Source organism: Dasypus novemcinctus, chromosome X (genome assembly GCF_030445035.2).
Source record: "Dasypus novemcinctus isolate mDasNov1 chromosome X, mDasNov1.1.hap2, whole genome shotgun sequence".
In the NCBI taxonomy this organism is placed as follows: Eukaryota; Metazoa; Chordata; class Mammalia; order Cingulata; family Dasypodidae; genus Dasypus; species Dasypus novemcinctus.
The window spans coordinates 100,737,274-100,809,362 of record NC_080704.1 but is presented as its reverse complement, the minus strand read 5'-3'; the positions used below and the strand labels follow the sequence as shown (position 1 = coordinate 100,809,362).

General features: G+C 37.8%; 2 pseudogenes; one reads left to right on the top strand and one right to left on the bottom strand.

Annotated features, from left to right (window-relative positions):
* Window positions 1-7,460: 7,460 nt before the first annotated feature.
* On the bottom strand, window positions 7,461-15,349 carry LOC101426888 (mitochondrial intermediate peptidase pseudogene; annotated as a pseudogene).
* Window positions 15,350-26,437: 11,088 nt separating this feature from the next.
* On the top strand, window positions 26,438-50,555 carry LOC131277130 (large ribosomal subunit protein eL24-like; annotated as a pseudogene).
* The last annotated feature ends 21,534 nt before the right edge of the window (window positions 50,556-72,089 follow it).

The window sequence follows — 72,089 nt, the reverse complement described above, 5'->3', positions numbered from 1 at the left end:
CTTATTGCTTTTCAAAATGTATGTAATTGTTGCAGAACAATTTTTTGCAAAGATTTTCTTTCCTCATTGAAATTTCTTGACAAAAATCTCAAAACTCAATTGAACATACTCATGTAAGTATATTCCTGTTCTTATCTCCAGATACCTTAATCTCTCCATCTATCTTTATGCAAAAACTATATTGTATCGATTATTGTAACTTTATAGTGAGTCTTGTAATCAAAAAGAATTTGTGCACCAACTTTGTGTTTTTTTTTAATTGATTTGGCTCTAATAGCGCCTTTGCATTCCCATAAAAAATTTAGAATCCACATGTTAATTTCTATTAAAAATGGAATTTTTTCTGGGATTGCATTGAGTCTGTAGATCAGCTTGGGGACAACTGACATCTAAACAATACTGAGTGTTTGAATCTGTGATTATGGTATATCTATCCACTTATCTAGAAAAGTTTAAATTTCTCTTCCAGTTTTTAAATTTTTTTCAATGTAGATATTCTTAACATATTTTGTTCATTTTTTCCAAGGTATTTATATGTTTATATTATTGTAAATGGTATTTTAAAAATTTCATTTCAAATTGTGTGCTACTAGTACATAAAAATTCAATTCTTTTAAAAAACTTTTGTATCTGAACCTTGTATTGAGACCTTGATAAATTCACTTTTTAGTTCTAGTTTGTACATTCTTTAGGATTTTCCACATATATAATCATGTCTTCCTTAAATATAGTTTTAATTTTTATTTTCTAATTTGTATCCTTTTGTTGTTTTTTTCCCTTTACTTACTGAACCGACTTAAGACATACAGTACAATCTTGAAGAGAAATGGTGATAACAGAAGACAACTTTCTTAGTTCCTAATCTTAGGGGAAAAGCATCCAATAATTCATCATTGAGAATGATGTTAGTTGAAGTTTTTTTTCTTAGATGGTCTTTATTGTATTGATGAAGTTCCTTTCTACTTTGAGTTTGTTGAGTTTTATAATCACTAATAGGTATTGAATTTTGTCAAGTGTTTCTTATGCATATATTGGAACAGATTGAAATGATCTTATGATTTTCCTTGTTTTTCTATTAAAATTGAAAATTACATTGATTTTTTAAGGAGGTACTAGGGATTGAACCCAGGACATTGTATATGGGAAGCAGGCACTCAAGCACTGAGGTGCATTCAATCCCCTAATTTTGAATGTTAAACCAATCTTTAATTCACAGGCTAATCCCCACTTGCTCATGCTGTTGTGTGTGTGTGTGTGTGTGTGTATACACAGCATGAGCAAATAATATATATATATGTTTGTGTGTGTATATATATATATATATATGTATTCAATTTACTAATATTAAGGATTTTTTCTGTTTCCTGTTCTTATAATACCTTTTTCAGATTTTGGTAGCTGCTTTACCCTGACCTCATAAAATGAATTAGGAAATGTCCTCTCCTCCTATAGTTTCTCAAAGTTTGCATGTGACTGACACTATTTCTTTTATAAATGTTTGACAAAATTCACCATTAAAAACTTCTGGCCCTGGAATTTTCTTTGTGGGAAGGACTTTTATTACAAATTCAATGGCTTTGGTAAATGTAGAGATATTCAGATTTTCTATGTTTTTCCAAATCATTTTTAGCAGTTAGTGTCTTCAAATTTTTTGACATAAAGTTATTCATATTTCCTAGTTATCCTCTTAATGTGTATGGAATCTGTAATAATATCCCTAATTTCTTTCCTGATACTTGTAATTTGAGTTTGCTTTTTTATACATTAATCATTATAACTAGCAAATGATAAATTTATCAATCTTTTCAAAGAACTGGAATTTCATTTGTTTTTCTATTGTTTTCTATGTCATTGGCATTTGCTCTTATCTTTATTATTTCCTTTATACTACTTTCTTCTACTTTGTGTTTAATTTGCTCTCCTGTTTTTAGCTTTGGAAGGTAAAAAATAAGATCATTGCACTTTAAAAATTGCTTCTCTTCCAACGTAAGAATTCAAACATAAATTTCCCTTTAAGCACTACTTTAGTTACTGCTCACACATTTTCTCATGCTGTGTTTTCATTATCATTTGTGTGTATTTTTGTCTAATTTCTCTTGTGAATTAATTATTTGACTCAGGTGATTTTAAATTTTGTACCATTTGCAGGTCTTTGCTATAGATGTATAATTTAACTCTAGTTGTTAGAGGATATTTTCTGTAAGATTTCAATCTTTTGAAATTATAGAATTATTTTACATCCTATCATATGGCCTATCTTACTGAACTTTCCATAGCATATTCCATGTTCACATATGTTGGGCATGTGAAAAGAATTTTTGGCACTTCTTGGATGATGTGTGATAAAAATGTTAATTGGGTCAAGTTTGTTGTTAGTACCTTTCAGATCTATGTACTCATTTTTTTTAATTAGTTTATTGAAGTATATAACTCATACATAAAAATATATAAACTATAAGTGTATAGTAATAGTTGTGAACTTACAAAACAAACATATATAACATCTTAAAGAACTCTCATAACTCTCCCTACCACCAATAACTTGCATTGCTGTTTAACCTTTCTAAGTAATGAACAAAGAGTATTGTCAAAATACTATTAACCAAAGTATTTTCTCCCAAACAACTTCATTATTATTATCTTTATATCATTTATATATAAATATACATAAACAATAAGTGTATATTAAAAGTTGTGAACTTACAAAGCAAACATGCATAACATCATACAGGGGTCCCATACATCAACCCTCCACCAACACCTTGCATTGTCATGAGATGTTTGTTACAAATTATGAACGAATATGGCCAAAATCTTGCTACTAATCATAGACCTTATCTTACATTTGGTGTGTTTTTCCCCCAACCCACCCTATTATTATTTATTATTTAATTTTTATTGTTTTTAGATAAATAGATCACAAAAAATGTAACATTAAATAATATAAGAGGTTCCCATATACCCCCCACACCACCCCACCCCCAACTCCTCCCACATCAACAACTTCTTTCATCATTATGACACATTCATTGCATTAAGTGAATACATTTTTGGAGCACTACTGCACCACATGGATTATAGTTTACACTGTAGTTTACACTCTCCCCCAGGCCATTCAGTGGGTTATGGTAGGATATATAATGTCCAGCATCAGTCCCTGCAATATCTTTTAGGACAACTCCAAGTCCCGAAGATGCCCCCACATCACATCTCTTCTTCCCTCTCCCTGCCCTCGCAACTACCATGGCCACATTCTCCACATCAATGCTACAGTTTCTTCCATTGCTAGTCACAATCCCTCTATAGTAGAATACCAGTAAGTCCATTCTAATCCGTATTTTTTTTTTAAAGATTTATTTATTATTTATTTAATTTCCCCCCCTCCCCTGGTTGTCTGTTCTTGGTGTCTATTTGCTGCGTCTTGTTTCTTTGTCCGCTTCTGTTGTCGTCAGCGGCACGGGAAGTGTGGGCGGCGCCATTCCTGGGCAGGCTGCTCTTTCTTTTCACGCTGGGCGGCTTTCCTCACGGGCGCACTCCTTGCGCGTGGGGCTCCCTCACGCGGGGGACACCCTTGCGTGGCACGGCACTCCTTGCGCGCATCAGCACTGCGCATGGGCCAGCTCCACACGGGTCAAGGAGACCCGGGGTTTGAACCGCGGACCTCCCATATGGTAGACGGACGCCCTAACCACTGGGCCAAATTTTATTCCGTATTTTATTCCTCCATCATCTTTAAACCTATCATTACTATTTCATTTCTCTATTATTATTTTTAAATATATTTTTATGACAGAGGTTGTAAACTTGTACTCATTCATTTTTTGCCTTAGTTTTTCTCTTACTGAGAGAAGGGTGCTACTATATCCAGCTATGATAGTGGATACATATATTTTTCACTTTATTTCTGTTAGTTCTGCCTTATGTATTTTGAAGTTCTTTTATTAGTTGCATACACAGTTATGACCTCATGTCTTCCACATGAATTGACACTTTTATAAAGATAAATGTCCCCATTTTGTCCAGCAATCCCCCCTTTCTTGAATTCTATTTTGTCTGGGTTATTTTAGTCACTTCAGCCTTCTTGCTCTTATAATTTGTAGGGTATATATTTTTCATTCTTTTACTTTCAATATGTAAGCATCTTTATTTTAAAGTGTAACTCTTGAATGGAGCATATAGTTGACTCTTGATTTCTCATATAAAAATGAGTGGATTAGTACAAGGAGAAAATGAAGGAGCAACAGAGAAACAAAAATATATATGGAACAACTAACAGATGGTAGACTTAAACTTAATCATAGCTACAATCACATGACATGCAAATAGACTAAACAATACCCTCCAATTAACAGCTTTCCTTTTGTTTAATCCAAAAAGAATATTATTCTATTTTTTACAAATTTTTTTGTCTTTATTTATTTTTTTAATATTACATTAAAAAAATATGAGGTCCCCATATACACCTCACCCCCCTCACCCCACTCCTCCCCCCATAACAACAATCTCCTTCATCATCATGAATACATCTCTGAGCACCACTGTACCTCATGGTCAATGGTCCACATCATAGCCCACACTCTCCCACATTCCACCCAGTGGGCCATGGGAGGATATACAATGTCCGGTAACTCTCCCTGTAGCACCACCCAGGACAACTCTAAGTCAATTTTCAGTTATACCACTTTGTATCATTTTTAGTAGTTGTTCTAAGGATTAAACTATTTATCTTTACCTTATCATAGTATAGTTAAAGTAAATGTTGTACCAATTCATATAAAAATTAAGGCAGTTGTCATGGCTGTCGCACTGCAACAGCAGCCACTGTGGGTGATCTCCGGCTTAGTTAGCTGGGAAGCCACCCTGGCCCTATGAGCCAAGCTATTGCTGGATATGGAGGGGGTGCCCAAGTGCTTTCTGGGGAACAAGCAATGGAAATTCTAAGCCATGACCTCATCCTTAATCTGACTCAGGACATAATCAAAATATTGTTTGATTCTTACAATCAGAGATAAGTTGATTGTAGAATATGACTTAACTAAAGCAAAATTAAAATATTGTGGAGTGCATTTTAACTCTAAGGACACATCTCTCACTACTGAGTTGAATGATCAGTCTTTAAGCTCATACCATCATCAAAGAGTTTCCATCTCAGCTTCAGAGAACAGTCTTTCTCTTTTCAGTTAAGACTCATGGGCCAGACCTAAGAACCAACTCCATTTTGCCCATGGCCTAGTGTGGCAGTTTGAGATTATTTATGAATTCCAAAAAGAGAGATTATTTTTATAAACCAGTCTGTTCCTCTGGGCATGATACCCTTTGATTGTATTTGATTCAGCCAAGATGACTTTGATTTAATTATGTTAAGATTAGGGCTTTGATTCAACCACATTATTAGAGCAACTCAGTTTGAGTTCCCGCCCCCTTTGTTGACTATATAACTGGACTCTCAATCAAGGATACACACAAAAGTACATATACAGGGGGAATACACAGAAGAAGTACACTCCATAGAGACAGAAGAAGAGCCTGCAGGCCCAGGGAGAGAGATGAGCCATTTGCCTGACAGACTGCAGCTAAAGAGACTAAGCCCTGAGCAGCTTTGAAAGCCCAGAAAGAAATGAGCCCATCGGCCTACAGCAGCCTACAGATGAGATTGGAAGAAGCTGGGCTCCAGAGCCTTAAGAGGAAGAGGAAAGCTGAACCCTCACAGACATCTTCCACCATCTTGCCTCAACTTGTGGCAACAGATTTCGATGAGGAAGTACCTCTTATGGTACCTTAAGTTGGAAACTTTAGGGCCTTGTAGCTGTAAGCTTTTACCTTGAATAAATACACTTTATAAAAGCCAACAGAGGTCTAGTACTTTGTATCAGTATCCCTTTGGGTGACTAACACACAGATGGAAAAAACTTAAGTATCTTCAATGATAAAATTTCACATACACATCACATTTGCTACTATTGTTATTTTATATCTACATAACTTATAAATTCAACAATGCAAAATACTTTGGCTTTAAGCAGTTAGGTGGCTTTTAAAAATATTACAAGAGCGTGGGACATGACACCCGGGGATGAGCCTCCCTGGCAACGAGGGACCACTATCAACTACCAACTGATGATGCAACTGGAAAATGACCTTATACGGAAGGTTCAATGCAGATCAGCAGAATATCCATGTCTACATAAAATACCATGACTTTAAAATGCTGTTTGACCTAAAGTAAGGGGGAAATGGAAAGGAGAAATGAGTTTATATGGCTACGAGTTTCTAAAAAAGAGTCTGGAGGCTGGCAGAAGGATTGCCCTCATGCACAACTGAGCAGAGTCAGAGAGACAGATAAAGCAGATACAACCCCCAGATATTGGTTCCTTTGAGGGCTAAAGAGACCCATGGGAGTTATGGTCATGGCCGATGGGGTTAACTACCAGGGCAGATGGCCCCTCTTTGGAACTGGTGTTTATGTGTGATGAATCTGGACTCAGATGGGATCTCCCTCCATAAGACTTTCATGCTAATGTGCTGGAGGTGCAGTTAATGTTGGGGTTTAAGATATATTTAGGGGATTTGAATCTCTGGACTGACAATGTGATAGCCAGGTCCTGAGCCTCAACAGACTCCAGCACCTACAATCTGATCTATTGGACTTACCACACTCAGCTAACATGGAGTTGAAGAAGGACAACCACCACACCATGGAGCCTAGAGTGATTACAACTGAAAATGGGAGGATTGCATCCAGCATCCATGTGGAATCTGAGCCTCCTCTTGACATAGAGGTGCAATGGACACAACCAATCCAATGTCCACATAGAAGAGGTGGCATTGGATTGGGAAAAGTGGACATGGTGGCTGATGGGTATGGGGAAAGGCAGGAAGAGATGAGAGGTGGAGGCGTCTTTGGGACATGGAGCTGCCCTGGATGGTGCTTCAGAGGCAATCACCGGACATTGTAAATCCTCACAGGGCCCACTGGATGGAATGGAGGAGAGTATGGGCCATGATGTGGACCACTGACCATGAGGTGCAGAGGTGCCCAAAGATGTACTTACCAAATCCAATGGATGTGTCATGATGATGGGAACGAGTGTTGTTGGGGGGGAGAGGGGGGGCGGGGGGGTGGGGTTGAATGGGACCTCACATATATATTTTTAATGTAATATTATTACAAAGTCAATAAAAATAAAAAATAAAAAATAATAAAAAATTAAAAAAAATATTACAAGAGGAGGAAAAAATAGTAAAATTTATTTATCTACATATTTACCATTCCTAATGCTTTTTTATTTTTATTTTTTAATTAAAACAAATTATTTATTTCAAGTTCTATCATTTTAAGGTTTTTCAGAAGTTATTACAGAAGTGAATCCTGAAATCAGAAACAAGTTTTCACATCTGTAGCATTTATGACAAAGTTAAGATCTACATGACCTTGATTTACAATATTCAGGGTGTTTCTATTATTCAGAATTCATGAAGAAAATTTCAAAGTCCAGATCCAAATCATAAAGAAGGGCATTTACAAAGTCATCAATAGAAAGACACTTCTGAAGCATACCTTGAAACATAAGCATGGGCTCTCTGCCACCGCCGTGTGCCAGCATCTCCCTGGGATAGCGCTCTCCCACAGCCCTGTTCAAAGGGTCCTGTAAACAACAAGTTTTTCCAAACCATGGACACCACTGCCCTCAGGTACCACTGACATCAGGTAAGAGTAATATTTGGCACCATAGCCCACAAGGTGGCTAAATTGCAGCTGCCAGGCAGTGTTTGGAACGTATGGTACATAAGAATGTCTGTGGTTAACCTCCTTAGGGGATGCTTCCCATGGTAGATTTGATCAAGAGTGGCATAAAAGACCTGACGTTGCATATCAGTTGCAGCACAAACCTTTTTAGATTCACAAAGACAAGACACCATATGCTTTGGTAGTGGCAGCCCAGTTTAATAGTGTCTGGCAAATAGGTTAACCACTCGATAATCATTTGCAATGTACTCCATCAGAATAGAAGGGACCTCAGCAAAATCAGTGTGGCACTTGGTCCCAGTGACGTGTTGGTAACAAGTAAGTGCCAGCATCCAATGCTTGGCATGTCCCATTTCATGGAAAAGGTTTTCCATCATTCTAGGAGTTAATAAAGTGGGTGAATTCCTTAATGGATGGGGAAGATTCAGCATAAGTACTACAACGGGGAATTAATAGTCTCCATTTTCCCTTTACTCTGCCTCTGCGGATTGTAAAATGGCAATCCTGATGTGGTTTGTTTGCTCGCTGAAAAAAATCACATTAGATATATCCCAACAATCCTTCAGTTTCATGAACCACAGCCAGTTTTCGAACATCTTCACACCACACCTCTCCTTTTTCAGGCTGCTCTGCATACAATGAAATCCTAAATAGCTAGTTAAACAAAATATTCAGACCTTCCATGCATGCTCCAAGGGAGAAAAATGGGCATTATAAACTGGGTTCAATATTATATCTCTCTGCATAAATCATGCCACTGTGGTAAGGGAGATCCCAAGGGGAGTCCTCAAAATTTGAGGATTTAGTTTCATTTTCTTCCTTCGTATCATCTCAAAATCTTTTATTGTGCTTTCAGAAAGTTTGTCAGACAGTTTCTCAAGGAATTGTGTGGACAGTCTCTGGATTTCGAGCTACTGTTCCTTGGAGAGCCTGTGGGAAAATTGTCGAATACCCCACTAACTTTGCCAGAAGATCTCTGTTACAGAGCAGTTCCTCTAAAGAGTTCAACTGACCAACATTGGGATAAAGAAAAATTTTATAAGCAGCCTCTCCTACCATGTCATCTGGTGCTTCTGCATGTAGACCATTGATGACGATGTGATTTCCACTGAGGAAAATGTTATGATGAATGTGCTCCGGGAAGAGATGCTTATCGATCTTGTTGGGAAGGTTTGTGCCTATAAGAAATTTAGTACTCAAATCCAAGATCTTAACATTAAGGTCCACTACTCTTTTACGCTTTTCTTTATCTAGATGAATTCCACTGATTTCAATATCAAACAAACAATTCAGCCACTGGTTTCTGGGTCAAGGGAATCCACAAGTTTTTATCAGCTAGTAGTTTTTGCAAACTTTCATATAATTCCACATTTGTGTTCAACTTTTCCACCATGGTGCCAATACTTCTACACGATTCTTCTGCAGCCTCTCTGAACGCTGGGTCAGGGTGAGCGATTTTCACAAAATCAGCCAAGTACGCCACGCAGCACAGGGATTTCGAGAGCTGTCGAAGATGAGCACTGTTTGCGGGCCCAGCGGGGCTGCGTGTGTGCGCTTCACCAGAGCAGCCGCCAGACTCAAGGCCTTCTCTTGGACGATGTGAAATCCTTCTGGGGCCCCAGGCTCGGAAACTCTAAAGAGACCCCGGTGCTCTCCAAACAGGTCCAGGAGGCGGCCCTGGGGTTTGACATTGAAGGCGGCGCCCACCGGGGACCAAGAGGTCCTAATTCCCCGGACCCGGATCCTAGCAAGAAGGCTGCCCCGGCCTGCACGCACCAGCCCCATGGCCACCGCCCGGGCCGCAAGGTTGCAGAACCTTCGGGCGCTCAGCTTGGTGGCTCCCAGCAGCCCCTTGGCCACCACCCAGGCTCCAGCCCCGCGGCACTCCGCGTTTCCAAGGCAGCAGCTCTCGCCGTTCCATGTCCTAATGCTTTTTTAATCTCTCTGTAGATGAATCTGAGTTTCCATCTGATATAATTTCTGTCAGGTTAAAGAATTTTCCTTAGCATTTCTTATAGCTCATATATTTAGGCAACAAAAATCTCAGCTTTGCTTATCTTAAAATGTTGTATTTCACCCTTATTTTTGAAGAATAATTTCAGTAGATACTGAATTCTGAGTCACAGCTTATTTTTTCCCTGCTCTTTAACGATGTGATTCCTTTTTCTTTTTGGTTTCCATTGTTTATGGTGAGAAGTCAGGCACAAATTATATCACTCTTCCCCACACATGTGATCTGTTTCTATGCTGCTGTCAAAAATATCTCTTTGTTTTTGGTTGTCCATAGTTTGACTATGATGTGCTTACGTGTGCTTTTCTTTGAATTTATCCACTTTGGGTTTACTAAGCTTAATTTCTTTTCACTAAATTTGAAAATTATAAAACTATTATTTCAACAATATTTTAATGACCCCTTCTCTCTTTTCTGTCCTGGGACTCCAATTTCATGTATTTCACATGCTTAGAAACGTCTTAGAGGTCACTGATACTCTGCTCATTTTTTTTTCCAAGCTTTCTCCTTGTTCTTCATTTTGGATAATTTTGATTGACATATTTTCAAATTCACTCGCCCTTTCTTCTGTTATTTCCATTTTACTCTCAACCTCATCCAGTGAATTTTTCACTTCTGATACTGCACTTATAAATTCTAGAATGTTCATTTATTTTTATAAAATCTATTTCCTTGCTGAGATTCCCCAGCTGTTCACTGTTATCCCCTAAAACTGTCTAATCTTAACCCCTAAGCCCTTAAGCATATTTATAATAGCTATTATAAAGTCATTTTCTGCTAAATCAATCCTATAGATAATCTAGAAGTCAGTTTCCACTGACTGTTTTTTCTCTTAATTATAGATAAAATTTTCCTATTTCTCTGTAGGTCTTGTAGGTTTTTTTTTAAATTCTTATACAAAACATTGTAGATAATTCATTGTACAGACTGTGAGCTCTGTTGTGTTCCTCTGAAGAGTATTTGTTATAAATTATTGGCTGATCAAATTGAAATTGTGGAGGTTTGGCTTTATTCTCCATTACTGTAACTCTCATTCAGTTTTGCACTTTGTCTTAAGGTGAATCACTTAATATTGAAACATAACTTTTACTTCTAAAACATGACCTTCCAGGGTTTTCAGTGATAAACTCCTCTAACTTGGCAGGAATAAAATTTCAAACTCTGTCTTTTCTGCAATGGACACATGCTGAAATAACTATGCAGTAATTTCAGTCTCCTACCTCTTCTTTTCTGCTGAATTCTTTGGAGTCTACCCCATAAATGCATAGTTCATGTGACTTAGAAGTATCTGAGAGGAGTTTATATGAAGATTTGGGGGTTCTCCTTCTGTGGCTTCATCTTTGTCAGACAATTTCCCCTTAAGTTCCAGCTGAATTTACCTCTCTAGCCAAGCTTTCAGCTTGAGTTCTAGCGACCCCACAGTTCATGGCCTTGGGAGACCTCTCAGGGTAAAAGCTATATAAATATGGATATCATAATTTTTGTCTTAGGGCTGATTAGTCCAATAGTTACTCCACCATTACAAGAACTGGAACTCCACACGCTAATATTTAAAGGGCCAACAGTAAGGACTTTGTCATCCTTTCCTTATCCAATCATAGTTGGGTTAAAAATGGAGTGTAGGGTCATCTGCTCCTCCATAAATCAAGTTCTTATTATAACTTTAAATTGAAGTTAATATACCAAACCCTATAACGCAAGACTTATCTTCTTAATTGTTTTGGATTCATCTTTTCTGAACTCTTTTTTTCTGAGTCTGTTGGGGAGACTAGTATCATACCTACTCATGTAATCTTACGTAGTCTTCTTGGATCTGACTGATAAGATATCTGTTAAGAAAGCCAAAACTACTAATAAAGTGTAACCTCCTTGAACAATTTGAGCTCAACTTAGAGTGCGGCAGAATATTCTGCAAATTGGTCAGGGGAACAGAGAGGCAGTGTGGGTGGGTTATGCTTATGAAATTTTATTGTTTAGCCAAGGAAGAGAAAATATTGTCTAGATTTATTAGGGGAGGTAGGGCTTTTTACTTCTCTGACCATATTTATTTTAATACTTCTCTCTTGGCCTTCCAATCTGGAATAATTGCCTCTAACTTTAATTGACTGTTTCCATAGAATTTACCCCCACGTTATACCTGCCACTTGTTATATCTATCACTGCTCCAACATTTTCAAATGAAAAGAAATTTGAAGGGCCTCTATACTCTGATAAAATAATAGAAACTTTCTCCCAAAATATAGCATATATTAGTAGTGATAATGCCTCACATCATGACTTCCTCCAAAACTTATTGATAAACTTAAAGTGGAACTGACTCTCACAGGGTCAAAGAGAATTAGGTGCCTGGGAAGAGTCAAATAGGAATTTTGAGACAGTATACCAAGAGGCAAACCCTAAAAAATTAAAGTCATATGAAAATTACTCTTCCAGTAATACCTTCAGACTAGGAGTATTTAATGTTTCTCTTGAAATGGCATTTTTGAAGTAAGTAATAGCTCAGAACACTTTGTGACTTTGATTCTATCTCATTCTCATTTACTTGAAAATTTCTTCCCCATTAGATTGCAACTCATTGACAAGAATTTAGCTCTTTCATTTTTGTATTAACTTTCTCCCATATTCCCTTAGCACAGAGCCTTGTATGTAATCAGATCTTAATGATTATATGTTGCAATTAAAATTTAGACCATTTTATTTCAGTGTATTTTGGACTAGGACCAAACTCCATACTATATTTTATTTGTAAAGAATATGATCCCTTCCATAGAATAAAAGGAAATTCCTACTCTAGCACCACAGTTTGTCAATATTAATTGTTGAGATGGCTCTCACACTATCTGATTTGAAGTAACTAGAATCATTCATTAAGATATATTAGTTTTTCCACGTGTTTGTGAATCTTTTACTTTCTTCTCTATTTTGAAAAAAAAAAGGTTGAATATATTGCTTTAGGTCATAATGTGAGAAACCTACATGTGGAACAGAAATTCACATCTAAATTTTACTTTAAAGGGAGTAAAATAGTAAAATACTATTTTTAAAATGATTAAAAATAGTGTGAAGACCAGGTCAGTTGACAGAGAAGTGAGGATGGACAACCACCACACCAAGGAAATGAAAGAGTCTACAGCAAGTGGGCATGAGAGTCCCATCCGCTGGTCATGTGGGATCAAAGCCCCCTCTCATTTGAGAGGTGGAGTGATCATCACCACACCAGGGTCCTCAGGATGGAGGAATAAAATATGAATTTGAACAGACTTACTAATATTCTACTATGGGACTATTGCAACCGTAGCAATGGAAGAAATTTTATCATTGATGTGGAGACAGAGGCCATGGGATTTGCTGAACACAGGGAGAGGGAAAAGGAGGTGTGATACAGGGGACTTTTCAGGACTTGGAGTAGTCCTGAATGATATTGCAGGGACAGACACAGAACATTATATATCTTGCCATAACCCACTGAACGTACTGGAGAGGGTATAAACTATAATGTAAACTCTAATTCATGCTGAGTAGCAGTGCTCCAAAATGTATTCATCAATTGCAATGAATGTACCACATTAATGAAAGAAGTTGTTGATGTGGAAAAATTGGAGGGTGTGGGGAGTGGGGCACATGGGAACTTCCTATATTTTTTAATGTAACATTTTGTGTGATCTATGTATCTTTTAAAAATACATAAAAATAAATATTTTAAAAAATAGTATGAAGAGAGAGTAGTCCTGAAATTATTAGAGACTACATTAGTATGCAGAGAAACAAGATATTTCAATATTTATCCCCCAAAATTGTAATGTATCTCTTAAAAGTATGTAGAAGAGTTCACTTTTAAGTAATTTACAGCTAACATAACATTTCCGTGGATGATTTATATCACCAGTATCCACTAATATTTTTCATTAGTTCGTGTAGAAATAAGTTCTTAGCTTTAATCAAACCTTGTGCCAATTTTCTTTATTGCATTAGTTCAAGAAAAAGTCCTCTCTGTTTTATAAATAACTCAGGGTTGTAAAATAATAATAGGAAAAAGTGTTCAAAGTCCTAATTGAAGTTTAGTAGTTTAGAGACATGTGCTCTTTTATACTTTTGTTTGTGTACATGAGTGAATTACAAGCCCTAATGATATTGCTTGTCTGTATTCAAAACAACTGTGATTCAAAAGACCAATGCGTGATTTGAAGTCTTTATTCTCACTTCTGTGACAACAGCTATTGGCTCTGGCTATAGATGATGTTCTTAGATCCCCTTCAATGTACAAGTTCTTTTGTGCTTTATAAAATACTCAAATATGCTACCCCATCTTTGCTTTTTCCACTGTAGGTTGATCTGTGTGCTGCTAGCATTTACCTCTAGTCCACATATAAGGTTCATTACTTAAAATTTACTTTTTAGGTGCTTGTGTCATATAATATGTCTGTGTTGATTGCAATTCCCACATTATGTGCCCTTTATTTCAGTATGTTAATATAGCTGTCAATCCTGTTATTAAGCACAAACCAGGAAGATATTAATATTCTATACTATATTATTTGTTAGGCATGCTTAGTTTCCCTGCTGAGATCTCAAATACCACAAAATGGATTGGTTTATCAAATTAAATTTATTGGTACACACTATTGAGGCTAGGAGAAGTCCAAAATCAAAGCATCAGCAAGGTGATACTTTCTTCCCAAAAGACTGACATTTTGGGGCTGACTGCACATGGAAATGTCTTCTCCTTTCTCCTCTGGGTTTCATTTACTTCCAAGGCTTATTCCCTTTCCATGACTTTCTCCCTGTGGCCTTCTCTATAAGACCTCCAGTAATATGATTAACACCCCGCCTGATCCAGCTGGCCACAACGTAACTAAAAATAACGTTTTCAAAAAGTCCTATTCTCAATGGGTTCACACTCACAACAACTGATTAAGATTACAAACATATATTTCTGGAGTACATAATTCAATCTACCCATAGTCCACTTTCTGAATCTCAAAATTGATGTGTTCTTCCCATATGCAATATAATTTCATTCCATCACAGCATTCCAAAATCTTTGTCATTTCAGTAGCAATGCTGAGTAAAAAGTCGCATAAAGATTATTTATGGGTGTGATCTCTATCGGAGCAAAATTCTTCTTTGTCTGATGGTTCTGTGAAACTTAGAAAAAAAGTTATCTGCTACAAAAATACTATGGTGGGAAAGACCAGGCATAGGATGGTAACTGTATTACCATTCGAGAAGGGAAAAATTAGAAGTAAAACAATAAGGGGTCACATGTCCAAAGCAAGTCTGAAAGCCAGCAAGGAAAACTCCATTTGATTTCAGGTCTGACTCATCTCTAGAATAATGCTTTGTCCTGTGGACCTGCTGGAGGGGCACCCCCACCCTTTCCAAGAGCTTACACAGTCGCCTGCTCTCCTGAATAATACAGAGTAGGCCTCACCCTCTTCAAGCACTGGGGTGGCAGTCAGACTCTCCATGAATCCTGAGAGATAGGCCTCACCATCTCCAACTATTGGGTTGTTATCCCTCTCCATGAGCATCCAGGCATAAGGTCTGTCCTCTTCAAGAACCAGGGAAGATAATCTGCCCCCACCAAACATGAAGGTTGACCTTCCCTTTCCACACATGTGGGTGGACCCACTCTCTTAGGCTGAGGAAATCTTTTTGGTCCAGACTTCTACTTCTGTGGTTCTGTGCTTGAAGTTATTCTTCTTTCAATTCATTCCTTCTCTCTCCCTTTCAGACAATGCCTCTGATCATACAAATTTTGCACAAATCTTCTTGGATTTGCATGCATTTCAGGGGGTCCAAAGCAATGGACAAAAGAACTTTCTTTCCTGAAAATACCAGATCATTCCTGGGTAACTGTATTTCCAATTCTGACTTCCACTGAAATGGCTGACTAAATCCACATTTCACCACACACTCTTTAGCAAAGAGTTGTTCACTTAATCCTTACAAGAAACCCTGTTCTCTAGGAATTCACTTGCCAAAAGCTCAGGGAGGTCCCCAGTAGAGCCATTTCTGGCCCAAGCCTCAGAGCACATTATCTGGATAGGGAGAGAATTTCCAAGGTCATCAATTGCTGGTTTCTTTGTGCTTGAGAGCTTAATTTTCAGCTTATGCATTTCCTCCCATAATTTACTATAAGCTTCAAGGAGAAGCCAGGTTTCACCTTCCACACTTAGCTTGGAAGTCTCTTCAGTTTAATATGCAAGTTTATCACTTTCAATTTCCACTATCATTTTGATATTAGAACACAATTTGTCCAAGTTCTCTGCTAGTTTATGAGAAGGATTGTCTTGCCCCCAGTTTGCCATAACACATTCATCATTTCCTTCTAAGGCCTCATCAGAGGTACTTTTAGTATCAATATTTCTACTGACTGTTTCTTCAGTGCAATAGGCTTTTTCCATCAAATGCCTCATAATATTTCCAGCCTTTATCCATTACCCAATTCCTCTGGCTTACCCAGAGGATTTTATTGACTTGTGGTGTTTTTTGTTTTGTTTTGTTTTGTTTTTGTTTTTGTTTTATTTCTCTCTCCTTCCTCCTCCCTCCATTGCGTGCCGTCTGTGTCCATTCACCGTGTGTTCTTCTGTATCTGCTTGCATTCTTGTCACGCGGCACCAGGAATCTGTGTCTCTTTTTGTTGCATCATCTTGCTGCATCAGCCCTCCATGTGTGAGGCACCATTCCTGGGCCAGCTGTGCTTTTTTCACATGGGGCCACTTTCCTTGTGGGGTGCACTCCTCGTGTGGGGGGCACCCCTATGCAGAGGGCGCCTGTGCATTGCAAGGCAGTCCTTGCATTTGGCAGCACTACATGTGGGCCAGCTCACCACATGGGCCAGCAGGCCCTGGGTAGCGAACCTGGACCTCATATATGATGGTCAGACACTCTATCAATTGAGCCACATCTGCTTCCCTGGCTTATGGTTTTGAAGCTGGAAAAAGTCCACACTTGAAACATCAGCAAGGAGATTCTTTGGCATTCTGAGGCTGGCTGCACATGGTGATGTTTTCTATTTTCTTCTCTGGGTTCCATTGACTTTCAGCTCCTTCTTTCCAGGTGGCTTTCTTCTTATGATCTTTTCTCTACGGCTTCCAGTAATCAAATTAAGACCCATCCTGATTCAGCAGGTCACACCTCAACTGAAAATAACATCTTCACAAAATCCTATTTTCAATGGGGTCACACCCACAGGAATGGGTTAAAATTAAGAACATTTTTTCTGGGGTTCATAATTCAATCTACCACAGGGATACAAAATGTCTCATGGACTAAAATTTCTCCCTGATTGAATTATCATAATTCAAGCCATTAAAATCCCCTATTGAAATGAAAATCTTCCCTGGAAGGATAATAAAGAGAACTCTTCAGAGTATCTCAGTTTGAATTTTTTACCAGACTGACCATAAAATAGAATACCACCAAAGAGTGGAATATACAGGCTAGAAAAATTTTAGTGAAAGGGATGAAAGAAGGAAAAGATATAGAGCATTGGGCAGCATGGCAGAACTAGTTCTAAGGGGAATTAGCAGTGTCAGAATCTGAGTATCCAAGAGGCAGCAATAGGCCCTGGGTGTCTGGGAACAAACCGGCTAGAAAAGTCCTAAGGAAAGGCATCACCTATTTCACAACTTTACGTTGAGCTGACTCTCACTGCTCTAATCTATCTCAGATGTCCTGCTAATGTTGGGATAGAAGTTGGCTCAAAACCGGTAGCTTCCTTGCAGTCTAACACCTTATTGTAGCTATTTAATTCTGGGCACGATTTAAAAATAAATTAAACAGCAAGATATCGCATCTTCAGAAGGATGCGTGTAAATGAAGATGAAACCACTGACTTATAATCCTTGACAACTGTTCTTATCTTATGGATACATGACATAGATGGCAGAGAAAATTATTCAATCTATAGCATTTTTTGGGGAAAAAAATCATCCGTAAGATAGGACAGACTATTTACAAATGCATCATAATGCAGTATTCAAAACTGGAAATACTCTCTGTCCAGATTTTCATCCAAAACTGTTCTATGTATAAAATTCCATGCATAAGAATCTGGTGCTCTATTAGCAAATGCTTTGTTTCTACATAGACATTAAATAGGACTGAAAGGCATCTCCAAATTGTGTCCCTATAAATGTCTAACAGTTTGAAGATGAAAATGTAATTTGATCATCTGGCAAGTTACTATTATGCCCTCTTTTTAGGCCTCTCTCATCTCCTTTTCACATTGCCCAAACTCTGTGTGGTAATTGAACATTGTCCAAGCTGTGCAGCTGTTCAAAACCAGACTCACATTGAGTTTGTGCAATTGGAATGAAAAAGTGATGGGGAGCACAGCTTTCTTATTTATATGACCATGCACCAAACCCTGGGAGGCCTGAGATGTGACACAGCCAAACAGTCTGTCAATTATAGTTTTTTCTTCAACTCTGAAGTAAATCTTGAAATAAATCTTTACTTCATGACATTTTTTATATTGGCATACTAGAAGTATGCCAGATGCAAAATAGCATGAAACAATAGCCCCCTCCCCTGTAGCTAGTACCAGCAATAGCCAATTAGAAATAATGCTTTGCAATGACAGTCTCATGCTAAACCGGATGAATTCAAGTAGTACTCAGTTTTTCTTCACTTTTCATTTTTTGCTTGTAGAAAAAGGATCCTGTAAATGAACCTTGTGAAAGGTAAAAATCTAAGTAAATTTTTTCCCTATTAGCTTCAAGTTTTTGATCTGACTTTCTCTATAGCAGAGTATCACCATGTGACATTTTAAACAGCTTTATTCATATATAATTCACATACCATAAAGTTCACCCATTTATACAATTAAATGATTTCTAGTATATTCACTGTTGTGCACCATCAACACAATCAATTTAAGAACATTTTTTCATCACCCCCTAAAGAAACCTTGTATCACTTAGCAATCACCCTCCATTTCTTCCCAACTCCTTCCCCCTAACCTTAGGCAGCCACTAATCTGCTTTCTATTTCTAGACATTCTTTATGATTAATAGCATTCACTTTAAGAATAATTTCTCTGGGTTAATAGTAGCTATTGTTTTACTGAAAGCACTATACAAGTTATGTATTGCATGCTATCCTAATTTATTTCACAAAACCATCTTATGAAGTAAGAAATGACAGCTGAGATAGGCAATGATATTTTCCCAAGGCCACATATTTGGTAAATCTGGGTTTTCAATCCAGATTTGTCTGCTCAAAGCTCCCATGTTCTTAGTATGCTGAAGTGAGTTATGGCACAGGAGCTCAACTCTTAGTTTGAACCAAAGGGAACTGACAATATTAAACCATTTTTCACCTTCAAAAATGGCAGTTTCATAAGGTTCAATCTAAACACATATTGAATGCCTTCCATAGGATTAGAACTTAAAAGAATGATTATTATCCCACTACTCAAATTAGTTTACTTAAGAAGTGAGAGTCTACAGACAATCATATAGCTCGCATGTACTGCCAAACTTCTTCTTTTACTTCCCACTAAAGTCGTTTTGAATTTCCTCACATCCATGTGGTCATCAACTTAGCTCGTTAGTCTCATACAACAAATGTAAGTGTTGGATTCTTTAAATAAATGTAGAATTGCTTATCAATGGAATAGAAGAATGTAGGTCCTTTTACAAACACATAGGACACAATTGGTCCAATGTCAGAATGCCAGGAACTCAGAGTTCATTTTAGAATTTCATCTCATTCCTTACCACCACCCCTTACAGTGAAGATGTAGATTGGGTTAAAGCTTAGGAATGGGACAAGGTTCCACGAGCCATTTTTTGGTAATGGCTACTTTAAAGCAGTTAAGTTACAATGTCAAGCAGACTTTAAGAAATGTCAAGTAGGATAGAACCTAGAACACTAAGCTCATTAACATAGAACTCTGTACATCTATTTCAATTCAGCAAGGAACAACAGACTGGTAACCATAAGAACTATGTGTGGAAAGGGAGAGCCAATGGGAAAAAAACTTACTGGGAAGGTCATGTCTTATATTGAGAAAAGCTGTTGACTTTGTTCTTACTGCCTTTGAAAGCAAAAATATATATATAATGGTATGGATTGCCACAGGGGTAGGTTTTTTTCTCTTTTTTTTCTATTGAATAGGGTTACCATAAATCTTATTTGCATAGAGAACTGCTTATGGTACTTTACTTATAGTTCGCTGTTTATTCTTTTTAAGAATAGCTAACATATCATCTCTATGTAAAACAACCTGAACTTAAAAATGGATGACTGCCTAACAAATTATATTCTTGTCTAATCAAATGATTCGGTATGGTTTTGACAATACCATAAACAAGAAACTCAGAAAAATATTTTATTTCTCTATATTAATTTTGGCTACAGATTACTTCAGCTTCAATTAGGTATTATGTTATCTTGTCAATAATGCCAGACGATAGGAAGTAAAAGGAAGAAATTTAAATCCAAGAAAGTTCTAAATTCCCTCTTAAGTATTGGTTCTCTTTCATCTTCTTCTTAAATTCCTATCATAGCAAGGAAAGTAAATAGCAGGTAGTGCTATGATGGATTAGCATTCGCATATGCACAGTTGGGCATAACTAAGACAGTTGTTAGAAGCCAAAATTCTTGTGGATTACCTTCATTTGTTGTCCATGTTGCCTGTGTCTATTAACACAAATAATAATCTTCCTTCTTAACAGGCTTAACACCTAAGACGTTTCTGGGGCTTCCTCAAAAGCGGTGCTGCTTTTCAGTTTAAAAATCAACCTGTTTAAAAAAATGAGTGTATACATATTATACAAACTCTTCCTGTGAGTTTACTTAACTGAGACTTGATATCATGAAAAGGACTATTGAATGCTTCTCTTTTGTTTGAAGATAAATCTGAAGGAAGGTGGCATTGGCAAACTGTTAGCATAATTACTCCCAATTCCTATCAGTCATTGTACCAAGTTATTGAAGAAAGTCCTCACTGAGGCTTTCTTTCATTCTTCAATATCACATTTTTAAGTTCCCTTTTAGTTCTTTCAATTAAAAATTAAAACTGTACTCATCCTTGGTTCTTCTCAGAAAGTAATGACACTTCTATCCTTTAGGGTTCCAGAAGTATAAGGATTTGAAGTTACTGAAGTAATCTTCTGCTTTAGTCTACATTCTCCTCCTCTAATTCAGATTCTTACAGATAAATATTAAACTCTTTCTGAAAAAGCTATAAATCTTCTGGTAACTCTTATGGCAACATTATATTGAAGGATTCTTTCCTTCTCTGGGTTAAACTAGCAGATCATAATTTATCCAATACTATTATCATCTTTAAATTTTTTTGTCATGCAGAGTCCCATTAGGTTTAAAAATGCCTCATAATTATATTTTACAGAAATCCTGGCTTCTTACTGAGTTGGCTCTTCATCCAGTTATAAACTATATCTACAGAATGGCATTTTAGGATCAACATTGTGTACATAGAATTAACCTACTCCTTTAGCACAAAAACCATTACTTCCTTGAAAATCATTGACATGTAAGTTCATTTTTACTCGTATGTATCCCACGGCAACTAGACAACCTCTACAGTTAAACATTATAAGGCATATCTTTCCTAACCAGTTCCCAACCCTCTCAGAATCTCATTTCTATTTCTGTAACTAATATTTGTAGTTGTGAATGAGATCAATGTTGGTGCACTGTGTGAATAAGACTTCCACTTTGGATGTGAGATTGTGGTCTCCTAACTATGTGTGTTTTAGTACTCTTTGTTAAACCCACTTAAAAAAACACGTTTTGCATGTGCTCTGAACATTCCACAATAAGGTTAAATGTTTATGTACCAAAATAATTCAAATGTTATAGTTGGAAAGTTAATTTTGTATCAACATTAAAGTTTATGCTACTAGAAGGGAAGTGTTTCCTCATCTCCCCCAGGAGAATGCTTTCTTAAGAATGAATGGGGCAGCAGACTTGGCCTAGTGGTTAGGGCACCCGTCTAGCACATGCAAGGTCTGCAGTTCAAACCCCGGGCCTCCTTGACCAGTGTGGAGCTGGCCCATGCACAGTGCTGATGCGCACAAGGAGTGCCCTGCCACAAAGGGTGTCAGCACAAGGAGTGCGCCCTGTAAGGAGAGCCGCCCCGCGTGAAAGAAATGGTGCAGCCTGCCCAGAAATGGTGCCGCACACATGGAGAACTGACAAGATGATGCAACAAAAAAAGAAACACAGATTCCCATGCCACTGACAACAACAGAGGCGGACAAAGAAGACACAGCAAATAGACACGGAGAGCATACAACCATGGTGGGGGATTTGGGGGAGGGGAAAGGGGAGAGAAATAAATAAATAAATCTTTTAAAAAAAAAGAACGAATGACTTCTTTTCATTTCAAGAAATGAAACCATCCAAAATGCAAGGTAGACTGAGCTCTGGGAAATAAAATAGATGTAAGAAAGACTTCACCTATCAAAGAAATGTTGGTAGTCATTGAAGAGACTCCTGTTTCTCTAGTCAACTTGAGCTCTATATCATCCTGTGTAAATTAGAAAAAGAGTTTACTTGCATGTTTTTATCTAAGCAGAGTAAAAGCTTTTGAGGAAAACACCCCAGTATCATTTAAAATTGTTTACTTTGGAAGTTCAGAGTTAGCAGGAGAGAAGAGAAATGATTAAGTTTTATGAATCTTTGTATTATTTCACTTTTCATAACAAATATTTATTATCTTTATAACTTAAAAAATAAAAAAGTATTTTAATGAACTTCTTTTTGCTAGGAAAAATGGATTAAATCTTTGTCCCTGTCACTACAAGAGGTGGTAGACTTTTCATTAAGCTGCATTTGGATTAACAGGCATAGGATGTTGAAGGTAGTATTCTCAACCTCAGAATTGTACAGGTGATTTTAAGAGTGATGCACACAAGGAGTGCTGTGCCATTCAGGGTGTTTCCCCCGTAGGGGAGCCTCATGAACAAGAAGTGTACCCCGTAAGGAGAACCGCCCAGCGTGAAAAAAGTGCAGCCTGCCCGGGAATGGCGCTGCACACACGGAGAGTTGACACAGCAAGCTGACGTAACAAAAAGAGACATGGATTCTGAGTGCCTCTGACAAGAATACAAGCAGACACAGAAGAACACACAGCAAATGGACACAGAGAGCAGACAACTTGGGGGTGGGATGGAGAAGGGAAGAGAAATAAATTTTTAAGAAATTTTTTCTATACTTCATACTTCAGTATCATTGAGAAATACCAAAACACAAAAGTGATTGCTGCACCTACTTAACAGGTGAAAATGTGCTATGGATATTGCAAGACCATATGAATACACCACTAATATTAAGTGGAGCCTTTTTCTCTCTGGCTTGTCTACTTTCACCCAAGAAAGAGGAATATTAGAAAATTAGATATGAAAAGATGTATAATGTGCAGATATAAAGGTTCTCCTCTTCCAGGCCAAATTGGGAGCAGAATTTGCCCCTCTGACAAGTGCATATCCTTTATTCCCAACACATAAAATTTGAAGTTGGAAGAGACTTTAAGAATCACCCTGAGGGAAGCAGATGTGGACCAAGTGGTTGAGGGCCTGCTTCCCACATGGGAGGTCCCAGGTTTGGTTCCTGCTGCCTGATAAAAGCGAAAAAGCAAACAAGATGCAACAAATGAAAAAAAAACCAAACAACTCAGTGAAGCCACTCCGGCTCAGTGGTTGAGCACCAGCTTCCCACATACGAGGTCCTGGGTTTAATCCCCAGGCCTAATACCTAAAAAAAAAAAAAAAAAACCTCAACCTGAAGCAAGTCCGTCCCTTTACAGAAAAAGCAACTGAAACCCACAGATATTAAGTTACTATGTAAATAATCATTATTTATGTAGTCACTTAATACCTGAATCACACAGCTAATAATAAGTAGATACCCTGTCAACTATTTTTATTTTCTATTACATCCTACAAAGCCTGCTTTTGGAAAGTTCACAGCTACTAGGGTTACAGGATTATGAAAGAGTAGCATCTCTCAAGGTTCCTTGTCACAACATTATAAAGTTAAACTTACAAATGCCACTTTTTGAGTTCTTTTTCCATAGAAGTTTATACATTGTGCCTTCTAAGGAACATCTATAGCTATAAATAAATAAATGTAGATGTCCCTGAAACATAGTAGAAGTAAACATGTGCTTCCTTATAGGACATTAATTTGTGCTAAATTGTTAGATAAAATAATCATTGTAATGTTTATCAATAGTTTCTAAAACAAAAGAAACTCAAAGTTGCAGTAATGTAGCGACATAAAAGAAGATTTAACTGATAATGTTTTTAGTGTATCAAAACAAAAGAATAATCATCAGCCATATTTGTTTTCCATTTTCATTGTGACCTCATATTCAATTTTAGTGATCAGAGCATTTGAGAACTACTATAACATCAAACAATATAAATGTAGAATATTAAAAAGGAGAATGGTGTGAATTTGCAGAATAGATAAATTAAAATTCTGATATTGTTTGCTTACAGCCAAGATTTAATAAGGAGAAAACAGCACTTTTCTCATGATAGTTTACAAGAGACACAACCAAAATACTTTTCCATGACAACTTTTTACTCTGAATGATAAACAGCTTCCCAAGTATTAACTTTATCTTTAAAAGAATCAGTGCAATAGCTCAATTCATTCAAACTTGTTCTGCCTATAGAATCTTTTTTAAAGAGTAGAACAAGTTTATTTAAAACGCTTATCATAAATCTTACAGTAGCCACTAAAACAGTTAATAAAAAGCAACCAAACATTTAATCAAACATTTATCATTTAAATATGATAAATGATATTATAAAATGCTATTTTAAACCAAGAGATAAAAGAAATACTTGCCAAATACAAGTTATCATGGCTGACTACAGTTGGCAAGGCCTGATAAATAGCCTTTGATTGTTATCATTTGTTGTTTTTCATTTATTTCCACAATGCCAATGAGGTCAAATCTGTTGAAAATATTGTTCAATCCTTCTAAATTACTGGTTTTTATCTAATTTTCTATTGATTATTGATTAAATTTAAAACTAAAATTGTATTTCTCTCTCCTTCTTTTAGCATTGTCAATTTATTCTCTCATGTATTTTAAAGCTCCATTATTGGAATCATATGCAACTGATACTGCTTTTTCTTCTTGAATTCTTTTTAAAATTTTTTTCCTTTATCTTTAAAGGAGCTTTAGATTAAATAAATGTTACATAGAAAATATAGGGGATTCCCATATACCCCTCCTCTCCCCACTCCACTTTTTCCCATTAACAAGATTTTTCATTAGTGTGGTACATTTGTTGAATTGATGAACACATATTGAAACATTGCTACTAACCATAGTCTATAGCAGGGGTTCTTAACAAGGGGTCCATGCACTTTGAATTGAAATTCAAAAAACATTATTCTTGTGGGGACTTGTTGGTTCAGGTGTGATATATTCATTAAATAATACATAGTATACAGTATACTTAATAAGGGGTCCATGGTTTTTACCTGACTGGCTAAGAGGTTCATAGAACAAAAAAGTTTAAGAATCCCTGTTCTATAGCTTACATTATGTTTTACACTTTGTACCACACAATTTTAAGGGTTTTGATAAAATAGCCTATAGAATTTTAGTAATCAGTTATAGTAAGCCTTACATATTATTTCCAACAACCACTTGAGCTTCTGTGATGTATTTGTTTTACTTCCTTTATTTTCTTTGTAAATGGTTACCAAATCAACTCCATGTACTGGGTCATGTATTGAACACCAGTTTTCTCATCATAAGCGTTATCTTGCTTTTATCTGGAAAAATATAAGAAAAATATCTACTTATTAGGTTCTTTGAATGCTATATCATGTACTTCTCATTTAGTACATGAAAAAAACTGAAGCTGAGAGAAGGTAAACAACTCGTTAAATCCATGCATTTACTAACAGGCTGTGCTAGGATTTGATCCTCAGTCTTTTGAAGGCTTGAAGTAAAAGTCTATGCTTTTTCCACTATATTACACTTCCTTCTTAAGAAAATAATGGCATTTTGGATGATAGTGTAATTTTCTCCCAAACCCCAAGATTCTAATTTGGACTTACCCTTAGTAAATCTTTTATTAATCTAACATGCCTTCCAAAGGACCATGCATCCAGCTAATTACATATCTCTCAAGAGCATCACCAAACTCCTTACTTCTTTTTTTCTTTGGCCATCAGCCTTTTTCTTCTAATACACAGATGCTTTTAAATTCTCCCGATTACTCATTTTACTTTTCTAGAAAAATTTGAATAATTTCTTATAGGACAATCCTTCTGCCTATTTAAGATCTCCAGTGTTTGACTTCTTTTCAGAATCTCTTCTCTATTATAATCTTTCATTTTCCAATTCCATGAACCAGGACTTTGATTATCTTCATTTTCTTCACTCCTTTGGCTTCCCTCTCTATGAGAAGAAACTTGTACCTACTGTGGACCTCCAGGAGAACAATTTCTTCTTTTCTCTTCCTCCTACCATACTCTAAATTCTAGTTTTGTTTCCTCCTCTCCTATCTTACAATATTCTATTTGCTTCAGATCTTCATATAGTATTTCCTTTATTCTATCCTGAGTCTATTTATGCTTTGGACAATCTGAAATATCAGAAGGTATTCTTTTAACTTACTTTTTTCAATATCATGGAGGATAATAAGCATTTAATACATATACGGATGATGCTTGCTTCTGACAAGGAAAACAAATATATCAAACTTTCTGCAGGTCAGTAAAATGAGTCCCTTGAGGTTAGGCATAGTTAGTATAGTTAGGTTCTGAAGGGTAATTACAGTCCTTTGTAATTCCTTCCATAGTTGCCTCAGAGAACTGCCAATTGTGCTGGGCTTTGCGAGTTCTTTTTTTAAATTTGTCTTCCTGTAGTAACCTAAGAACCACTGGTTACCAGTTGCTGGCCTAATGCCGACAAATTTCCACCCACTATCACAGTATCTTAAAACAGATAGCATATTCAGTCCACCCAAAAAAATAAAGTAAAAACCAAGGAGAATATTAGAGACGTAATTTCTTCATTCTGATTTTAGCCTTTGTTGTGAGGTCAAGATTTGTCTGTTCACCCCAGAAAAATGACAGCTGTTTATGGAAATTTAATACAAAAGAAAACAGTCAGTGGTGAGCTCTGAGGTCATCGGTCCAAAAGGTATTAATAGAATAAGTAGCCTTTTATAGAAAGAGAAATGGATACATTTTAAAGCAAAAATTGGGTGGGGCCATTATTTGCTCTTCTCTGGGTAAAAGCAAAAGCAGCATTTGATGAAAGTCAGAGGATATAGGGTGTTTCTTCACAAACAATACTTAGGAAACTACAATAATATTTTGAAGTGAGAGGTGCTATTCTAAGTGTATTAAACCTGTTTCATCTTAATATTGGAGACTTTTGGTACATCTGCAAAAGCAAAGCATTTGAGGGTTACATTGTAAATACTAGGGAAATCCTGAGAAATATAAAAGGAACAAGTGTAACTGTATACACAGACTAATTGAGGCATTGCTGTATAAGATACTTTGAGAGTAGGGGCAGCCCCTTGTGACAAGTATTAAGTCAGGTTGTTTTAGTATGAAGCCCAGTTGTCTAGCTCTTGATTAAGAGCAACCACTAACCAGCCTTACACTCATCTCAGCTGAATACTTATTTATTTGATGCTTTTGATTTATTTAATGCTTTGATTTGTTTTGTTTTTAAAATAGCACTGTGTCAAGCTATGAATTGCCACCCTTTTAAGAAACACCAGATTACGGAAGATAATGGTTTTGAACTACCCCTGAAGAGATTCTGAATAGTTTCCTGGAAATCCAAGACAAATGTATTCTCTGTAATTTCATTTTCTCTCTTTTGCAGCTTAGCTTCAGTTAAGAAAAAGTATTATTGTCACCATCAAAATATTATTGACTCGTTACCAGAGTCTTCTAGAACACTGATTAATTTGAGATTGATAAAGAGTTTTGATATTGTTGACCACAAGAGGACTATTGACCTGAATTGTAGTTCTGTGACTGCCGTAAACCCAAAAAGACTGTGGGAACCAGGATGGGCAGGCATTTCTCCCTTCTAGGATCTTCAATTATAAAATCTGTTAGACATTATCTTTTCCATGCTATGTTTTGGAAACAACATGCCAATACCTTCTATCTGCTAATATTTCACGTTTAAGAAAGATTTTTGCCTCAACTATGACCAAAACTATCAAAAGTTCTTATGGAGGAAGAGCTGTCAGAAATCCATCAAGGTAAATCCAAAGTTAATTTTGAAAAATTTGGAGAGTGTAGGCAGTGTTTGAACTGCTCCAATCATGAAAGAGTGAATGTTTAAAATATAAACATAGTATTCAAAGCAGTACTAATAGCCTCTGGACTTTGAGGTAACTTTTGGGTCTCAAAGGCCTCCTTTTATTTCCTTTCTATCCACAGGCCTGTCTTCTTTGATAAAGAATGAAGGATTTTAAAATGTGGATCATGGATGATTTTTCATTGTCAGAATAACTAATTCATTCTATCTGGGCCTTACACAGATAGATAAAAGTTGCAGTTGGTGCAGACTGAAGGAGCATGACTCCTGAAAGCCAAGTCTGCTAATACTCAGTCTCACAGTTTATTAAGTGCTATGTGACTTAATTATGTAATACTCGTTTGATTCAATACTGTGAGTAACTGACTTAAAGAGAGTCTCAGGAACTATAAAAAAAATCACACTGAGGGTGATAGAAGAAATAACTCAAATGAGTCTTGATGAAACACCTCAAAGTGAGAAGTCCTGGAATTAAAAATGAACATGTGTTTGAAAGAAAATGTGTTTTTCCAGCTCTGATTATTTAGAAAGGGTACTGAGTTGAAAGAAAAGTCCATGAAGGCAAAGTGACAACTTAAAAATAGATTCTTATTGAGGAAAATGATTGAAATTTTGTTTATCTGTTTGTTTGTTTTCTCTTGTCATTATTGCTCAACTTTTGTGTATGCTAGGGAGTAAAAACAACACTGTTAGCCTAGGGTTGTAGACTGAACCAGGAAATAATGGGCTAGTTAAAGACAATCATGATAAAGTTGGGCCAGAAGTAGTATATCTAACTAAGCTGCCTCTGGTTGTCCACATTAACTATTGGCAAACCAACCCAATCAAATTTGGGGAAGTACAAATACTAGATGAAAAAGAGAAGGCAAAAAGGACAAGGGGGAAATTGAAAGGACAAATCAGTTTATATGTCTAGAAGTCTCCAAAAAAGACCCAGGAGGTCATCAGAGGGGTCGCCCTTATGCACACCTCAGCAGAGTCCCAGAGTCAGCTAAAGTACATACAACCCCAGGTATTGGCTCTTCTGAGGGCTACAGAGACCCACAGGTTCTATGGTCATGGCAGATGGAGTTCAGTGCCATGTCATTTGGCCCTACTTTGGAGTTTGTGTTCCTGAATGTGATGGATTTGGACTCAGATGTGACCTTTGTTCACAAGCTCCCCTGTTAACTTTTACCAGACCTGTGGTTGACGCTGGGGTTTAGTGTATACTCAGAGGACCTGAGTCTCTGGACTGTCCATGTGATAGCCAGGCCCTGAGCCTCAACAGACTTGCAACTCTTACCCTCTGGTTTATTGGTCTTACCCCAGGCAGCTAACAGGGAAGTGAAGATGGTCAACCACCACACCAGGGAGCCAAGAGTGCCTACAACTGCAAGCAGGAGAATTGCATGTATCATCCAAGTGGAATCGAAGCACCCTCTTGATGTAGAGGTGGAGTGGACATAACCATCCCAGGGTCCACAGAATGGAGGAATAGAGTATGGATTAGAGTGGACTTACTGATATTCTATTCTGGAACTATTGTGATTAGTAATGGAGGAAAATGTAGCATTGATGTGGAGAAAGTGGCCACGGTAGCTGCTGAGGGTAGGGATTGGTAAGAAGAGATGTGATGTGGGGCATTTTCAGGACTTGACACTGTCTTGGGTGGTACTGGAGGGACAGTTACTGGAAGTTGTATGTTCTTCTATGGCCCATTGTGTGGACTGGGGGAGAGTGTAAACTATAATGTGGACCATTGACCACGTGGTGAAGCAGTGCTCAGAGATGTATTCACCAAGTGCAATGAATGTCCCATGATGATGGAAGAGGTTGTTGTTATGGGAGCAGTGGGGTGAAGGGAGTGGGGAGTATATGGGGACCTAATATTTTTTTAATGTAATATTAAAATAAATAAATAAAGACAGAAAAATAAAACAGTAACATTAGCAAAAAAAAAAAAAAAGAGAGAGAGAGAGAGAAGTCAAACCACTTGAGCTTAGGACAATATCCTGAATGATAATGAGCTATATTCTGGTTTTCTGTGTCATGTGTACCAATAACCACAACCACAGCTATCACTATTACTACTAAGAAGGGAGGAGCAACTGCCTCTACATCAATGGTATAATTTCTTCCCTTGCTAGAGTCACAATAATTCTATAGTAGAATACCAGTATCATTGATATGGAGACAGAGGCCATGAGAATTGCTGAAGGAAGGGAGAGAGAAAAAAAGGTGTGATGTTAGGGCATTTTTGGGACTTGGAGTTGTCCTAAATGATATTGCATGGACAGATGAAAGTCATCATATATCCTGCCATAACCCACTGAATGAACTGGGAGAGAGTGTAAACTACAACATAAACTATAATCCAAGCTGTGTAGCAATGCTCCAAAATATACTCATCAAATGCAATGAACATACCACATTAAAGAAAGAAGTTGTCATGTGGGAGGAGTGTGGGTGTGGGCAGTGGGGTATATGGGAACTTCTTATATTTTTAATGTAACACGTTGTGTGATCTATGTATCTTTTAAAAAAAGATAATAAAAAAGGAAGTAGCTATGATTTATTGAGAACCTACCATGGGTTCTCAGCACAATAAGCATTTTGCATACATGATCTTGCTGAATCATCACTTACTCACCATTATAGGGGTGGATACAATTTTTATTTACAATTTAGAGATGAAGAATCTAGGACACTATGAGCTTCAGCAACTTGCTTAAGTCACACAGCTTGTAAGTAGCAAAACCAGGGTTCAAACCTAGGCAGATATCCAAGCCTGGGAAATATCCATACCCAGAGTGATTGGGCAATTCATGAGTGACATTGCTACCTCATTTTCTCATGTACCCTTGCAATAAACTTCCATCCTTGAAGGTAATACATCCTTTCTTATAACCTTAAGAATCTTAATACCGCCACTTATATTCTTGTTCTCAGCCATGGTCTATTTTAAAATAGGACAAACCTCCCCATGTTAAACAGGAAGAACCAGTAAAAATAAATAAGCATTGGATAACTAACTAGTTGAAGACATTCTACTAGGTTTTGTGGACTATACCATACAAAAAGTATTGTATATGGTGTCTAGCTTCATAGACTTTAAATTCTATTAAAGGGTACTCTGAACATTGTTTACATAAAGAGAAAACTCACAATATTAAAAGTGTTTGAGAATATTGCAAATAGCTAAAATTTAGTATACTATGTGTCAGATGCTGAGCTAAGTACCATATGCCTGTTATATTTAATTCTGACACAAACACTACATGTTAAGTGATATTGTTATTCATAAGTACAAAAGAGGAAACTGAGTCTCAGCATTGGTGAGTATTTTTGTCAAAGCTGCTCAACTAGGAAGCAACAGAACCACACTTAAAACCCGAGTTATCTGACATCAGAGACTGAGTGCTTAACCAATATGTAACAATCGTTCCTATGGCAAATATCAATATGAGTGGCATGGTCAATAAATGTTTGGGAGTACAGGGAGAAAGAGATGTTTTCCCCTAGGCTGAAAAGATAAGTATATATTGGGCATGGGTTTTCATTATTTTATAAAGGCTAGTTGTACTTTGGACTAAGAAAACTTGATATATTAAAATGGAAACTTGCAAAACAGAAATATTTGAATATGTTCATTTGTATCACAAAGCTTTATTTGCTTCACAAAGGAATCATCACAGGTTTCTTTAAATAACTGTCTCTCCTATTGTGTACAGATTATGATTTTATCATCCTCACCAAAGGAAAGAAAAAATTAATGTATACAAATTTCAATAATATAATTATTTTATAAAACAGGATACAACTTTACCAAATTTCATATGTAATGCCAGAGGTTTCTAACAAATACCAAATAGATAATGAAAAATAAGCAATCATCTTGTCTGACTCCCTCATTTTATAGATGAGAGAAAATGGAAGCTCAGGAGAATTTATTTGCCGAGAGTTACACAGTTAGTTAGTAGCACCCTCTTGTTCATAGAGAGCAAGTTCCAAATTTTTGTACTCATGTCCAGTTTTCTTTAAACTATGATACACCATTGCTCTTTAATAAAAAGCAAAAATAATATCAATACATTTTGGGTGAAATATTCATACTTCTCTTTTGTTATAACACATGGACGTGTGTGATCCTGAATGAATAAAAGAGAGTTGGGAAGTGATGCAGCATCTCACTTTAACCTGGGCACTTTTATCACAATAATACATGTTTCATTCATTTCTCCCATCCAATTTTTCTCACCTTTTTGGGACTCCCAAAATAAATTCCATGAACATACTGAACACCAATAGAGTATTTGGTTAGTTCTGTGACTACGTTCTTTCATCAATGAAACCTCTCATGCTTCCAATGTGACATCAAACATATATAGTTGTTTTGCAGAAGTAGTTCAGAAGATATTTCTCTACCAATTCACCAAGACTGATGGGTTTACTATAGAACTTATTGGAGCAATACTTGTAAAAATTTAAAGGTGAAACTCTCTCTGTTTTCAGTCCCTATTTGTTTGAAGAACAATCTAAGCAGTCAATAAATGATGTCTGAAAATAAGCTGTAAATTCCCAAAAAGAATTTTCATGTGGATGACTATAGAAGTATAAGCATTTAGTCATTTTAATTACAGTGGATCTAATAGCCTATAACCTATGTGATCAGAATTTGCATCAAATCAGTATGGGATCCTCATTCTTAGGGATGTTTGACTCACCATTTATATTTTGTCCTGGCTCATTAAATATATAATTTATTGGTTATTAAAATGCCCTGCAGTATTTTTCCTTTACAAAAAAATATAATAAGTGATTTTTGCACCTTGTGTGTAAATTGATACATGTAATAAAGACAAGTGTTGTAATTTGTTTCCAAATAGTTCTTCTTTATTATCAGAATGGGTTACAGCTTTCATAGCCTAATCAGAGCAAAAACTTGATTAAATCTGTTGGTTTTATTGGTTTGGAGGCAAAAGGCTACTTTCATAAAATCTAGTGCTCTAGGTAGTATGAACTACTCTTTTAGTCTTTGGTTGCAGTTTGCTCCTGTATAGGTTGACACAAAAAAATTGGAAAAATCAGGAAAATGAAAGGTTTTTTGGACCACATGAGGTTACCTATTTCATGCTTTTATTTCCACAGCAGTCATTTCTAGCAGCAGAGCAGACAAGATTAAAAGAAAATATGATGAATCAAAGGAAGGACACAATGAAATGAAAATAAAAAATAAACATGATAGGATATTTGCAAGGAATATCTCTTGGATGTTATATCTATTGATCATAAACAAAACTTCAAGCCCAGGGGTTATGGTTCTGAATCATCAAGCCTTGTCTTGACTTATAGTGGCTGCCTGAACTATTCCTCCCCAAACATCAATGTTTGCTTTTTCTAAAGAGAATATTTCCCACCATAAAATAGAATATTCTCATTTCAGGAAAAGGTCAAATAAGGATGAAAATCGTTTGCAGTACTAATGACTTTTTCAATCATATTTCTTCTTTGAATACATATAGCTTCTACTCATCCAGGATGTATCTTGTTTGCTTTTAACTTCTCTCTTGCCTGCAATTCTGGAGCCAAGTATACAGTGATTCTAAGACAAATAAGGGGCTTATCATTTGAGTCATTAATTTCAGGAAGTAAGCATTTACTGGATTTTAAATATTTTATTATTAAATTAACCATATAGTTGGTGCTCTTTTACTCCAAAGAATATTTTATAAGGGAATTTTAACATTACTTAGACTTTGTTATAGTAAACAAATGACAGCAATGTTCTTAGGAGCTGCAAATTCTGCTACTTCACCTTCTTACACAGCCATAAACTCATTCACTCTTCCATCTTAATGGTGTTAGATTAATGAAGTTCTCAAAAAGGCAACGTTTGGTGAAAATACTAGAAGTACCTGGAGAATTGGTTATTTGCAAATTCACTGGCAAGTGAGGTTGTGGTTTTGGCTGCTGACTAGCATGTACGTAATATCCTGCTGCACTGCCTCCAAGACACACTGCAGTCAACTTTTTATCACCTATTCTAATGAAGAGGGGCAATAAAAAAGTTCACACAAGTAGCAGGTGACTCACTGATCTCCTCATTATCTTGAGGAGTGGAGAGAAAGAGATACAGGAGCTGCCACCAGAGAAGATTACAACTATTTTATTTTCCTTCTAAGGATAGCCATTTAAAAAGTCAAATGCAAATAGTTTGCTTTTGAACACTGTCCACTTTGCCCATCACCTGAATTTCCCAGCTTATCTCCTATCTAGCCAGGACCAGCACAGAGTTGTTCTCCTGTTTCTCCAAGGGTGTTACAGTCTCCATGTTTCCTTGCTCTCATACCCATCCCAAATCAAAATATGCCTTCCCTGTGTTCCATTTCATTTTTTCACAAATTTGTCCTTTCCAAGGCAACATAGCATTTGTTCTACCATACTGCCCCTCACTTGGCCATGGCATATCACGTTAATCAGGCATTCCACTTTTTCTTACAAGATCAGAGTGTCAACCTCAGAATCCTTTTCAACAGTCCAGAAAGTCTTTACAACTTCAGTGAGACCAAAAATATGATATAAATTTCATATATGTGTATATGAATTTTGAAATATATATATATAATTTGAATATAAAGATACCTTCATCGTTTGATAAAGTGTACTGCATAAGTGTTAGCAGTGAACACTACTGTCTCAGTAAAGTCAAGAGGAAAATATAAGTATTTTTACTATCTCTTCAGATATGTAGCATTGCAATGGTGAATTGGAATTAAAGTATTCTAAAGTCCTTGAATGCTGCAGGTGCGGGGTAACAAATTTTTCAGCTTTAAAAATTTGCTAGGGTAAAATAGGCATGATAAATATCTAAGTAATGACTGAAAATTTTAAGGATATAATCAGTACAAAACATGACAAGAAAGTAGAAATAAAGGAAATAGAAAAAAATTGACAAAGAGTGAGAAAGCCACCAGGTGACCACGTGTGCATTCTGGTACCCAGAAAGCTCTTGAGGTGGGGTAGCTGTGGAACAAGAAGGGTTGAGAACCAGCACCCACACAACTCAGGGGGAGACAGGAGTAGGCAGGGAGAGGAAATAGAGCAGACAGACCAGTTCTCAGACCATTCCAGGAAAAGGAGAAGCTTGATAAGATTAAGTGTTGATTTCTCATTTGAAACCACAGAGGTGAGAAGGCAGTGCTATGACATAGCTAAGGTGCTAAAATTAAAAATAAATTAAAAATATATAAATAGCCAGCCAAGAATTCTGTATCCAGCAAAGCTGGAATTCAAAAATGAGGGAGAGTTCAAAATATTCACAGAAAAACAGAAATTGAAAGGTTTTCAACAAGAGTTCTGCCCTTCAATACTAAAGTGAGTTCTGAGAGTTGAAAGAAAAAAAAAAACAGGAAAGGGAGGGTTGGAGGAGAGTGTAGAAATGAAGATTAGTAAGCATAGCAAAAAGTTTAGAAAGAGAAATAAAAACAAATTTGACATATAAACCTGAAGAAAAATGGCTAATGTAAACAATGCCTTGACGGTAATATTATGGAATGTTAATGGATTAACCTCTCCAACCAAAAGGCACAAAGTAGAAAATGGTAAGAAAAGATGACAGACCTATATGCTTTTTACAAGAAATTCACCTTAGACCCAGGGACACAAGGAGGTTGCAAGTGAAAGTTTGGAAAATTATTTAACGTGCAAACAATGACCAAAAGAGGGCAGGAGTAACTATACTAATATTGGACAAAAAGGGTTTTAAATGCAGAACTACTGTAAGAGACAAAGAAGGACACTACAAATTAATAAAAGAGGTAATATATCAAGAAGGAAGAACAATCATAAATATTTATGCACCTAACCAGGTTGCCCCCAAATTACATAATACAAACAATGGCAAAAGTAAGGGGAGAAAAAGATGACACTACAATCATGGTGGGGAACTTTATCACCATTAGACAGAACATCTCAACAGACATGAATAATATGTTAGAGGACCTAGCCCTAATAGCAATATACAGAGCATTACACACAAATATAGCATGATATAAGTTCTTCTCAAGCATACATGGATCATACTCCAGGATAGACCACATGCTAGATCACAGAACAAGTCTCAATGAATTCAGAAAGATTGAAATTATACAAAATAATTACTCTGACTGCAATGGAATGAATGTGAAAATTAATAAGGGATAGAGAACAAAAATAGTCACAAATATATGGAAGTTAAACAATCAGTGGGTCAAGGAAAATATTGCAAAATAAATCAATAATTGCCTTGAAAGGAATAAAAATGAGAACACAACATATCAAAGCTTATGGAATGCAGCTAAAGCAGTGCTGTGAGGGAAATTTATAGCCATAAACACCTATACTAAAAATAAAGAAAGCTAAAATCAAAGACCTAACTGCACACTTGGAGGAACTAGAAAAAAAACAAACTAATTCAAAAACAAGCAGAAAAAAGGAAATAAGAAAGATGAGAACAGAGCTACATGAAAAATAAAATTTTAAAAAAACTAGAAAAGACTAACAAAAACAAAGCTGGTTGTTTTAGAAGATTAATGAAATTGGCAAACCCTTAGCTAACCTAACAAAGAAAAAAAAGACAGAAGATACACATAAATAAAAGAGGAAAGAAGGAATATCACAACTGAGCTCACAGAAATAAAGAGTATCATAAGAAGCTACTTTGAAAGTTTATATGCCAACAAGATGTTTAACTTAGATGAGATGGAAAAATTTCTAGAAACATACAGACAACCTACATTGACAAAAAAAGTAATAGAATAACTCAATAGACCAATAACAAGTAGTGAGATTGAATTAGTCATCAAAACCATAGCAATGAAGAAAAGGCCAAGACCAAATGGCTACACAGGTACATTCTAAGAATCATTCTGGAAAAAACTAGCAACAATTCTTCTTAAATGTTTCCAAAAAATAGAAGTGGAGGGAACAGTACATAACACATTCATTAATACCAAAATCACCCTAATACCAAAGCCACATAAAGATGCCACAAGAAAAGAAAGCTACAGACCAATCTCTCTAATGAACTTAGATGCTCAAATCCTCACCAGAATACTAGCTAATCATATGCAACACCATATCAAATGAATTATACACCATGATCAAATGGGTTTTATTTCTGATATGCAAGGATGCTTCAACATAAAAAATCAATGTAATATACCACATTAACATAACAAAGGAAAAGTCACATATCATCTTTATTGACACAAATAAAGTGTTTGACAAGATACACCATCCTATCTTGATAAAAACACTTTGAAAGATGGTAGTAGAAAGAAACTTCTTCAACATGATAAAGGATATATATGAAAAACCTACAGCTAATATCATACTCAATGGTGAAATGTTAAAAGTTTTACCTCTAAAATCAGAAACAAGACAAGGATTCCCACTGTCATCATTCCTATTTAATATTATATTGGAAATACTTGCTTGAGCACTTGGGCAAGACAAAGAAATAAAATGTATCAAAATTGGAGAGAAGAAGAAAAACTTTTACTGTATGATATTATATGATCCCATATGTAGAAAGCCCCCAAAAGTCTACAGCTAAGTTTCTAGAGCTGATAAGTGAGTTCAGTTTAGCGGCAGGATATAAGATCAATATTTGAAAATCAGTAGCATTTCTGCACATGAAACATGAGTAGTCTGAGTAGGATAGCAAGAAAAATTCCATTTACAATAGCAACTAAAACAATCAAATACCTAGAAATAAATCTAACAACAGATGTACAATATTTGTACACAAAACCTATACAATATTGTTAAGCAAATCAAAGAAGACCTTTATAATAGAATAATAATCCATGTTTATGGATTGGAAGTCTAAATATCATTAGATGATTATGCTATGAAAATTGATTTACATATTTAACACAGTTCCCATAAAATTATCAACAGCATTTTTTACTGAACTGGAAAAACCAATTATGAAACATACTTGGGAGGACAAGTGGCCCCAAATAGCCAAAAACATATTGATAAAGAAAAACAAAGTTGGAGGAATCATGCAACCTGACTTCAAAACTTCATGGGTTTCTGACTTTTTAATAATGGCCCATCTACTAGGCGTGAAATTATAGCTCTTGTGGTTTCGATTTGCATTTCCCTAATTACCAGTGATGTTGAACATTTTTTCATGTTTTTCTTTGCCATTTGTATTTCTTTTTTTTTTTTTAAAGATTTATTTTTATTTATTTAATTCCCCTCCCCTCCCCTGGTTGTCTGTTTTTTTTCTGTGTCTTTTTGCTGCGTCTTGTTTCTTTGTCAGCTTCTGTTGTCGTCAGCTGCACGGGAAGTGTGGGCGGCGCCATTCCTCGGCAGGCTGCTCCCTCCTTCGTGCTGGGCGGCTCTCCTCATGGGTGCACTCCTTGCGCGTGGGGCTCCCCTACGCGGGGGACACCCCTGTGTGGCACGGCACTCCTTGCGCGCATCAGCACTGCGCATGGGCCAGCTCCACACGGGTCAAGGAGGCCCGGGGCTTGAACCGCGGGCCTCCCATGTGGTAAACGGACGCCCTAACCACTGGGCCAAAGTCCGTTTCCCATCCATTTGTATTTCTTATTTGAACAACTGTCTTTTCAAGCCTTTTGCCCATTGTTTTCCCCTTATCATTGTTATTTTACTTTAGTGTGGTACTTTGTTATAATTGCTAAATCAATATTATCATCACTATATGTTAACCATATTCCCTTTACACAATTATTGTCCCTATACTCTATTGCTACCCCTCTTTTTGTTATAATTGTTACATATATGTTCATACATTGTATATACAAAAGCATAGATTAATCATTACTTTCATGCACCTGAATTTTAGAATTTGTACAAAGTAAAAAGTGGAGTTACACACCAAAAACTACCATACATTATTATTGGTGTTTATATTTACATAAAAGGTTACCTTTACCAGAGATCTTAGTTTTTTTTATGTAATTTGATTCATTATCGAATGTCCTTTCTTTTTTTTAACAATTTTAAAATTAAAATTAATAGATCACAAAGAATGTTACATTTAAAAACATAAAAAAATAAGAGGTTCCCATATATCCTGCTCCCCACCCCCCACACACCATCATTTTAGTAAATTGTATTTTTTTGAAGATATATATATCACACAAAAAAGTTACGTTAAATATATGAGAGGTTCCTGTAAAACCCCCACCCACCCACCCCACTCCTTCTACACCAACAACCCCCTCCATCATTGTGGCACACTCATCACACTCGGTGAACACATTCTGGAGCACTGCTACACCATATAGAAAATAGTTTAGCCTATAGTTCACACTCTCCCCCAGTACATTCAGTAGGCTAGGGCAGGATATATAACGTCCATAATCTGACCCTGCAATATCATTTAGGACAACTCCAAGTCCCCAAAATGCCCCCACATCACATCTCTTCTTCCCTCTCCCTGCCCTCAGCAACTACTGTGGTCACTTTCACCTCCTCAATGCTACAATTTCTTCTATTACTAGTCACAATAGTTTTATAGTAGAATATCAGTAAGTCCATACTAAACCATATTTTATTTCTCCATTCTGTGGACTCTGCGATGGTGAAGTCCACTCCACCTCTAGATCAAGAGGGGGCTTAGCTTACACATGGGTGATGGATACAATTCCTCTGCTTGCAGTTGTTGGCACTCTTGATCCCCTGGTGTGGTGTTTGACCATCTTCACGTCCTGGTTAGCTGATCTGGGTAAGTCTAGCGAACAGGGGATAGGAGTCGCACTTGACATGATGTATAATACTTTTAATGTGCTTTTGGATTTGGTTCACAAGTATTTTATTGAAGATTTTTGAATTTATATTCATTAGAGATACTGGTCTGTAATTTTCTTTTTTTCACAATATCTAGAACTGGTTTTGGTATCAGGGTAATGGCTTCATAGAATAAGTTTTGTAATGTTATTTCTGCTGAACTTTCTTGTTCCATCCTAGGAGTTTGAACAAGATTGGTATTAGATTGTATTTACTTTTGGTTTGTTTGTTTGCTTTTTGTTTTTTTTTATTTTTTATTAAATTGCCCTTTTTTACAAATACATAGATCACAAAGAATATTACATTAAAAAATATAAAGGAAGCGGACTTGGCCCAATGGATAGGGCATCCACCTACCACATGGGAGGTCTGCGGTTCAAACTCTAGGCCTACTTGACCTGAGTGGAGCTGGCACATGTGTGGTGCTGATGTGTGCAAGGAGTGCCATGCCATGCAGGGGTGTCCCCTGCGTAGGGGAGCCCACACGCAAGGAGTGTGCCCCACAAGGAGAGCCACCCAGTGCGAAAGGAAGTGCAGCCTGCCCAAGAATGGTGCTGTGCACACAGAGAGCTGACACAACAAGATGACGCAACAAAAAGAAACACAGATTCCCAGTGCCGCTGATAAGGATAGAAGCAGTCACAGAAGAGCGCAGCGAATGGACACGGACAGCAGACAACTGGGGGGGGAAGGGAGAGAAATTAATTAAAAAATATATGAGGTTCCCACATATCCCACAACCCACACACCTTCTCCGCCCATATCAATAACCTCTTTCATTATTGTGGCACATTCATTGCACTTGGTAAATACATTTCAGAGCACTGCTGCACTGCAAGGATTATAATTTACATTGCAGTCTACACTCTTCCCGAGTAAATTCAGTGGTTTATGGCAGGATATATAATGTCCAGCATCTGTCTCTGCAATATTATTGAGGAAAATTCCAAGTCCCAAAAATGTCCCCACATCTTAACTCTTCTTCCCTCTCCCTGCCCTCAGCAACTACCATGGCCACTTTCTCCAGATCAATGATACAATTTCTTCCATTACTAGTCACAGTAGTTCTATAGTAGAATAGGATTAAGTTCACTCTAATCCTTATTTTATTCCTCCATCCTGTGGATCCTGGGATGGAGATGTCCACTCCACCTCTATATTGTGAGGGGGCTTAGATCACACATGGTTGATTGATGTGAATCTCCTGCTCAGAGTTATAGGCACTCTTTTTTCCCTGGTGTGGTGGTTAACCATCTTCACCTCCCTATTAGCCAACCTGTGGGAGTCCAACAACTGGAGAGTAGGAGCTGCAACTCTGCTGAGGCTCAGAGCCTAGCTGACATATGGCCACTCCAGAGATTCAAGTCTCCTAAGTATACACCAACCCCAGCAACAACTACAGGTTCAGTAAAAGTGACAGAAGAAGCTTGTGTAGGAAGGTCACATATGAGTCCAACTCCATTACACTCAGGAACACAAATTCCAAAGTAGAGCCCACTGAAAACGCCCTGAAATCCAGAGCCAACTGCCCTGATTGCAGAAGCGGTGCGTCTCTGTAGCCCTCAGGAGCACTGGTACCTAGGGTTCTATCTACTTTGGCTGTCTCTGGTATCCTGCTGAGGTATGTGTAAGTTTGACCCCTCTGATGACCTCCTGGCTCTTTTTTGAAGACTCTTAGCCATGCAAACTCATTTGTCTTTACCATTTCCCCCTTTTATTCCAGATCTTTTTCTAGTTGCAACACTAGTTAGTGATTGGTAGTAATCCTTCTGTGCCAAGGAGGCTCATCCCCAGGAGTCATATTCCACAGTGGGAAGAAGGTAATGCATTTACATGCTAAGTTTGTCTTAGAGACTGGCCACAATTGAGCAACATGGAGGTTCTCAGGAGGTAACTCTTAGGCAACCTGCATCTCTAGGCCTAGTTGAAATTTCAGGCACACAGGCTCATAAGTTTTGTCATCAGTATTAAGGGGTCATCATTGGAGCATCCTTCTTCACTGGTCTTTGCCCTTGCAATTGAGGAATTGTTGCTGTTCCATTGGGGAATGTGACAGAGCTCCCCTAGCTAGGAATTCAGCACTCCCTCAGTTGTCATTTATAACTGTAACTACTATGAAAATACCCAACATATAGCTGTACATTTTTATGTACCCTGTATACATGCCCTGGAGAACTCCCTCCTAACCATGTGTCCCCCATCAATAACACCCCACATCCATATTCCTCCTCTGCCCTAATTGAACCCCTCTGTGGTCCAAAATTGATCCAAAAATGAAGTTTAATATATTGCCAAATTCAATTAATAGGAAAATGAAGTAGTAGTGATAGGTTTAAAGATTAGAAATAGAATGCATACTAATTTAGAAAAACTAAAATAAAGTAAAAGTCAATTGGGGTATTAAACATGAAAGCAATCCCACTCCTGGGTATATACCCAGAAGAACTGAAAAGAAGGACACAAACAGATATATGCATACCAATGGTCATAGTGACATTATTCACTATTGCCAAAAGTTGGAATCAACCCAAATACCCATAAACAGATGAATGGACAAACAAAATGTGGTATATACATACAATGGAATACTACTCAGCTATAAAAAGAATACAGTACAATCACATGGGATAACATGGATGAATCTTGAAGATCTTATGTTGAGTGAAACAAGCCAGGCATTGAAGAACAAATACTCCATGAACTCACTGTTATGAAATAAGCAAACCAAGCTGTCTCAGAGAGCTAGAGACTGGATGATAGATTTAGAGGAAATTGGGGGAGGAGAGGAAGGTTGTGAGCTGATGCCTACATGAGTGAAATTTATGATAAGCTGGAGGTATTTTTACAGGGAAGGGATAAGAGAGGGGCATAGGGATACTATTGGGTGGGGCTTTGCAGGCTTGAGGAAGACTAGGGTTGGGAGGATGGGCCAGATGGCCCAAGGAATTGGGGGGAGGGTTGAGGGTAACAGTTGAATATGGGAGTTGTCGAGCATGTGGTTGAAACTATAATGTTGAGAAATCTCTTTAGAAAATATTATAAGGAATGATTACCTGTTTATGGTGCTTAAAGGGGGACATCTGGCAGAAGTGCAGGTTTCTAAGGAGTATGTGAGTGCTCATCTTGTCATAGTGTGTTGTCTCATTGTGTGGAGACCCATAGAATGGTGGGAAGGTGTACCCACATCCTGGGGAGGCCTGATATTCTGAAATAGAGAGAATGTGTCTCCTGAGAGAATTGATGGCTCCCAATGGGTGAGGACAGTCTAGTCAAGCCCTCAGGGCTGTCAAACCCTCAGCATTGTTGCAAGTGCCTGTGACTCTTGTCTTTCAAGCAGTGAGGATTGATTGTCATTATGGGCCCTTTGGTGAGGGGGAGAGAGGAACAGAATAGATGGAAGCAGGGTAACTGGAGGGCAATGAAAGTGTTTCACAAGATCATGCAACAATGGATATAAGACATGTTAAATTACACCAAAAATGTATAAAAGTCTATAGGCTAAAATGTAAAACATAATGTAAAACATAAGGTAACTAAAATTTTAGATTGTCTTTGAATGACTCTTTTCCAAAATAGAAACTTTTGGAACTGGAAAACAGACTCTTCCAAAAAGGAAATACAAAATGACTCAAAGCACATGAAAAGATGCTCATCATCACTAGCTATTAGAGAAAAGCAAATCAAAGCCACAATGAGATATCATCTTAGCCTTATTTGACTGTTATTTAAAAAATACAGGGAAACGGACTTGGCCCAATGGATAGGGCATCTGCCTACCACATGGGAGGTCTGTGGTTCAAACCCCAGGCCTCCTTAACCCGTGTGGAGCTGGCCCATGTGCAGTGTTGATGCGCTCAAGGAGTGCCATGCCACGCAGGGGTGCCCCCCGCATGGGGGAGCCCCACGCACAAGGAGTGCACCCCATAAGAAAGCTGCCCAGTGCAAAAGGAAGTGCAGCCTGCACAAGAATGGTGTGCACACACAGAGAGCTGACTCAGCAAGATGATGCAACAAAAAAAAGAAACACAGATTCCCAGTGCCGCTATTAGGAATGGAAGTGGTCACAGAGGAACACAGCAAGTGGACACAGAGAGCAGACAATGGGGGAGGGGGAAGGAAGGGAAGGGGAGAGAAATGAATAAATAAATAAATCTTTAAAAAAATAAAAAAATAAAAAATACAGAAAACTACTCTTGGGAATGTGGAAAGGTATAGCCATTGTGGAGTTTGGTTTGGCAGTTACTGAAGAAGCCAACTATTAAATTTCCACATATCCAGCAATCCCACTACTAGGTATATAACCAGAAGAATTGAAAGTAGGGACATGAACAGATACATGCACATTGTGGCATTATTCACTATTGACAAAGCTGAAAGAAATCTGAATGTGCATCAACCAATGAGTGGATAAGCAAAATGTGGTACTTACATACAATGAAATATTATAGTTTGTAAGGATGAATGGAATTCATTACTACATAATAGAGAAAATATTTTCAAATAATATGCTTTTTGCTTAAGAAAAAAAAGAAGGAATGGAGTTTTGACACACACAACATGGGTGAATCTTGAACTGTATGTTGATTGAACTAAGCCAGTCAGTAAAAGAAAAATATTGCACGATCTCATTGACATGACCTAAGCAGACTGAGTAGACTCACAGGCATAGAGTCTAGAATATAAGATGCAAAAAAAATAAAGAGAGTAGAGAGTAGTGAGCCAATACTTGATCTGGACAGAACCTATTATAAAATGGAAAAGAGTGGTTTGGCAGTGGATGGGGATGATGGAAGTGCAGGGATAAGAGGGGAGTTGACAGTGCTGGAGTGTGAGGTTGATCAGATTTGTGAGGGGTGGGTTGACCTACCCATGGAACTGGAGGGAGAGCTGGAGCAAGGAACAGGTTAACTCTGGGGAGGTGGAGGTCTGTGGTTGAAAATACAATTCTGAGAATTACGGGAAAATGGCAGTGAAGTACATAGGCAGATTCCAACACCCTCACAAAAATGCTTTAAAAAGGCAAAAACTTATCTGAGGGAATGCTTTGGAGATATATAAAATGGGAAATTGTGACGCATCATCCCGGAGGGAACTAGACAAAGAAATTCAAGCAAAACCATGAGTTACTCTCCCCTGTGGCTGGAAACAGGACATATATCCCACCCTCAAGGCAAATAGCCTCAGGAAGCCACTGACTCACTGCAACCAACGGAATGGAATGGAGTGTTCCCCGAGACCGGGAGGAATAGTGTTCTGGCAAAGGCTAGAGAGTGGTTTGTTTTCGGTGACTTTGTCTAGCTAAATCCCCTTTGAATTTCAGAAGTTCCCCAACCAGCATTGAGGGGGCTTCAGGGAGAAGGAGGGGCGTCTGATCAGGCAGGATATCACACCCAGCCCACCTGGGAGAGAGAGGATCTAAGGTAGAGAAGGGAAGGAGACAGGTGCCTAAACAGCTTACCTTGGCTAATTAGAAGCCTAACCCGCCTAGGGAAAAGGGATGGATAGAGCCAGATAAGGTTTCTGAAGCCTGCTTAAACTATGGAGCCTATGAAGCTCAGTGGAGGAATTCCTGCCTTGCATAGACAAAGTCTTTCGTTTGATTCTTAGGTCTCCGTAGAGAAGTGATTCAGAGAGTAATCCACTAGATTATCAGGCACCCAGATGGTACATTATGACAGGGAACATACGGACAGATTTTGTTCTTGTTTTAGGTTTCCTTGGATCTGTTATTTTTTATTATTTTATTTTTATAGGTTCTTTTATTTTCTTTATATTATTCACTAAACTCCAGTACATCACCTGAGGAGGGCATGCTGAAGGCTGATGAATTGATGAGCATGGACAGCTTGAGAAGCTCCTTAGGGGCTTATGAAGGAAGACTGGTTTTCTTGGGTTGTTTGTTGTTGTTGTTTTGATTCTTGTTTTTTGTCTTTCCCATTTCTTTGTTTCCTTTCTTTTTCTTTTACTTATTTTTTTACCTACTTTATTTCATTTCATTCCTTAATTTTTCTATATTTTGTTGTTTTTCTTTCATTCCACCTCTTTTTGTTTGGTCTTCATTTTCAATTTTTAAAAATTTTATCTCTTCTTTTTCTCTTTTCCTCTCCTCATCATTCTGGACTTTTAATGTATTCTATTTTTTCCTCATTTTGTTCCTTATTTCATTTTTTCGAGGCTACCTGTTTTATTCTTATTCTTTTGTATTTTTTTTATTTTTCACTGGTATTATTTATTTTCTTAGCACTTGTATGCTTTCCCTTCTAGCTTTTTTCAAAATATTACCATAATGCTTTTCCTCTTCTTTTCTATTTCTTTTTCCCTTGTCCTAAATTTTTTTCGAGGGAACATGTACAATTGCAAGGATATAGAATGAGAGGAACCAAGTGTCAAAAAGGAACCTTACCACACACACAAAAAAAACAACAAAATAAAATACTATAGTAGAAAGAGAAGCTAACCAGCCAAATAAGCACATCAAAATAAACAGATGCCTGAACACCAACAAAAAATTACAAGCCATACTAAGAAATAGGAAGATATGGCCCACTCATATGAACAAACTAAAAAAGAGGAGGAATCACAGTACATGGAATAACTAATCAAGGATGCCCAAATAAATATCACAAAGCAACTTAATGAAGTGAATGAAAAGATAAAGGAAATTAAAAATAAAGTGGGTAAACCTACTGGAGAAATTGTAAACATATATCAAAATATAATGGGTCCAATGGTGGTGAATGGCACAATACAAGAAATCAAAAATACACTGGAAACATATAACAGCAAGTTTGAACAGGCAGAGGAGAGAATTGGTGATGTTAAAGAAAATATATCTGAAATCAGACAGATAGTAGAATAAATAGATAAAAAAGAGAAAAAATCAAGCATTGACTTAGGGATTTGAACGACAACACAAAACATGCAAATATATGTATTATAGGTATGCCAGGGGAGAAGAGAAGAGAAAAGGAACAGAAGGAGAGTTGGAAGAAATAATGGCTGAAAATTCCCCAATTCTTTTGACAAGCATGGATGTACATGTACAGGAAGCACAGTGCACCCCAAACAGTCTAAATCTTAACAGGCCTATCCCAAGACATACACTTGTCAAATAGTCCAATGCTCAAGACAAAGAAAGAATACTGAAAGCAACAAGAGAAAAGAGATCCATCACATACAAGGAAAGCTTGGTAAAATTAAGTGCTGATTTCACATCTGAAACTATGGAAGCAAGAAGACAGTGGTATGATATAGTTAAGGATCTAGAAGGAAAAACCTCTATCAAAAATTCTCTATCCAGCAAATCTGGCATTCAGAAATGAGGGAAAGTTCAAAATATTCACAGATAAACAGAAATTATGAGAGTTTGTCAACAAGAAACCTGCCCTTCAAGAAATATTAAATGGAATAATGCATATTGAAAAGAAAAAATGAGAGAGTTGTAGGAGAGTATAGGAAAGAAGATTATTGGTAAGAATAACTAAAAGATAAAGACAGAAAAAAACATATGACATGCATAAACTTAAAGAAAATATGGCTAATGTAAGTAATTCATTGACAGTAATAAAACTGAATGTTAATGGATTAAACTCTTCAATCAAGAAGCACAGACTAGCAGAATGGATAACCAAATATGACCTATCTATATGCTGTCTACAAGACACTCACCTTAGATACTGGGATGCAAGGAGTTTCAAAGTGAATGGTTGGAAAATAGTTTTACATGCAAAGAACCAGAAAAGGGTGGGAGCAGCTATACTAATATTTGACAAAAATTAATTTTAAATGCAAAAATACTGTAATAGACAAAGAAATATGCTATACATTAATAGAAGTGAAAAACTATCAAGAAGAAAGAAAAAGCATAAATAGTTATGCACGTATCCAGGGCACCTCAAAACACATGAAGCAAACATTAGAAAAACTAAGTGGGAAAATAAATGTCTCTACATTTATAGGGGGGGATTAAATACACTGTCATCATCTTTAGACAGAACACCTCAAGGGAGGATGAATAAATAGAGACCTTGACTAAAACATGAGAGGATCTAGACCTAATGGACATATAGAGAACATTACACTCACATACATCAGGATATACATTCTTCTCAAGTCCTCATGGATCATTCTCCAAGATAGACCACATGCTATGTTACAGAACAACTCTTAACAAATTCAGAAAGATTGAAATTATGAAAAGTAATTTCTCTGACCACAATGGAATGACTGGAAATCAGTAACAGGAAGAGAACCTGATTAGGTACACAGATTTGGAAGTTAAACAGCACACTCTTAGACAATCAGTGGGTCAAGAAGGAAATTTCAAAAGAAATAAAAAACTACCAAGAAATGAAAGAAAATAATAAAACAACATGTCAAAACCTAGGGGATACAGCGATGCTGGGGGAAAATTATAGGCAAAAATTCCTGTATTAAAAAGGAAGAAAGAGCTAAAATCAAAGACCAAAATGCACACCTGTAAGAATTAGAAAGAGAACAATAAGCCAATCCCAAAGCAAGTAGAAAGAAGGAAATAACAAAGAATAGAGCAGAGCTAAATGAAATTGAAAATGAAGCAGTAAAAAAAAAAAGTAACAAAACAGTTTCTTCCATTATTAGTCACAATAGTTCTATAGCAGAATGCCAGTGCCACATGATGAAAAACGTTGTTGATGTGGAAGGAGTGGGGGTGTGGGGGGTGGGGTATGTGGGAACCTCTTATATTTTCTAATGTAACTTTTTTTGTGATCAACGTATCTTCAAAAAATACAATAAATGTTCATAATTTTATAAAATTAACAAAACTAAAAGCTGATTCTTTGAGATTAATAGTATTGAAAAATCTTTAGCTACACTAGCAAAGAAAAAAGAAGAGAAGATGCAAATACATAAAAGAAGAAATGAGGAAGGAGCTATCACCACTGACCCCACAGAAATAAAGAGTACCATAAGAGAATACTTTGAAAAATTGTATGACAACAAGATGGATAACTTAGATGAATGGAAAATTTCCTAGAAACACACAAGCAGACTACATTGATGAAAAAAGATATTGACGAACACGACAAACCAATCACAAGTAACAAGATTGAATTAGTCATCAAAAACATCCCAACTAAGAAGAGCCCATGATCAGATGTCCTCATGTGTTGATTTTACCAAACATTCCAGAAAGAACTAATGCAAATCTTACTTAAACTCTTCTTAAAAATAGAAGTGGAGATGATCCTCTCTTTTTCTTCACCATCTTTCTTGTTCCTCAGAATCTGCAGCTGTGAAGGTTGAGCTCTGCAGTTTCAGTGGGTACAAGATCTATCCTGGACATGGGAGACACTACGCCAGGACTGACAGGAAGGTTTTCTAATTTCTTAACGCAAAAAGCAAATTGCCATTCCTTTCCAAGAGGAACCCTCAGCAGATAAACTGGACTGCCCTCAACAGAAGAAAGCATAAAAAGGAACAGTCTGAAGAAATTTAAAAAAAGAAAACTCACTGTGCAGTCAAATTTCAGAGGGCTCCCTTTTGGTATAGAGGAGGAGTGGACATAACCATCCCAGAGTCCACAGGATCGAGGAATAGGGTGTGAATTAGAGTGGACTTACTGATATTCTACTATGGAACTATTGTTATTAGTAAAGGAAGAAATTGTAACATTGATGTGGAGAAAGTGGCCAAGGGAGCTGCTGCGGTTAGGGAGAGGGAAGAAGAGATATGATGTGGGGGCATTTTCTGGACTTGGAGTTGTCCTGAGTGGTACTACAGGGACAGATGCTGAACATCGTATGTCCTACCATGGCCCACTGGGTGGACTGTGGGAGAGTGTAAACTACATTGTAAATCACTATCCATGTGGGGCAGCAGTGCTCCAAAATGTATTCACCAAATGCAATGAATGTGCCATGATGATGAAAGAGGTTGTTGACATGGGAGGAGTGGGGTGAGGGTGGGGGGGTATATGGGAACCTCATACTTTTTTAATGTAACATTTAAAAAAAAATAAAGGGTCAGTGGACTTAGCCCAGTGGTTAGGGCGTCCATCTGCCACATGGGAGGTCTGCAGTTCAAACCCTGGGCCTCCTTGACCTGTGTGGAGCTGGCCCATGTGCAATGCTGACGTGCACAAGGAGTGCCATGCCACGTAGGGATGTCCCCCACATAGGGGATCCCCACGTGCAAGGAGTGCACCCTGTAAGGAGAGCCACCCAGTGTGAAAGAAAGTGCAGCCTGCCCAAGAATGGTGCCGCCCACATGGAGAGCTGACACAACAAGGTGAGGCAGCAAAAAAAAAAAACACAAATTCCCATGCTGCTGACAACAACAGAAGCAGACAAAGAAGATGCAGCAAATAGACACAGAGGACAGACAACCAGGGTGGGGAGGAAAGGAGAGAGAAATAAATAAATAAATAAAATAAAATAAAAAATAAAGGAAAAAAATCCACCAATTACAAAAAAAAAATTCCAGATGGCTATCACTGGTGCATCCCTTGCTGATACTATGACCAAGAAGAATCAGAAACCCAAAGTTAGAAAGGCTCTGTGAGTACAATCTATCAGGGCTTCCAAAGAAACAAAAAAAGACTAAGCAAGCATCTGAAAATACAACAAAAGCTGCTGCTAAAGCTCCCACAAAGGCAGCACCTAAAACAAAAGATTGTGAATCCTGTGAAGGCTTCTACTCCCTGAGTTGGTGGAAAACACTAAGTCGGCAAATCAGATTTTTAAATAAAGATCTGACTGTAACTCAGAAAAAAATATATAAATAGAAGTGGAGGGAACATTGCCTAATTCATTCTTTAATGCCAACATCACCCTAATATTAAAGCCACACAAAGATGCTACAAGAAAGAAAGGCTATAGACCAATCATTCTAATGAAACTAAGTACTAAAATCCTAAACAAAATGTTGCTAATCATATTCAACAACACATCAAACAAATAATACATCATGACCAAGTGGATTTTATCCTGGGTATGCAAGAATGGTTCACCATAAGAAAATTAACCAATGTAATATACCATATTAAGAGATTGAAAGAAAAAAAAATCACATGATCATCTCTACTGATGCAGAAAATGCATTTGACAAATACAGTGCCCTTTCCTGATAAAAACATTGCAAAAGATGGGAATAGAAGGAAACTTCCTCAACATGATAAAGGGTATATATGAAAAACACACAGCTAACATCATATTCAATGTTGAAAATGCTAAAAGTTTTCCCTCTGAGATCTGGAACAAGACAAGAATGCCCACTGACACTGTTCTTTTTTAGCATTGTGTTAGAATTACTTGCACAAGCACTTAGGTAAGAAAAATATATAAAATTCATCCAAACTGGAAAGGAAGAAGTACAAATTTCACTCTTTTCAGATGACATAATATAGTACATAGAAATCCATGAGAAATATACAAGAAATCTTCTAAAGCTTATAAATGAATCTAGTAAAGTGACAGGTTATAAGATCTATGATCAAAAATCAGTAAATTTCTGTACACCAATAATAAGCAATTTGAGGAGGAAATTTTTTTTAAATTGCATTTACAATAGCAACTGAATGAATCAAATATCTACAAGTAAACTTAAGTAAAGAGTAACTTAAGTAAAGAGGTATGCACACTGGAAACTACACAACATTGTAAAAGGAAATCAAAGAAGATGTAAATAAATGGAAGAATATTCCCTGTTCATGGAATAGGAAGATTAAACATCATTAAGATATCTATCCTATGCAAATTGAATTAAAAATTTAATGCAATACCAATAAAAATTAAAAGAACACTTTTTAATGAATTGGAAAACCTAACTATGAAAATTATGTGGAATGACAAGGGGTCCTGAATAACCAAATACATCCTGAAAAAATAAAAATGAAATTGGAGGAATCACATGCACTGATTGTAAAATATACTACAAAGCTACAGCAATCAAAACTGCATGATATGCATATATGAAAAACCTACAGCTAGCATTGTGCTCAATTGTGAAGGAGTGAAAGCTTTCTGGCTGAGATCAGGAACAAGACAAGGATGCCTGCTGTCATCATTATTATTCAATATTGTGCTAGAAGTTATAGCTAGAGCAATTAAACTAAACTAGGAAATAAAAGGTAACCAAACAGGAAAGGCAGAAGTAAAATTTAACTATTCACTAATGCCATTATCCTATATCTAGAAAATCTTGAAAATCCACAACAAATCTAGAATTAATAAATAAGTTCAGCACAGTGGCAGGACACAAGGTTAGTGCACAAGAGCTGCAGGGTGCCTAAGAGTTAAGTCCTGAGTACCTCCATGATGCTCAGATGTGGCCACTCTCAAAGCCAAACTCAGTATGTAAATGCACTACCTTCCCCTCACTGTGGGACCCGACTCCTGGAGATGAGCCTCCCTGGTGCTGAAAGTTATTATCAATCACTAACTGGTGATGCAACTAGGAAAAACATTGAAAAAAAGGGGGGAATGGTAAAAACAAATGAGTTTATATGGCTAAGAGTCTTTAAGAAAGAGCCAGAAGGTTGTCAGGGAGGTCTCACTTATGCAAGCCTCAGCAGGATCCCAGAGACAGCCAAAGTAGATACAACTCCAGGTACCAATTCTTTGGAGGGGTACAGAGGTTTTATGGTCATGGCAGATGGCTCTGGAGTTCACTGCCATGTCAGTGAGCCCTACTTTGTAATTTGTTTTCCTGAGTGTGATGGAGTTGGACTCAGACATGACCTTTCTACACATGCCTCTTCTCTCACTTTTACTGAACCTGTGGTTGATGCTAGGGTTGGTGTATGCTCAGGAAACTTGAATCTCTGGACTCTCCATGTACCAGCTGGGCCTTGATCCTCAGTAAAGTTGCAACTCCTACTCTCTGGTTGATTGGTCTTACCCAAGTCAGCTAACAGGGAGGTGAAAATGGTTAACCACCACACCAAGGAAACAAGAGTGCCTACAACTGCAAGCAGGAGATTTGCATCCATCAACCATGTGGGATCTAAGCCCCTTCTTAATATAGAGGTAGAGAGGACATCACTATCCCAGGGACCACAGGATGGAGGAATAAAATATGGCTTAGAGTGGACTTACTGGTATTCTACTATAGAACTAATGTGACTAATAATGGAAGAAATTCTAGCATTGATATGGAAAAAGTGTCCACAGTAGATGCTGAGGGCAGGGAAAGGGAGGAAGAAATGTGATGTGACATCATTTTCAGGATTTAGAGTTGTCCTAAACGATATTGTGGGGACAGATGCTGGACATTATACATCCTGCCATAACCCACTGAATGTACAGGGGGAGAGTGTAAACTACAATGTGAACTATAACCATGTGGTGCAGCAGTGCTCCAAAATGTATTTACCAAATGCAATGAATGTTCCGCAATGATGAAAGAGGTTGTTGATTTTGGAGGAGTGGGGTGAGGGGGGGTGTGGTATATGGGAACCGCTTATGTTTTTTGAATGTAACATTTCCAAAAATAAAGAGAAAGATAAAAATAAAAATCTAGGGATAGTTACCAGACAATGTATATCCTCCCATGGCCCACTGGGTGGACTGTGGGAGAGTGTAGGCTATGGTGTGGACCATTGACCATGAGGTGCAGCGGTGCTCAGAGATATATTCACCAAATGCAATGTCTCATGATGATGGAGGAGGTTGTTCTTATGGGTGGAGGAGTGGGGTGAGGGGGGTGGGGGGTATATGGGGACCTCATGTTTTTTTAATGTAACATTAAAAAAATAAAGAGAAAAATATATAGAAAACTAAATGTAAAAATAAAACATTAAAAATGTAAAAGATAAGAAAAGAAGTAAATTGAGAACTCAGAAATTGATCCTCTCAACTGCTGTCAAGTGATTTTTGCCAAGGCTGTTACACTAGCCCAGCAGGGAGCCAGAACAGTCTATTAAAGTTATTGTGCTGAGAGAACTGCATAATCATATACAAAAGAAAGAAAAAGGACCCCTATCGCATGCCTTATATAAATATTAACTCAAAATGGATCAAGGACTTAAATACAAAAACAAGATCAATAAAACTCCTAGAGGAAAATGTAGGAAAATATCTTGAATATATTGTGGTAGTAGTAGTTTCTTAAACCTTATACCTAAAGCATGAACAACAAAAGAAAAAATAGATAAATGTGATCTCCTCAAAATTCAAAGATTTTGTGCTTCAAAGAGGCTTGTCAAGAAAGTGAAAAGGCAGCATACTCAATTGGAGAAAATATTTAGTAGTCATCTATCTGATAGGGTCCTAATATCCAGGATATATAAAGAAATCCTACATCTCAAAAATAAAAAGACAACCCATTTTTAAATAAGGCAAGTGATTTGATTAGACACTTCTCCAGAGAAGAAATACAAATGGCTAAAGAAACACATGAAAAGATGCTCAACATCACAAGTTATTAGGGAAATGCAAATCAAAACTACAATGAGATATCATCTTACACCTATTAGACTGGTCATTATTAAAAAAACAGTGAACAAGTGTTGGAGAGGATGAGGAAGAAAGGAAACACTTATCCACTGTGCGGGAATGTAGAATTGTGCAGCCATTGAAAAGGACAGCTTGGCGGTTACTCAGGAAGCTAACTATAAATCTGTCATATGAACCAGCTATCCCACTGTGGTTATACATCCCAAGGAACTGAAAGCAGGGACATGAATAGATATATGCACACCAATGTTCATGGCAGCATTATTTAACTTTGCAAAAAGTTGGAAGTACCCCAAATATTCATCAACATATGAATGGATAAGCAAACTGTGTTATATACATACAATGGAATATTACTCAGCTATAAGAAGAAATGCAGTATTAATATACTGGATAGCATGAATGAATCTTAAAGATCTTAAGTTGCATTAAGTAAGTCAGGCACTGAGGACAAATATTACATGATGTCACTGGTATGAATTGAGCAAATTGTGCAAGCTCACAGAGCTAGAGACTGGAAGACAGGTTTAGAGGAGACAGAAAAGGAGTAGAGCATTGTGAGCCAATGCCCATATGGGCAAAATCTATGATAAGTTTGAAGGGTGTAGTTGTGCCATGAATGGGTGTGACAGTGGTACAGTGATGCTATTGGGTTTGGCAATGCTGATCTGTGAGGAGGGTAGGGTGGGGGCTTGGTTTGGACTGTCCATGGAACTGTGCAGTGAGTTGGGAAAGGAGCAGGTGAACTCTAGGTATTTACAGGTCTATGACTAAAACTACAATGTTGAGAACGTTCTTTTAGCAAATATGGAATGGGAGGATTACAGAGGTAGGGTGTTAGATGCAAGAGGATGCTTAAAGGACAGGGTACTCCTGGGGCAGGCTTCTATGGAATATGTAAGTGTTCATCTTGTCATAGTGTGTTATATCAGTGGATGGAGACACTTGCAATAAACAAGAAAATATTAAATTTCCCTCCTTGGAAGTCATGTTATGTTCTCAAGTAGAGGGGAAAATGTCTCTTGAGAACCTAGGCATTTCCTAATAAAAGAAAAGGACCAATATGTCAAGTCTTCAATATTATTGTAACTAACTATGAAGCTTATTCTTCAAAAGGTGAAACTTAGTGGTTACTATAGGTCCCGAGGGGAGGGAGGAGAGAGGAATAGAATGGATGGAACATAAGACATTTTTAGGGAGGGATGCTGGGAAGATGGTGGCTGCGTGAGCTTACCTGGTAGTGTCTCAGCAGGGGACGGTTGGGCAGCGTTGAAGGCTCTTTGGGACCGCGCTGTTTCGGGGATTTTTGCTGGTTGGAAGGTGTCTGGACGTCAATTCGGTGGGAAGGTAACAGAGAGGATACGTCTATAACATATAAACGGAGGTCCCAGCTGGGCGTGGGAAGTTCCCTCCGGGGGTGGGCGGAGACGCGGTAGCAGGCGCTCCTGCGGCTCCGGAGCCACGGCGGCCAGGGTTTTTGTTTTTTTTTTCCTTTCTCTGGAGGTTTTGCAGTGCTGAGAAATTCGCGGATACTGGGCTGGCTGGTGAGGGATTGTTGGGACAAGACTCCTTTGCAGATTGATTTGGGGAGACAGACGGTGTATTGTGCTGAAGCGGGGGAAGGGTTAGCCGTCGGACAGGGGGGATAGAGCTTCCGCCTGGAGCTCCATCCCCACAGGTCCGGCTGCCGATCTGCAACGGAATTGGATTTTGGACAATAAGGGGACACAATTGAGAGACTGTTGTAGGGTGCAGTGAGGGAGGAGGACACATCTGAAAGCTGATTGGGGAATATTTTGCGAAGTTTGGGATTTCGGATCTTAGAGTCTGTTTTCGGCGTTTCCAGCTGAAGCCCACCCCACCCGGCGGGGCTTGGGATCTGGGTCATTGAACTGGCCGGGTGTAGAGGCGCCCTCAAGTGGCAGTTGCGTGGGAGCACAGGGAGGGAGCTGTCCCAAGGCTGATACCCTGAGGAGTTAGGTGAATTTCAGGGATTAGATATTCAAAATAGAATTCACGAATCGGGCTTCCCCCACTGGGCTGGCACCCAGCTACGGGGATCCCGGAGGGTTGTGTTGCACTGCGGGGCTCCTCAGCTTTCTGTGGACCAGATTTGAGGTTGCCAGGTCTGGGTCCCCTGGACTCTGGGGGTCCACACCCCAGACTCACACCTCTTGAGTCTTCAGTGTCTCAGACTTTCCACCCCTGAATCCATCACGCCCTGGGGTCTACCTGGGGTCCTTGAGTGCCCTGGACCTTAACGTTTGCATTTTATCTTTATTGGTTCATATTGTTTTGGTTTGATTTTCACTTTATCTTACTTTTTACTCTTTTTGACGTCCTGATTGCTAATATTACATTATCCCCTAGTCTTTTCTCCTAGCGTGTCCCCCAAAGTCCCTTTTTTTTTTTTTTTTAAATACAGTTATTTAGGGTTTTTTTTTTTTTTTTTTTTTTTTTTTTTGCTGGTTGTTTTAGATAGTGTTGCAATTGTGACACGTGTATACCTATATCTCTCTTCCCCCTATCTGTACCCCACCATTTGCCTATCCTCTTTTTCTTTCTTCCTTTCTTCTTGTCTTTCTTTTTTCCTTTATTATAATTAGTTTTTTTTTTCTCCTCGGTTTTCTCTTTCCCTCTTGTCCCTCATTTTCCACTTATTTTATTTTAATTCAAGTACGCAATAGGTGCTACAGGGAACTCCTCATATTTGCTGGGTTATCCCTTCCTACACTGCCTCATTTCTGTGTGAACTGATTTAGGCTACCTACACTATCCCCCTTCCCCTGCATCTTGATATCCACTATCATCTACTGTATCTCCTATATTCCACCCCCCACTTCCCATTCTTTGATCCACAAACTGTCTAACTCTTAATTTCTAATACCTTTGTTCTGTTTTCTGTCTGTTATGCACTCTTGAAACTATTACCTTTCTTTTCTTTTTCCCTCTCTCATGAAAACAATAGCTTTGTAGTTCATACCATATTCTGCCTATATTCAGCCATCTAATCCATAAAAGGTACTCTACCTACAGCTATAACTCTATACAATCTACATGAATCTAACCTCCATCCTCCAAGATCTCATATTCTTGCTTTGTTAACATACATTACTAATACTACTCTACACTTTTCCCTTGCTGACACAATTGCCTTTCCCCAACACTAATACTTTCTTCTAAAGTGAACCTAACCAACAACAAGTAACTTGAATAAGAAGAAAAAAGTGACAAAGAGAAGATATAACTACTATGCAAAAATAACAACTAATTAACCTCCAAAAGCAGACAAAGAAGCTAAGGAACTGATTAAATCCGTCAAAATAAAGAGATGACCAGAAAGCAACAAAAATCTACAAACCAAACCAATAATCAGGAAAACATGGCTGAATCCAATCAACAAACCAATAATCACGAAGGGGAGCAAAGTTTGGCACAAGCAATGAAAGAACTCAGAACATTTATCACCGACAAATTTGATGCAGTAATGAAAGAGGTTAACAACATGAAGACATCCCTTGGAGGGGAAATTGCAGACATACGCAAAAACATAACAGATATGATGGGAATGAACACCACAGTTCAAGAAATCAAAAATACACTTGCAGCAAATATCAGCAGACTAGAAGAGACAGAGCAGAGAATTAGTGATGTGGAAGACAGTACCTCAGAAATCAAACAGATAGTAGAAGGGGTCAATTAGAAGATAGAAAAAATCCAATCAGGATTTAGGGACTTGAATGACAATGCAAAACGTTCAAACATACGTATTATAGGCATTCCAGAAGGTGAAGAGAAGGGAAAGGGGTCAGAAGGAGTGTTGCAGGAAATAATGGCTGAAAACTTCCCAAATCTACTGAAAGAGACAGATGTACATATCCAAGAAGCACAGCGCACTCCACAAGTCATAAACCCCAACAGGCCCACCCCAAGACATATACTTATCAAATTATCCAATGCTCAAGACAAAGAGAGAATCCTAAAAGCAGCAAGAGAAAAGAAAACCATCACATACAAGGGAAGCTCAATTAGATTAAGTGCTGATTTCTCTTCTGAAACCATGGAGGCAAGAAGACAGTGGTATGATATAGTCAAGGTACTAAAGGAAAAGAACTTCCAACCAAGAATACTTTATCCAGCTAAACTAGCATTCAAACATGAGGGAGAGTTCAAAATATTCACAGACAAACAGAAACTGAAAGAGTATACCAACAAGAAACCTCCCCTTCAAGAAATTCTAAAGGGAGTTTTGCAGGAAGAAAGAAAAAAACAGGAAAGGCAAAGTTGGAGGAGAGTATAAGACCAACAACAACAACAAAAAAGACAAAAAAATATATACAAACAAAATATGACAAACACAAATCTAATCAAAATATGGCTAACACAAATAATTCCTTGATAGTAATAACACTGAATGTCAATGGATTAAACTCACCTATCAAAAGATTCAGACTGGGACATTGGATAAGGAAATATGACCCATCCATATGCTGTCTACAAGAGACACATCTTAGACCCAGAGACGCATGGAGACTGAAAGTGAATGGCTGGAAAACAATCATACAAGCTAACAATAACCAAAAAAAGGCAGGAGTAGCTATATTAATATCAGACAAAATAGACTTTAAATGTGAAACAATTGTGAGAGACAAAGAAGGATACTACATTTTAGTGAAAGGGAAAATCTGTCAAGAAGATAGAACAATCATAAATATCTATGCCCCTAACAAGGGTGCCTCTAAATACGTCAGGCAAACGCTGGAAAAACTAAGTGAAAGAATAGATACATCTACAATTATAGTGGGGGATTTTAATACACCACTATCAACTCTGGACAGAACATCTCAAAAGAGAATCACCAAAGAGACAAAACATCTGAATAGTATATTAGAGGAGCTGGATCTAATAGACATATATAGATCGCTACACCCAAACACAGCAGGTTATACATTTTTCTCAAGCGCACATGGATCATTCTCCAAGATAGATCATATGCTAGGCCACAAAGAAAGGCTGAACGAATTCAGAAAGATTGAAATCATACAAAACATTATCTCTGACCACAGTGGAGTCAAGCTGGAGATTTGCAAGGGACAGAAGCCCAGATTTCACACCACGATTTGGAAATTAAACAGCACACTCCTAGAAAAACAGTGGGTCAAAGAGGAAATCTCAAAAGAAATCAATGACTACCTTGAAACAAATGATAATGATAACACAACATACCAAAATTTATGGGATGCAGCAAAAGCAGTACTGAGAGGGAAGTTTATAGCCATAAATTCATATATCAAAAAAGAAGAAAGAGCAAAAATTGAAGAACTAACTACACATTTGAAGGAATTAGAAAAACAACAACAAAGTAACCCAACAGGAAGAAGAAGGAAGGAAATAACAAAGATAAGAGCAGAACTAAATGAAATAGAAAATAAGAAAGCACTTGAACAGATAAACAAGACCAAGAGCTGGTTTTTTGAGAAGATTAACAAAATTGACAAACCTTTAGCAACACTAACAAAGAAAAAAAGAGAGAAGATGCAAATACACAAAATAAGAAATGAGGAAGGCAATATCACCACTGACCCCACAGAAATAAAGACTATCATAAGAGGATATTTTGAAAAACTATATTCCAACAAAAATGACAATCTAGAGGAAATGGACAAATTCCTAGAAACACATAAGCAGCCCATATTGACGAAAGAAGAAATTGATGATCTTAACAAACCAATCACAAGCACAGAGATAGAATCAGTTATCAAAAATCTCCCAACTAAGAAGAGCCCAGGGCCAGATGGCTTCACAGGTGAATTCTACAAAACATTCCGGAAAGAACTGACACCAATCCTGCTGAAACTATTCCAAAACATCGAAACGGAAAGAACATTACCCAACTCCTTCTATGATGCCAACATTACCCTAGTACCAAAGCCAAACAAAGACATCACAAGAAAGGAAAATTACAGACCAATTTCTCTAATGAACCTAGACGCAAAAATACTTAACAAAATACTTGCTAATCGTATTCAACAACACATTAAACGTATTATACACCACGACCAAGTGGGATTCATCCCAGGTATGCAAGGATGGTTCAACATAAGAAAATCAATCAACGTAATACACCATATAAACAGATTGAAGGAAAAAAATCACATGATTATATCTATTGATGCAGAAAAAGCATTTGACAAAATACAGCACCCTTTCTTAATAAAAACACTCCAAAAGATTGGAATACAAGGGAATTTTTTGAACATGATAAAGAGTATATATGAAAAACCTAAAGCCAATATTGTCTACAATGGAGAAATCCTAGACTCCTTCCCTCTAAACTCAGGAACAAGACAAGGATGCCCACTGTCTCCGCTCCTATTTAACATTGTCTTAGAAGTACTTGCTCGAGCACTGAGGCAAGAACCAGAAATAAAAGGCATTCAAATTGGAAAGGAAGAAGTCAAAATTTCATTATTTGCAGATGACATGATCCTATACATAGAAAACCCTGAGAGATCTACAACGAAGATTCTAGAACTCATAAATGAGTTTAGTAAAGTCGCAGGTTATAAGATCAATGCGCAAAAATCAGTAGCATTTCTGTACACCAATAATGAGCAAGATCAGGAGGAAATCAAGAAACAAATACCATTCACAATAGTAAATAAAAAAATCAAATATTTAGGAATAAATTTAACTAAAGAGGTAAAGAACTTATACAACGAGAACTATACAAGATTGTTCAAGGAAATCAAAGAAGACCTAAATAAATGGAAGACTATTCCTTGTTCATGGATAGGAAGACTGAACATTATTAAGATGTCTATCCTACCAAAACTGATCTACACATTCAATGCAATCCCAATAAAAATCAACGCAGCCTTCTTTAAGGAACTAGAAAAACTAACTATGAAATTTATTTGGAAAGGAAAGAGACCCCGAATAGCCAAAGACATACTGAAAAAGAAAAAGGAAATTGGAGGAATCACACTACCTGACTTCAAAACATACTATAAAGCTACGGTGGTGAAAACAGCATGGTATTGGCATAAGGAGAGACACATAGACCAATGGAATCGAATTGAAAGCTCTGATATAGAACCTCACATATACAGTCACATAATATTTGATAAAGCCACTAAACCCTCTCAACTGGGAGAGAGTGGCCTATTCAACAAATGGTGTCTGGAGAACTGGATAGCCATATGTAGAAGAATGAAAGAGGATTGCCATCTCACACCTTATACAAAGATCAACTCAAGATGGATCAAAGACCTAAATATAAGAGCCAAGACCATAAAAACCTTAGAAAGCAGTGTAGGGAAACATCTACAGGACCTTGTAATAGGAAATGGATTTATGAACATCTCACCAAAAGCACGAGCAGCAAAAGAACTAATAGATAAATGGGACTTCCTCAAAATTAAAGCCTTCTGCACCTCAAAGGAGTTTGTCAAGAAAGTAAAAAGGGAACCCACACAGTGGGAGAAAATATTTGGCAATCATATATCTGATAAGAAACTAATAACTTGCATATATAAAGAACTTCTGTATCTTGAAAATAAAAAGATAAACAACCCATTTAAAAAATGGGAAAAAGACTTAAACAGACACTTCTCCGAAGAAGAAATACAAATGGCAAGAAAGCACATGAAAAAATGTTCTAAATCTCTAGCTATCAGGGAAATGCAAATCAAAACTACAATGAGATACCATCTTACACCCATAAGATTGGCAGCTATGAAAAAAACAGAAGAATACAAATGCTGGAGAGGATGTGAAGGAAGGGGAACACTCATCCACTGCTGGTGGGAATGCAGAAGGATCCAACCATTCTGGAGGACAGTATGGAGGTTTCTCAAAAATCTAGCCATAGATTTGCCATATGACCCAGCAATACCACTGTTGGGTATATACCCAGCAGAAATGAAAACAAGGACACAAACCGATATATGTACACCAATGTTCATAGCAGCATTGTTCACTATCGCCAAAAGTTGGAATCAACCCAAATGCCCATCAACAGATGAGTGGATCAATAAAATGTGGTATATACACACAATGGAATACTACTCGGCTGTAAGAACAAACACACTACAATCACATGTGATAACATGGATGAATCCTGAGAACCTTATGTTGAGTGAAGCAACCCAGACATTGAAGGACAAATACTACATGACCTCAATGATATGAAATAAACAAGCTGCCCTAGATAGCAAGAGACTGAACGATAGGCTTACAGGAAATCAGAGAATGGAGGAAGGATATGAAACGTTGTCTGCAGGGGTAGAATTTAAGATGAGATGGTGGTAAGTATGAACACAAAGAAGAGATAAAATGGGGGCAAGGGGTTGCCTATGGTTGGGGCTTTACGGGTTTGAGGGTGGCTGGGGTGGGACGGTTGGGTAACGTTGCCCAAAATGGGGGGAGGGAGGGGTAGCATACCAACATAGGAGAGGGACTGGAGGTGGTGGAGAGTAAAATGCCGAGAAATCATAACAAAATGTAATAAAGAGGGTTACCTGTTTAGAATGCGCGGAGAGGAGGGTCTGATGCAAGACGAGCTCCTGGAGAATGTCTAAATGCTCACTCTGCCAGAGTGGGTGACACCAAGGGGTAGAATCCCAAGTAGTGAGAGTGGGGGTGGACCCACATCCTGGGGAGGAATAATGCCACCAAATAGAGGGAACTCTATCCCTCGAGAGAAAGGGTGGCTCCCGGGGCGTTGGGGCAGTTGAGCAAATTAGGCCCTGAACACTATTCCATCTATCTCTGGAAGTGGCTCCTCAGGAAACGGAGCTTGGCTGTCACTGTGGGCACCAAGGTGGAAGGGAAAATGGACGTTAAATGTGTGGAACCAAAGTAAATGGGGGGAAAGAGAGGAGTTTCTTGAGAGTACACAAGGACGGATATAAAACATGTAATATTACACCATAACATATAGGAGATGACAGACTGATAATGTAAACCATATTGTAAAACATAGGATAACTAAAAATGTAAAGAATTGTGTATCCTAAAGTATGCACCATAATGTAAGCACAGATATTACCTTGTTAGAAATCTAATATCTCAGACTCTGTACATCACCTTAAGTAAATATGATATGAATAGGGTGTAAGAGTATCGATGTGGAAGGAAAAAGGTTATATGGTGGATGTATGGGAATGCTGTATATTATATATATGCATTGCTGTGGTCTAGGACTCCTATGAAGAAATGCTGAATAATTAGGGGGGGGGGGGAAAGGATAAGATGTGGAATTTTTTCAAGTCAACATTCCTTAAGTTCTATATCTAACTTTATCCAAGTTCTTTATCTATCCGTTAAACCCATCGCTATATGCCATTCCCTAGTAAGGGACCACGACATTATATTGGGCCTCAAATTTCGGGGAGTTCTGGATCACAGAGTGTTTCAACAATGGCAATGGAGAGATACTGGTATGGGATACCAATGACAAGTGATATATGGCTGACAGGGAGCTGTACAGAACATATGTCCAGGGTGCATGGCAATGATTGGATATACTCATAGCGGCAACAATTAAAAACCACAGCAGGGGGAGTACTGGGTTTCTGGCCAGTGGTGCTCTGTCGTGGTCCCCAGGGGAACAGCGACAGTCTCCCAGGTACAGCGGAGGGGGCCGGGAGGAAATGAGGGTTCAACAGTGAGCCCCTGATGCTAATGACTATGTTTGTGAGCTGATAAACCTAAAATAAGAACAAGGCATAGAGCAACATTGTGCCTGGGAATTTCCTCCTGTCAGCCTTCATGTTACTCAAATGTGGCCAGTCTCGAAGCCAAACTCAGCATGTAAATGCAATGCCTTCCCTCCAGCGTGGGACATGACACCCGGGGATGAGCCTCCCTGGCAACGAGGGACCACTATCAAATACCAACTGATGATGCAACTGGAAAAGGACCTTATATGGAAGATTCAATGCGGATCAGCAGAATATCCATGTCTACATAAAATAACATGTCTTTAAAATGCTGTTTGACCTAAAGTAAGGGGGAAATGGAAAGGAGAAATGAGTTTATATGGCTACGAGTTTCTAAAAAAGAGTCTGGAGGCTGGCAGAAGGATTGCCCTCATGCACAACTGAGCAGAGTCAGAGAGACAGATAAAGCAGATACAACCCCCAGATATTGGCTCCTATGAAGGCTAAAGAGACCCATGAGAGTTATGGTCATGGCCGATGGGGTTGACTAACAGGGCAGATGGCCCCTCTTTGGAAACGGTGTTTATGTGTGATGAATCTGGACTCAGATGGGATCTCCCTTCATAAGGCTTTCATGCTAATGTGATAGAGGTGCAGTTAACATTGGGGTTTAAGATAGATTTAGGGGATTTGAATCTCTGGACCGACAATGTGATAACCAGGTCCTGAGCCTCAACAGACTCCAGCACCTACAATCTGATTTATTGGACTTATCACACTCAGCTAAGATGGAGTTGAAGAAGGACAATCACCACACCATGGAGCCTAGAGTGATTACAACCAAAAATGGGAGGATTGCATCCAGCATCCATGTGGAATCTGAGCCTCCTCTTGACATAGAGGTGCAATGGACACTACCAATCCAATGTCCACAAAGAAGAGGTGGCATTGGATTGGGAAAAGTGGACATGGTGGAAGATGGGTGTGGGGAAAGGCAGGAAGAGATGAGAGGTGGAGGCGTCTTTGGGTCATGGAGCTGCCCTGGATGGTGCCTCAGAGGTAATCACCGGACATTGTAAATCCTCACAGGGTCCACTGGATGGAATGGAGGCGAGTATGGACCATGATGTGGACCATTGTCTATGAGGTGCAGAGGTGCCCAAAGATGTACTTACCAAATCCGATGGATATGTCATGATGATGGGAACGAGTGTTGTTGGGGGGGGAGAGGGAGGGGGGGTGGGGATGAATGGGACCTCACATATATATTTTTAATGTAATATTATTACAAAGTCAATAATAAAATAAAAAAAAATAAAAAAAAAAGGTGCACAGACCTGAAAGCAAAAAAATAAAAATAAAAAAAAAATAAAAATAAATCAAGATAGTGCAGGAAAAAAAAAAAAAAAGACATTTTTAGGACATTACAATTGTTCTGGATAATCTTAAATAATGGATACAGGTCATTTTAAATTTTGTCAAAATATATGTGTACAGTCCAAAATATAATTCATAATGTAAACTATTACCATGGTTAGTAGCAATGCTTCAAATATTTGTACATCAATTGTAACAAATGTACCATCCACATGTAAAATGCTATTACTAAAGTAGAGGGGAAAGGGGGGAGGGTGATGCATAATGGGAATCCCTTATGTTCTCTATGTTACTGTAACCTAAAGCTTCTTTGAAGATAACATAAAAATAAGACACTGGGTGAATATATGGAAGAAAATATCACTGTACATATAAGTCAACTGATCTTACAGTGAGGGAAGACATAATGTCTCAAAAAGATTTTTATTTAATTTTTAAATATTTTTTCTATTTTATATGTTATTTTAAAATCTATATTATTTACTTTTCTTATTATTTTTATCTGATTATTTTCTTGGCTTCATCTTTGGAGAGGTTTGGATCACAGATGGTCACAAATGTGGCATGGGAGGAACATTGGTGAAAGCTGTAGGTGATGGGGGTTGCACAGGAGGAATTTCATTTGGGGCATGTCTCTAAAGCATATGAATATGTTCAAGTGTTCATGGGACATTGTCATGATGGGTATAGATCCACACAATAACTGAAAGAATATCAAATTCCCATCCTGGGGAGTACTGCTACATTCTCTAATAGAACAGCAAATATCCCCTGAGTACAGGAGCAGTACTTAGTGAAGGAGGACAGACCATTGTTCTGGGCCCTTGATATTGATGAATGTATTTATGAAATTTTTCTTTTGGAATTGAAACTTAGCCTAATATTAAATGTTACCTAAGAGTTACCTCCTGAGAACCTTGTTGCTCAAATGTGGCCTCTTGAAGTGAAACTCAGCATATAAAGGCACTATCATTCCCCTGTGGTGGGACATGTCTCCAGGGGATAAGCCTCCATGGCACTGAAGGTTTATTACCAAGCACCAACCAGTGATGAATTTGGAAAAACACCTTGAACATAATGGGGAAATGGTAAATAGAAATTACTTCTTATCACTAAGAGATTTCAAAGTGAGTCTAGAGGTCATTCCAGAGTTTATACTTATGCGTATCTCAGTAAAATTTCTTTGACTGCCACAGTAAACATTGCCACAAATAGTGGGACTTCTGAGGGCACTAGATACATCCAGACACTATAGGTAGGGAAGAAAGCTCAGGAGCCTTGCCAGTTAACCTTACCTTGGAATTTATGTTCCCAGTGTGACGGGTGGACTCACTTGTGGTTTCCCTACACATGGCTCGGCTGCCCTTCTATTTGATCTTATAGTTAGTACTATACTTGATAGGAGTATGTCTAAGAGACTTAAATATTTGGTCCGTCCATGAGCCACTTGGGCCCTGAATCTCAGCAGAGTTTCAACACCTGCTCTCCAGTTCATTAGACTCACCCGGGACAATGACCAAGGTAATGATGATGGAAAATGCCCATTCCAGAGAGAACAGAGAGAGTCTGCAACTGCAAACAAGATAGTTCCATCTATCTGCCCCATGGAATCTAAGTCCCCTCTCATTTAGAGGCAGAGTGGGCATCACCATCCAAATATCCTCAAGATTGGGGAAATAACAATGGACTAATGTAAGCTTACAATTATTCTGCTATTGTATTATTGTTATTCTAGCAACGGAAGAACTTTTATCATTGATGTGGAGGCAGTGCCCACCAGAGGTTCTGAGGGGAGGACGAGAGGAAAATAGGTGTAATATGGGGACATTTTAAGGACATTGGAATTGTCCTGTATGATGCTACAATGAGAGATACAGGCCATTATATATTTTGTCATAACTTAGAAAATTGCATGGAACAGAGCATAAACTATAAGTAAACTATAATCCAAGATTAGTGACAATGCTTCAATATGTGTTCATCAATTGTAAAGAATATACCACACTAATAAAGATATTGCTAATGTAGGAATGTGTGGGAAGAGGAGGAAGTGGGGCATATGGTAATTGCTTACATTTTTATGTAACATTTATGTAATCTAAAGTTCCTTGAAAGAAAGAGAAGGAAAAAAGAAGAAAGAAAGAAAGAAATGAAAGAAAGAAAGAAAGAAAGAAAGAAAGAAAGAAAGAAAGAAAGAAAGAAAGAAAGAAAGAAAGAAAGAAAGAAAGAAAGAAAGAAAGAAAGAAAGAAAGAAAGAAAGAAAGAAGAAAAACACTTCTGGGAATGTCTTTTTGGCAAGTATAGTAGGTTAGAGTTACTAGTACACGGTGTCGGTGGTGAGGGGATGTGTGAGAATGTGTGGACCTGGGGTATGCTTCTATGGAATATGAATGTGTTTAGCTTGTCATAGGGTGTTATCTCAGTGGGTGGAAACCCACACAATAAAAAGTAAAATATTAAACTCCTATTCTAGGTAGTGCTGCATTGTTCTCAAATAGAAGGGCAAGAATCTCTCTAGTATGTAGACAGTGCCTAATAAAACAAAACACACCAATATGTTAAGCCTTCAATATTAAGGTATGTAACTATGAACCTTATTTGTCTAAATTTGGAACTTGCAAATAAAAACTATTGCCTAAAAATTACCCCCTGAAAACTTCCTTATTACTCAAATATGGCCTGAAGCTAAAGCAAATTCAGTAAATAAATTCACTAACTTTACCCTGTCATGGGACATGACTTCTAGGGATGAGCCTTCCTGGCACTGAGGAATTAATACCAAGCACCAACCAGTGATGCATTTGGAAAAAAGACCTTGACCAAAAGGGGGAAACAGGAAATACAAAATAATTTTTTTACAGCTAAGAGATTTCAAAACGAGTCTGGTGATCATTCCAGAGGCCACACTTATGTATTTCTCAGGCAGATCTCACTAACTGCCGCAGTAAACAAAGCCTCAAACAGGGGTACTCCCAAGGGCTCTAGAGACATACAGACACTATAGAGAAGGCACACAACACCATGAAATCAACACCCTGTCAATGCCCCTTATGTTGGAATATATAATTTCCCCAATGTAACAGAGTTACATGCATTTATAATTCCCCTACAAACTGCATCCTTTGCCCCTATTCTGCATCTAGCAAGGGAGAAAGGAAAAGAAACACCAATGGGTTGGTGACCTGGCCTTCCCTAATCTATGAGAGGCAAGTCCACCCTTTTCAGACCTGTGGGGTGTCAACCTTACTCTTTCCAACTGTTGGGGAATATGCTCCAACCCTCTAGGTAGCCTGGGGTGGAAAAATAATATCCTGAAAATAGTTCTGGAACATCCACCCTCTTCAAATGCCTGGGCAAACTCACCCTTTCTGTACACATGGGTGGGGCCCTTTTCTTGTCCAAAGGAAATGTCTTTTTTTTAACATATTTTTTTATTTTTTAAAAGAAACTTAGATTTCAAAAATGTTACAAAAAATATAGGGGATTCCTATATGACCACTCCCAGGCCCACCCACATTTTCCCACATCAACAACATCCTTCATTAGTGTCATGTATTTGCTACAATTAATGACCACAACTTGGAGCATTACCACTAAGTGATTGTAGTTTACATTGTAGTTTACACTCTCTCCTGTACATTTTTGCAAATTACTACAAGATACACTGTTGGAAACTGAGACACAGTGGCCTCTCAAGGAAAGACGGGCTGTCTCCCTGCTGGTGATGTCTCCATGGCTACACTTGTAACCTAAGGAATGCGGTAATTAAGAGTTCCCAGCAAATGGGATGAAGCTGTTAAAGGCTGAAAGAAAAGATGAGCACATACCTTTTGTAGTGAATAGAACACTTAGACTTTGTACCTTGAGATAAGATTTTTTAAATTCCTTAGACTATGGGTAATGCTGATAGTTAATAACGTGTTGCTGCTTGATGACATGTACACTATGTGTTTGTGCTTATTGGCATGTAGGCTACATATGCCTGCTTCTTGGCACGTACACTGGGGTATATAAAGAGCCCCTTGTAAACAATAAAGTTGTCTGAGGAGTCATTACTCGCAGACCCCCTGATCCCAGCTCTCTCGTTCTTTTTCTTTGTTTCCTTCTCCTTTTTCTCTTTCTTTCATTCCCGATACCCTTCGGGTCCAAATCTCCAACAATATACAATGGCCTGTATCTGTCATTGCAATGTTATCCATGAAAACTCCCAAGTCCCAAAAATGCCCCCAAATTACACCTATTTTTTCCTCTCCCTCCCTTCAGAACCTCCAGTGGCCACTGCCCCCACATCCATGATAAAAGTTCTTACATTGCTAGGATCACAGTAATTCTACAGTAGAAAAACTGTAAGTCTACTCTAGCCCATCATCCATTCCCCAATCCTGAGGATTCTGTGATGGTGATGCCCACACCACCTAATTGAAAAGGGCTTAGATTCCATGGGGCAGATGGAGGACACTTGCTTGCTTGCAGTTGCAGATTCTCACTATTCCTTGAGATGGTCATTGTCAATTACCAACTCTTTGTCAGTTGTCCTGGGTGAGTCCAGTGAACTACAGAGTAGGTGTTGAAAATCTGTTGAGATTCAGGATCCAACTGGCACATGGACAGCCCAAAGATTTAAGTCTCTTAGACATACACCTATCAACACTAGTACTAAATATAGGTTTGAATAGAGAGGCAGCAGAACCATGTGTAGGGAACACACAACTGGCTCCAACTCTATCACACTGGGGAGCATAAATTGAGAAGTAGTTTCCACTGGCAGGGCACCAAAATCCTGAACTGCCTGCCCTGCCTACAGTGTCTTGATGTCTCCAGAGTACTCAAGAGTCCCACTATTTGACATAATATTTACTTTGGCAGTTGATGAGTCCCTGCTGAGACATGCCTAAGTGAAACCTCTGAAATGAACTCCTGACTCACTTTGAAGTCTCTTTGCCATATAAACTCATTTGTCTTTACCCTTTCCCTATTTTGGTCAAGGTCTTTTTCCAGTTGCATTGCTAGTTGGTTCTTGGTAGTAATCCCTTATAAGGATAAAGGAGGTTAATCCTTGGGAGTCATGTCTCATCCTGGGGGGAAGGTAATGCATTTATTTTTTTTTTTTATTTTTTATTAATTTTTTTATTTTTTATTGACTTTGTAATAATATTACATTAAAAATATATATGTGAGGTCCCATTCAACCCCACCCCCCCCACCCCCCCTCTCCCCCCCCCCCAACAACACTCGTTCCCATCATCATGACACATCCAGGTAATGCATTTATATGCTGAATTTTAGCTTAGAGAGAGGCCATATTTGAGCGACAAGGAAGCTCTCAAAAGCTAATGTATAGGCATCCTAAAATACTATGCTAAGATTCTATTTCAAAAGTAAAGGTTCATAAGTCAGTCATCACAATCAAGGACCCATCAATAGTACATCCTCCTCAGTAGACACTGCCTCTGTACCCAAAGAGATGTTTCAATTCCAGATCTCAGCTTTAATGGCTTTACTCTTAAAACTATTTTCCCTCCCATCTCTCCCCTCCATTTCTTTATTAGTCCAGTCTGACAGTGGTTTTCTTCATACAGGTCTCACAAAGAGCTTTTTGGTTTAGCATGCAGGAAGCAGGGGTTCAAGTCATCAGACAGTAAGACTACAACAAGTCTTTCCTAAATAACTCCATTTTCAATCCTGATTTACAAGTTCCAAGTGTAGTTAATTCCTCAAAATGGGCTGTATCATCTGGGAACTTGATTTCCAGAGGCTTGGAATTTCTGGAATCAATTTCTGCTTTCTTTGTGCCCAATCAATTCAGTTCTCAGCTATCTCTCTCATCTAGCATTTTACTATAAGCTTCAAGGAGAAGACAAGACAAATTTTCTGAGTTTACTTTGGAGAGTTCTTCAGCTAAATGCCTAGGCTCACCATTTTCAAATTCTGCCTTCCATAAAACATCAGGAGTTAATCTTCCTAAATTCTCTGTGACTTTAAAACATGGATAACTTTTCCTCTAGTTTCCAATAATAGTTTCATCACGTAATTCTAAGGCCTCATAAAGTCTCTTTGGCATTCATATTCCCATGAACAGGCTCTTCAAAACAATCTAGGCCTTGTCTATCAAGCATCTCACAATTCCTCCAAAAAATACTCCTTACCCATTTATAAAACCATTCCATCATTTTGGTCATTGCAAAGGCACAACCTCACTCTTGGTACCAAATTCTGTTTTAGTCAGCCAAAGGGGTGCTGATGCCAAGTACCAGAACTCAGTTGCCTCTTATAAAAGGTATTTATTTGGGGTAAAAATTTTCAGTCACAAGACCCTAAAAAGTCCAACTCAGGGTACCATAAGAGGTACTTTCTCACCCAAATTCATTGACCATGTGTTGGAGCAAGATGACAGATAATGTCTGTGAGGGTTCAGCTTTCCTCAATCCTCTTAAGGTTCCATTGCCAAATTTTTTTCTGATATCAGCTGTAGGTTGCCATAAGGCTCATCTCTCTCCCTGGGGCACATTTCTTTCCTGGCTCAGATTCTCTGTTCTCTTCACAAGGTCTGCTATAGACTACAAGGCTCATCTCTCTTCCCAGGGCCTCTGCCAAGCCTAATGAGTTGTCTCTCTTCTTCTATGTGCTCCTTCTGTGTATATTTACTTCCATGTGAGAATCTGTTTTATCAGCTTACCAAGGGCAGTGGGACTCAATTCTGACACACACTCTAATGATGTGATTGAATCAAAGCCCTAAATCTTAACATAATTTAATCAGC